Source organism: Thamnophis sirtalis, unplaced genomic scaffold (assembly GCF_051295495.1).
Source record: "Thamnophis sirtalis isolate CommonGarterSnake01/CBP01778 unplaced genomic scaffold, rThaSir2_p1.2 scaffold_14, whole genome shotgun sequence".
Classification (NCBI taxonomy): Eukaryota; Metazoa; Chordata; class Lepidosauria; order Squamata; family Natricidae; genus Thamnophis; species Thamnophis sirtalis.
The window spans coordinates 18,456,921-18,529,009 of record NW_028261394.1 but is presented as its reverse complement, the minus strand read 5'-3'; the positions used below and the strand labels follow the sequence as shown (position 1 = coordinate 18,529,009).

At 43.1% G+C, this 72,089-nt stretch overlaps 1 protein-coding gene across 1 annotated transcript; it reads right to left on the bottom strand.

Annotated features, from left to right (window-relative positions):
- Positions 1-34,239: 34,239 nt before the first annotated feature.
- On the bottom strand, positions 34,240-71,755 carry SOX8 (SRY-box transcription factor 8). Its single transcript, XM_014074088.2, has 3 exons — positions 71,146-71,755; positions 41,685-41,923; positions 34,240-36,070 (listed from the first exon to the last, which is right to left on the bottom strand). The coding sequence occupies exons 1-3, from the start codon at positions 71,559-71,561 to the stop codon at positions 35,331-35,333; spliced, it is 1,395 nt and encodes a 464-aa protein (XP_013929563.2). The 5' UTR covers positions 71,562-71,755; the 3' UTR covers positions 34,240-35,330.
- Between the last annotated feature and the right edge of the window lie 334 nt (positions 71,756-72,089).

The window sequence follows — 72,089 nt, the reverse complement described above, 5'->3', positions numbered from 1 at the left end:
TCTTAGAAATCTCTTGAGTTTGTGTCCTATGAAACTTCTGACCTAGTTTTACCCTCAGGATTTGATTTTTATTGGGTTTCTGAAGGAATTTCACCGATAAGTTTTCGTTTTATCCCTCCCAAGTACCAAAGATGTACAAGGGAGATACTTTCTCCTCATGTGGAGGCTTTCAGTCACGCCATCTGGGTCCCCCAATTATCCACCAGATGTTGCTAAAAGATTGTCTAAGCATTCTTCAAAACAAAGTGCAGTTAGACACCCTATTAATATGGCGGGCAGTATTTTGTAGAGGAAGTTTTAATCACAGCCATATCTGTAGAACTTTGGAATGAGCCCTTTCTGTTTCTGGAAATTTTATACATGAGGGGAAACTCTCTCTCTCCCTCAACAAAATTACAGAAACCTGATTTCCCTTTCTACTTCTTCCCATCCAATAATGGTTCAAACCACGATTGCTGGAAGACATCTGGCTTCACAGTTCAATCAATGCAGGTGCATTTTCATCCTCTTGCACTCTGCTTGTTGAAAATCTAGAATCTTTTAATGTGGAATTGCTATCATGCTGACTTCTTCCACCTCATTTACAGATATATGATGGATAACTTTAAGTGGTCCTCATTGTTCCATCTTCGGCCTGATTTTATTCACTTCAAGGCAAGCCCCCCCCCCCCCAGGCCTGGAACCTCTTCCCCACCCCTTCTTGAAGAAATCAAAGACCTCAATGCAAACAGACACAAAGCGATGGGATAATGGCAGGGAAGGTTCGCTCTGCTTCTCAAAGAGATGCTATTACAAGGTATGAGCTGAGTTGTTTGGCATCCCATAACTGTAAAATCCTGCTTCAAGCTCATGGAATAAATACTCGAGGCAGTAAAATATAGAGCAGAGGATTAAATCTTCCAGGTTCCAGCTCCATCATTGTTTCCCTTAAGTGCCCATTTTTGCAATTTTTTTTCCTCACAAAAATTCTGAAGTCTTGCAAGATTTCACTCGTGAGAGAAAAACAATTAAAGAGAGCTAAATTTAAAAGTGCAATTAAAGATTTCTGTATCGTTCCAATTTTAGTATATGTGCTGCCGAAGCGAGCATGCAATTAAAAATTTCTAAATCCCACCCAGAGGTCATGCAGGTGGTATCTTCTGAACTGGGCCTGGCTAGTCTAGTGAAGAGAAGGACCGGGGGGTGGGGGGACATGAGAGCAGTCTTCCAATATTTGAGGGGCTGCCACAGAGAGGAGAGGTCAAGCTATTCTTCAAAGCACCTGAAGGCCAGACAAGGAAAAATGGATGGAAACTGAACAAGGAGAGATTCAACCTAGAAATAAGGAGAAATGTTCTGACAGTGAGAACAATCAACCAGTGGAACAGAAGTTGCCTTTGGAAGTTGTGGGAGCTTCATCATTGGAAGCTTTCAAGAAGAGATTGGACTGCCATTTGTCAGAAATTGTGTAGGGTCTCCTGCTTGGGCAGGGGATTGGACTAGATGACCTACAAGGTCCCTTCTGTTAATCTGTTCAGGATCCCTGTCTTGTCTTTGTTCCCTTTGCTTAGCCTTCTTCAATTTATCTAGAAGTATTGAGAAGTTCATTCAGATTCATTTGCTTGGAAGAAGCATGAACATCTACACTAAAGCCATGGAAGCAATTGGCATACGGTTATTTAACTCCCCAGGATTGTTTTTTTTTAAATTTGAAGGGGAGAGAGTGAGATGGGGAGGGGGGAGGAGGAGGAGGAGGAGGATGAGGAGGAGAAGGAGAAGGAGAAGAAGAAGAAGGAGCATTTTAATTAATCCTCTTTAATAAAACAAACTGAAGGTTGTGGATGGGTTGCTGTTGGCAGTCATTTGCCAATTACTATCAGAAAACCAAGAGGCTGATGGTCTGTTTTTTTGCCAGAAAGCAAGGAACATTTTTTTTTTGCAGCATCCAGTAATGCACACTCATGCCCCACATGCAATGGTGTCACTATGCAGGCAGCTAAGGGGGACGGGGGGGGGGGTTGCACAGGGACATCCCTGTGAAGGTGGACTTCCATCTCTTGTATTGTCTTGGTGCACAGGCCCAGGATTTTGGAGTCCAGAAAAACTGGCTCTCGGAGCCTCGATATGCAGAATTTCAAGCAAGCCTGGGCGCAGAAAGGAAACCGAACAAGGGGGAGGCTAGAAATCCATGTGAATCGGGCTGGGGTATGAGATTGCATCCCAGGTACACAACCTGAGAGACTTTGATGTTTCAGAGCCATGCAAAGAGGGACTCTGGGGCCAGAATGAAATGCATGCACACTTACATTTCATGAAAATTAAGTTAATGTTTGGAGCTAATTGGGAGCTAGTGGAAGGGCTCCCCACTCATAAATGTGGTAAATATTGAGCAAACAATAGATACAAACTCAAGGTAAACCGTTCCAAACTTGATTGCAGAAAATACAATTTCAGCAACAGAGTGGTCAACACCTGGAATGCTCTCCCTGACTCCCTTGTTACATCCTCAAACCCCCACCTTCAACTGTCCACCGTGGACCTCACCCCATTCCTAAGTGTTCCATAAAGGGGGCATGCATAAGTGCCCCAGTGTGCCTACCATCCCCTGTCCTACTGTACCCATTTATCTGTACTCACTTCCTTTGTTCATGTCCATGTTTATACTTATACCTGTTATCTTGTACATATTTGACAAACAAAATAAAATAAATAAAAAACAATAAATATTCCACTCTGTCACATGAAAATCTGAAAATGGGGAGATTTTTTGCAGGCCATACACAGTGTGTGGTCAGAGCTGCCAAGGTCTGCTACAAACTTACGCTAACGTGGAGGCAGAAAGTTGATTGGCCAACTGTGACTTCCATTGTCACCACACACTCAAAGTTCTCAGGGACACATAAGTGACTCTCGGGTCCCCTATTGTCAATCTCTGTTCTCTAGAATGCCTGAAAGAAACATTTGTGGTTAATGGTGATAAGGAATATTCTTTATTGGCCCAGAGTGATTGGACACACAAGGAATTTGTCTCTGGTACATAAGCTCTCAGGGTACATACAAATACCAAAGTGGTAAGCCATAGATCTGTGATGGTGAACCTATGGCATGAATGCCCGAAGTGGTGTGGAGCCATGTCGCCTGGCATTGTCCATTCCTCTTCCGGGTTTCTGGCATGCATGCACAAGTGATGATCAGCTGGCAGTGCTGAAAACTGGAGGAGCTGGTCTTCCATTTTCCAGCATGAGCATCTGCAGCAGCCAGTTTCATTTGTCATCTTCTCTCATCTTAATTGGAAGATTTGCTGAGCGGCATGGATGCACAGGCCGAAAACCGGAAATTCATTTTCTAGTGCGCGCATGCCTCCTGGGCAGCTCCTCTTCCTTGTCGTGTCCCAGACAAGCATGCACAAAGTGCTCCCTTTTCAGCATTCAGTGCCATGCGTACACACGCTCATGCCATCACAGCCATAGATCATAAACCATAAGATACAAACAAGTGATAAATCATAAAATACCAGAAGGAGAAGATAGTAGGAAACATAAGAAGATGAGAAATGATGAGAATTGAAACAGTGCTGTGGGAATTAAGTGTTCGGCAGAGTGATGGCACAAGGGAAAAAAATATCTTTATATCTGGTTGTTTTGGCATGCACTGCCTGATAGTGGCATCCTGAGGGGAGAAATTGAAATAGTTTATTTCCAGGATGTGAGAAGTCTGTAGATATTTTCTCAGCCCTTTTTCTGGCTCGTGCAGTGTGCAGGTCTTCAGTGGAAGGCAGACTGGTTGCAATTGTTCTTTCAATAATCAATGAGATTTCCATATCTTGTTATTTTTAGTGGGAGAACTTGCAAGTTTTCTTCATAAATGCAATGGAAGAAGATTGATATTTTTAAAAATGAATTGAATGTGTTGTTCATCCAGATAGACAGCGGAGAGTTCAGTTTTAAATATCTAGCATTGACAAGATATTTCTTCTTTCCATGGTATTTGTTGTTCAGATATGTAGTTTCCACCTCTTCATGTTTTTGGGATGTTTTTGTTAATGACGTACAAAAAGAATTTTGGGCGGGATAAAGGTAAAGGTTCCCCTCGCACATAACTCCTAGTCGTTCCTGACTCTAGGGGGTGGTGATCATCTCCGTTTCAAAGCCAAAGAGCCAACGCTGTCCAAAGACGTCTCCGTGGTCATGTGGCTGGCATGACTCAATGCCCAAGGCGCACGGAGCGCTGTTCCCTTCCCACCAAAGGTGGTTCCTATTTTTCTACTTGCATTTTTACAGGCTTTCGAACTGCTAGGTTGGCAGAAGTTGGGACAAGTTGGGCTCATTCCATTACGTGGCATTAGGGATTTGAACCACTGAACTGCCGACTTTTCTGATTGACAAGGTCAGCGTCTTAGCCACTGAGCCACCATGCCATTTGGACACTACAAAATTTGCACTTTTAACAAAGTATATAGGATAGGTAAAAGAAAGAAAGAAAACATTCAAAATGACCTTTGTAAGTTAGACAAACCGGATGAAAATAAGAGGAAAAAATTGAATGAAAATAAATGTCAGCTCACATGAAAAGTTAAAACAAATGCATAAATATAAGATGGGAGATACTTGACATGGTATCTGATTTAATGCATGAAAATGTTCTTGGAATGGTAACTGATTACATGCTGAACAGAATCTCACAGTGCAATCTATTTCCCACCCACCCCAAAAAAGGCAAATGTAATTTCAGGCTGCATTAATGGAAACAAGAACACTTTCCATATCACAAGAAATGTTTATTCCTCCAAAGTTCTGCATTGATCAGGTCATGTTCTAGACCAGGGATGTCAAATTCAAGGCCCGTGGGCCAGATCCAGCCCACAGGGTGCTTAGATCTGGCCCTGGAAACAGGGAAGGGCTGACCTCCAGTGGGTCTGCCAGCAAAAATGGAGCTTTGGCAAGCACCTAAGATCTGTTTTCAATGGCGAGGACAAGAGAAGGCCATCGTGGCCAATAATGCCCACCCTCCCAATCCACTGAGCTCGGTTTTAGCTTGCAGAGGGCTAGCAAAACAAACTCAAAGCAAAACAAAAAAAATGGGGAAAGGTTTCCCCTTTTGCAGGCACCCCCCCAGTGGTGGGTTCTGGATCCAGTTGCAACAGGTACGCTTGTACCGGTATGAGAGTAAAGAAGATTGGATGTGGTTCAGGGGTGGAATTCTACTGGTTTGGACCAGTTCAGGTGAACCGTTAACTCTGACTATCAGTTGAGAGTGAACCGGTTTGCTCTGACTATCAGCTGGGAGTGAACCAGTAGCTCCAACTATCAGCTGGGAGTAAACCGGTTTGCTCCGACTATCAGCTGGGAGTGAACCAGTTTACTCCGACTATCAGCTGGGACTGAACTAGTTTGCTCTGACTATCAGCTGGGAGTGAACCAGTAACTCCAATTATCAGCTGGGACTGAACCGGTTTGCTCCAACTATCAGCTGGGACTGAACCGGTTTGCTTCGACTATCAGCTGGGGCAGAACCCGTTTGCTCCAACAGCTGGGAGTGAACCGGTTTGCTCTGACTATCAGCTGGGAGTGAACTAGTAACTCCAATTATCAGCTGGGACTGAACCAGTTTGCTTCGACTATCAGCTGGGGCAGAACCCGTTTGCTCCAACTATCAGCTGGGAGTGAACTAGTAGCTCCAACTATCAGCTGGGAGTGAACCGATTTGTTCCAACTTTGAAGTGGGCCCACCTACCCTCACCTGCGCTGTACTCACCTCTATTTCCTTTTCCGAAGCCCTGCTGATTGGCGCAGCAGAGTGGATTGAGTGCCTCAGCTGTTTTCCTTGCCAGCTGTAATGCGGAAGGTGAGTTTTCTGTAAACTGCACCAAGCACTCAGCAAGCTGGTTGTTAAACCTGTAGGATCCCTCCCCTGATGTTGTTGTTCTTGCTGTTTTGGCCATGGCAATGTGTGGCACTCCCTAGAAATACAGGTGAAAAGGACCCTAATGCCAAAGGCTGCCTTGGGCAAAGAGTTCCTTCTGGCCCAAATTAAACAGAACTGAGGTTTGTGCTGTAATTCCTATTATCAGTACAATGCAGAGAGCTGGAATTAATTGGAGAGAACATTAAATGAGCCCTTAGTTTGGCACAAACATGGCAGGAAGGCCCACTTGATTGACCCGCCCCCATCACCCCCACCTCCATCAAGCCTCGCCTTGGAAGGAATTAATGCTCTGTTTTCTTTGACTTATTTCTCTTCTGTGGCTCAGCGAGGTGGCTGGTCTGTGAGCACATTTTGTCCTGTTGGTTTGGCTCCAATCTGCCCATTTCTCCCCTTGCTCAGGCTGATGAAAAATGCCCTGGGAAGGTTTGCAACCAACAACCAACACCGCAGCCAAAAAGGGAGCTTGGCTTATAGTCTACTCTTAATACCAGGACTGTGAAAAAAAGAGGGGTGGGTGAGAGAAGAACAAAAGAACATTTTGATAAACATTAAAAGTATATAAACATGTGTAAGCATAGCATAGCATAGAATAGAATAGAATAGAATAGAATAGAATAGAATAGAATACCAATAGCACTAACAATAGCATTAACAATAGCACTAACAATAGCACTAACAATAGCACTAACAATAGCAATAAGAATGGAATTGAATGGGATGGAATTGAATGGAGTAGGGTAGAGTAGCGTAGAGTAGGGTAGGGTAGGGTAGGGTAGGGTAGGGTAGAGTAGAGTAGAGTAGAGTAGAGTAGAATAGAATAGAATAGAATAGAATAGAATAGAATAGAATAGAATAGAATAGAATAGAATAGAACAGAACAGAACAGAACAGAACAGAATTCTTTATTGGCCAAGCGTGATTGGACACACAAGCAATTTGCCTTTGGTGCAGATGCTCTCAGTGTACATAAAAAGAAAATAAACATTTGTCACGAATCATAAGATAAAACATTTAATGATAATCATAGGACACAAATAAGCAATGAAATCATACTAGGAAAGAGTCAATAGAAATCGTAAGGATACAAGCAACAAAGTTACAGTCATACGGTCATAAGTGGGAGGAGATGAGTGATAGGAACGATGAGAAGATACACATATATACATACATATACAGTCTAAATATACACATCAGCTTTCTAGCCTTTGGTAGCCATTGCAAGATAAAAGCCTCTTCGGCAGGGTCTATGACAATTCGCCCCATCCAATTCGCCATGGCTAACTCACAATGGTCAATTGACCACAGTCAACCTGTGAGTTAGCCATGGTGAGTTGGTGACAAGTTGGCTGGAGCGAACTGGCTGCAGTGAGTTGGCCCATTCCATCTTCTGCATGTTCCCAACCCATAGAGTCCTGAACTTTCTTTCACCAGTTGGGCCCGCCATACTTGCTGATGTCATTGATCCATCTTCTTTTAGATCTCTTTTGTGGATGCTTTTGATCGAGTGGGATCTATTCTAAGACCACCTTGGTCCATCTGCCCTCAGTTCTTCTTGCTAGGTCGTGACCAGCCTATTTCCATCTCCATTCTTTTACTCTCCTTACAATATCATATGCTTTCATTTGTTCTCTCATCCATGCGCAGGTCTTTCTATCTTGTCTTGTGATGCCGAGCGTGGATCTTTTTCATGGTCCTTTGTGCCACTCTTAGCTTTTGTATCGATTATGATGTTAATGTCCATATTTCGCTGGCATATAGTAGAGCAGGTAGCACACACTGATCGAAAACCTTTCTCTTCAAGCAGGGGGGGGGAGTTTTTTCTTGAAAATTATGCCTAGCTTGCTGAATGCCGGCCAACCACATTTAATACGCTGTTCAATTTCCTTTTTGTATCACCTTCCATTCATATCCATTGGTTAAGGTATACAGTAGTGGCCATAATTGTGGAAACCTTTTGGGAAAAGTGTATTTTTGAGGTTTGATGGCTAATAACACGTTATTTTCCAGTAGTACCATAAAATTATATATCAATGGAAAGATAAATTAATCAAGAATGTAATGCAACAAAGTTTGTTCAATTATCTGTATTCTATGAAAAGTTATAGACAAATAACCAGAAAAAGGAAGCACAACTTGCTTAGGAAGCTATCTCTGGTAGCTTTCCTTTATTTCCTTCACATGATAACAGCTGCAGAACTAAAAGACTTGGTTCACTCCATGGGAAGACATTGTAAGGCTGTAATTCATGCTAAAGGTTGCCCAGCTAAGTGATTATTATGACATGATTATTTTTGTATATCTCTTTTTTTTTCTGTCTAATAGCAAATCCTTCATAAATATTATTGCATTACATTCTTGATTAAATTATCTTTTCATTGATATATAATTTTATGATACTTCTCAAAAAAAAGTGATGTTATTAGCCATCAAACCTCACAAATATTGTACACTTTTCCCAAAAGGTTTCCACAATTTTGGCCACTACTGTACATAATACACATACACGTGCATACATATACACACACCTGAACAGCTCTTGAACCAGAGGTGGGTTTCTGCCAGTTCAGACCAGATTGGGCAAACCGGTAGTGTCGCATGAGAGCGCACACATGTGCACAAGCAAACCGGTAGTAAAAAAAAAAATTGAAACGCATCACTGTCTTCAATTCAAGGTTAAAAAGGGGGGAGGGGCTGAGGAATGCAGTTCTGGCAAAACCATTCTGGAGTTCCAAGTTGGTCCCATTGCTTGAACCAAAAGGTTTTTTTTCCCCCATTCTAATCCTAGATATGAAAATCAGCTGATTTCCACCTCTGGGATTAGAATGCAAAAGATTTTGCATTTGACGCCTTCGGTATTTCCATATGTAAGATTAGAATGCAAAAGGCTTTAGTTCAGCCAGTGGGAGCCGCTTGGAACTCCAGAAAGCTCAATGCCTCCTAATATGGCATTAAAAAGTAGCTTTAGATGTGGGCATGACTGGATCATGATGAATACCAAATAGTAAAGATCTCCTATCTTTATTCTCAGTTGTTCCCATTCCATGTCATAATATAAAACTGCTTTCAAAAGCTTCCAGAAAAGAGTGTTTCAGAGAAATTCTAGTGGGCACAACAAATTGGCCAAGGCTTGAGGAAATGTTCTTAGTTCATCCTCCATTTTGCCTTCCTCTCTCCATCCCTCTGCAGCCTTCCTGGTTTCCTGCCCTTCGAGCCCAGGAAAAGACCTTCAGAGCAGGGAACTCCTTCAGGGGAAGGGAGGGGGCTGGGGTTTCCAAACAATGTTCCTGTCATCCCAACAAGAAAATTCCACCTGTGGAAAGAAAAAAAGTTGGCATATTTTGCTTGGCAAATTCCAGAGAAATTGCCCACCCAACCTCTTAGCCTTCCACTGGGGTGGAGAATTTGTAAAAGGCATCCATGTCCCAAAATAGAAGCTAAGAGTCTTACAACTGGAGGGGATCTTATATCAGGAAAAAAATTCTTTATCTGGGTTATTCTATTGTTCTTTCTATCATGTGCATCCATGCCATCAAGTCCCAACAAAGTTTGGAATGGTATAGGACCCTGATGGCGAACCTACTGCACCGGTGCCAGAGGTGGCATGCAGAGCACCATCAACAGCTGCTCTTCTAATTTCCAGTGTGCACATGTATGTCAGCCAGATGGTCTTCAGAGGCTCCAGAGTGCTGGAAAATGGCCTGAAAATGGTTCTTAATTCAGGTTATCATTAACGATCTTGGATAAATATCTTACCGATGTTGGGAAACAAAGCAAGGCACATTTAATTCTTCCTCCAGGCTGTCCTTACCGCTATAATGGGCCTCTCAGCGGCCTGAGGAGATCAAGGGTTTTACGGCTCATGTGAGTTTCCACAAGTGCTATTTTATGGCTTGCCTTTGCATTCATTCAGATGCCCATTTGATGGGAAATCCCAGGAAGAACCTGCTCCTGAAGTTTGAAAATTTTCCCTGCCCTTCCAGAATTCAGCTCAAAAGAGGAAGAGAGAGGAGGAACTTCAAGTTCTCTTTTTGGTAACCACAGATGAAAGGACAAGCTTTTCTACTTCCTATTTCAATAAAATTTCTGGGTGTTATCCTAAAAGAGGACCTGATGTGAAGCACTCACATTGCAGCCCTGATCAAAAGGGCACAGCAGAGATTATACTACCTGAGACTTCTCAGGAAACAGCAACTGAATGGAAAACTGCTGGTGACCTTCTACTGCTGCATCATAGAGAGTATTTTAACTCACTGCACCTGTGTCTGGTTTGCCAACTGCACACCAGCAGATAGGACAGCGCTCCAGAAGGTCAACATCATTGGTCAGAGGATCATGGGTTGCCCCTCCCCTCTTTGGAAGAGCTTTATAACTCCCGTTACCTTAAGAAAGTTCAAAACATTCTTAAAGACCCATCTCATCCTGGGCACCTCTTTTTTTTTGAACTATTACCACCTGGCAGCCAGTACAGGACAGTAAAAACAGGGACAAATAGGCTGAAAAACAGCTGCTGTTCCTGGGCAGTAACCATATTGAATTCTATGGTATAGTGCAATATCGGGTTTTCCATTTCAATTATATCAAATGTAAAGGATGTATGTTTGTGTTTTTATTTTTAAAGTTATAATGTACACTGAAGACAGCATTTAATTCCATTGTACCATGTTCAGTGACAATAAACTAAACTAAACTAGAATTAAAGTGCTGGTCTTGAATTCTTTGTGTGCTCCGATTTCAGGGAGATTTTTTTTTGTCCTTCCAAGTTGCAGGAATGAGGCATATCTAATATAGTGAAAGAAGAACTAGCTGTGACATGATAGCCATGTTCCAATATTTGAGGGGTTCCTATAAAGATGAGGGGATCAACCTATTCTCCAGAGCACTTAAAGGCAGGACAAGGAACAATGGATGAGAAGCAACCTAGAACTAAGAAGAAATTTCCTGACAGTCAGAACAATCAACCTATGGAATAGCTTGCCTTCAGAAGTTGTTGTGCTCCATCACTGGAGGCTTTCAAAAAGAGACCAGGCAATCATTTGTCTGAAATGGTATAGGGTCTCCTGCCCAAGCAGGGGGGGTGGTTGGACTGAAAGACCACCAAGGTCAATTCCAATGTTATTATTTTATTCTATCATTCTAATCTATGAAGGAGAACTTTCCTCTGAAATTCCTTTCACAGAAGAATAGAATAGAATAGAATAGAATAGGAGTAGAGTAGAGTAGAGTAGAGTAGAGTAGAGTAGAGTAGAATAGAATAGAATAGAATAGAATAGAATAGAATCCAACCCCCTATTTCAAACAAATTGGCGGTCCACAGTCTCTCCTTAAAAGCCTCCAGTGATGGAGCATCCACAATTTCTGGAGGTTTCTGTGCCACTGGTTAATTGTCCTCACCGTTAGGAAGTTTCTCCTTAATTCCAGGTTGCTTCTCTCCTTGATTAATTTCCATCCATTGTTTCTTATCCTGCCCTCTGGTGCTTTGGAGAATAACTAACCTTCTTCTTTGTGGCAGTCCCTCAAATACTGGGATACTGCTATCATGTCACCCCTAATTCTTCTTTCCTTTAGACTAGCCAAACCCAGAGCCTGCAGCCATTCTTCCTATGGTTTAGCCTCCAGGCCTTTCATCATCTTAGTTCCTCTTCTTTGCACTTTTTCCCAAAGTCTCAACATCCTTTTTGTAGTATGCTGTGGTATTTCAGGTGTGGTCTTCCTAAGGCTTTATAAAATGGTACTAATACTTCACATGATTTTAATTCTATGCCTCTGTTTATACAACCCAGGATTGTATTGACTTTTTGGCTGTTGCCACAACCTGCTGGCTGATATTCAAGTGATCATCCACTAGGACTCCAAGGTCCCTCCCAAGTTACTCTTTTTGAGCCAGGTTTTGCCTAATCTGTACTTATACCTTTGATTTTTTTTCCTGCCTAAAAGTAAAACTTTGCTTTTCTCCACATTAAAATTTATTTTTGTGGATAGGGCCCATTTTTCAAGTCTGTCGAGATCTTTTTGGGTCCTGAACATGTCTTCTGGGGTGTTAGCTTTTCCTGCCAGCTTAGTGTCATCTGCAGATTTGAGGAATTCCCCTTCTATTCCCTCATCTAAGTTGTTTATGAAGATATTGAAGAGTACTGGGCCTAAAACAGAGCCTTGTGTTCATGGTACCTGTTTCCCTGAAAATAAGACCTCCCCGGATAATAAGCCCAATCCGGCTTTTGAGTGCATGCGCTAAAATAAGCCCTCCCTGAAAATAAGCCCTCCCCAAAGATACTGCAACACAGCAGCAGCCACGAGGTGACCACGCTTGCCGCCTCCTGCACCTCAAAAATAATAAAACCTTCCTGAAAATAAGGCCAAGCGCTTATTTCGGGGGTCAAAAGAAAATAAGACCCTCTTATTTTCATGGAAATACGTTAGTGCTATGCTCAACTGCAGTGGCTTGCCTCCAGAAATTATGGATGTTTCAACACTGGAAGTTTTTAAAAAGAGATTGGACAGTCATTTGTTTAAAAGGACACAGAGTTTCCTGCCCAAGCAGGGGGTTGGGCTAGAAGACCTCCAAGGTCCTTTCCCACCCTGCTATTCTGTTAAAAATGACAACCTGCCACAACATAGTTAAATCATTTCCCATTTATTTTTTATTTAATGAAAGTAGTGAATGTTACCCTCAAGGGCTGAAAGAAACAGTTTTTATATTTTACAGACAATTATGGCTGCCTTGAATCTTTCTTGGACTCCAGATTCCCTCTCTGATGGTGGAAGGAAGAGTTAATCTGAGGGGAGAAAGGAAAGGAAGTCATCTTTATTTCCAAATTAAAGAGAAATGGGAGGGGGGAAAGCCCCTCTTTTTCTGCACGAGTGCAAGATGTGGGCAGCCGCTGGTGAGAAGAAGCGGAGTGAGAGAAGCTGAATGCTAATGAGTTGTCAGGGCTTACAAAGCTTTTGTCTCGCTTTATCCGGTCCCCAATAAAAGAATTAATTGGACAGAAAAATGGCAGGCTACCGAATGCACAACTAATTAAGGTGCCCTGAATACTCCGGCCAGGCACGTTGTGGAGGTGGGGGGGGGGGGCAGGAATGCCAAACTGTCCCTTCGTCTGACGCTGGGTCTATGAGGCCGTTGCATCAACCGGCAAATCCTTTGGAAATTCAAGTTCACAAAGGACTTGAAGTCAGTCCTGTTCTGATGCCCATTTTGTATGGATGTGTTTATGTGTGTGTATGCATGGGGGTGGGGGTGCGTGTTAGCAAACACGGCTGCATCCCTCCAACCCCTTTCCAGGCTCAATATGGCTGGGCGGGGTGGAGGCCAGAGCTGGGACTCCTTTTGTCACACTGAAAATTGTAGCCTTTTTACATTCTGGTGGGAATTTCAGCACTGTGGAGCTGTACAGTCCCTGGGGCTGCTGGCCTCGCTCAGCTCCGAAGCCTCCCTGGTCATCCTTCCACCGATTTCCAGGACCCAGACTGGACTGTCCTTTGCACAGAGGGCTTCCAGATGTAAAATTTCCATTTGAGGTAATGGGAAATTCCCTTTTCCTCCCACTGTAGTTTGGCTGACTCAAAAGGCATTTTGTTTTTCCTTTGAAGATGCTCATTTTCAACAACTTCCAGGTTCAACACCAGCCCTGGGTTCCACTTTTTGTTACCACCAGTTTGCTGCTCCCACGCCTGCCCCTTCTGCGCATGCGCCCACCCTTCTGCGCATGCACTTTGCTCACCCGCACGCCTTCTGCGCACGCGCCCAGCCTCAATAACGTGCCTAAATAGGACAGCATAGAGCCAGGGCGGCTGGGCCTGCAATTCCCACTACCGGTTCGAGCAAACTGGTCCGAATCGGCTGAATACCACCTCTCTTCAACCTATCCCATTGTGTTCCTAATTTTGAACCTCACTTCTTTTTTCATTCTTAAGGTTTGATGTGGTGGCACTGTGGTTAGACTGCAGCAATGCAGGCTAACACTGCCCACAACCTGGAGTTTAATCCTGACTGGCTCAAGGTGGACTCAACCTTCCATCCTTCTGAGGTCAGTAAAATAAGGACCTAGATTGTTGGGGATGAGATGCTGACACTGAGGGGCATAAAGCACTGTAAAGTAGTTACTTTGCACAACTTCACTCAAAATGTTGGATTTGAATGGGGAAAACCCAGGTTCCAGTTAGTTAGTTAGTTAGTTAGTTAGTTAGTTAGTTAGTTAGTTAGTTAGTTAGTTTACTTTGTTGTCATTGCACCTCGTACAATGAAATTAAATGCCATCTTCAGTGTACATTATAACTATAATGTTATATGCCCCGGCCCTTTGGAACGATCTACCCCCTGAGATCCGGACCCTCCCCACTCTCCTGGCCTTCCGTAAGTCTGTTAAGACCTGGCAGTTCCGGCAGGCCTGGGGCTGTTGATCTTGACTGAACTTCAGCCCCATTATAACTGAGTACTTGTTGTGTTTTCTGTTTTTGAGTTGTACTGTCTTGTGTTTTAATCTTTTTAAATATTTTTTTAAAATTGTTTTTATGTAAGCTGCCCGGAGTCCTTCGGGATTGGGCAGCATACAAATCTATTAAAATTACAAATTACAATTACAAATTATAAAAATAAATCACAAACACACATCCTTCACATGCCATACAATTGAAATAAAAACCCCTGCTATTGCATTAATATTGCACTATACAGGATAATTCAATATAGTTCCTGTCCTGGGATAGAAGCTGTTTTTCAGCCTATTTGTCCATGACTTTATTGTCCTGTACCATCTGCCAGATGGCAATAGTTAAAAAAAAAGGTTGCCCAGGATGAGATGGATCTTTAAGGACGTTTTGAACATTCTTTTTTTTTTCTTTTTTTTTTTGCAGATTAAAATATATTTATTTGTCATATTTTGTCATAAATATTTTAATACATTCAATAAAATTTAAAATGTGAAACATAAATATTATCCAGTATTTAGATTATATTTATACTGGATTTCTGCTACTCAGATTCACCCTGACTGTAGTCTTCAACAATATAACTTGAATCATATTCTTCAGTTTGAGTTTCAATTGTTCTCTTCTCCAGTTCATCTGTTTGAGTGTTTTGAACATTCTTAAGGCAGTGGAAGCTCTAAAGCTCTTCCAAAGAGGGGAGAGGGCAACCTATGATCTTCTGGGCAATGACTTTAACCCTCTGGAGCGCTCTACTATCTGCCACCATGCAACTGGCAAACCAGACACAGGGGCAGTAAGTTAAAATACCCTCTATAGTCTCCCCAAAACCATGAAGGCTCAGTAAGTCTCAACCAATTCTCTTTCAACCCAAGAGCCTGGGTGATATTCTGGATAGGTTGTTGGATTAGGAATGGGAGAGTCCTCCTGAAGCAAGGCAAGCTAATGGGATAACTTTGAGCCAGCCGTTCTCTGTCAGCCCAGAATGTCTCATTAGGCTTCAGTGATGGCAAACCTTTTTTGCCTCAGGTGCCAAAAGCACACACACCCGCGCATGCCTACCCCCATAATTTAACCCCCACACACACACACACCATGCCCCCTGCGCATGCATGTGTGACCCTTCTCCCCACTGCCCCATGCATGGGTGCATAGCTTTTTTGGAGCCTGGACAAAAACTGCCTCCCCACCCGCCCGGAGGCCCTCCGGAAGCTGGAAACGGCCGATTTTCCAACATCAAGTGGGCCCGGTAGGTCCATTTTTTGCCCTCCCCAGCAGTGATGGCAAACCTTTTTTTGGCTGCCATGCCAAAAGCAGGGGGAGCACAGGGGGGGTCATGCGCCAGCATGCCATACCCATAATGCTATGCGTGCACCCCCCCAGCGCGCATGCATGCGCGCAATCAGCAACCCCCTTCCACTTTTGCCACTGTTTTTTTTTGTTTTCCCCAGGCTCCAGAGGCTTTCTAGGAGCCTGGGGAGGGCAAAAACAGCCTCTCTGCCCCCCACCCTCTGGAGGCCTCAGGAGCTTCCCTGAGGCCTCCGGAGGGCAAAAAACAGACCTACGGGGAACCCGGAGGTTCGGGAATTGTGACTTCCGGTTTGTTCGTAGAGCCAATTTTTGACCTCCAGAGCCTTCAGGGAAGCCTTCTGACAGCTCCAGAGGTCAAAAATTGACCCTATGGGAATCTTCCAGATTCCCCGTAGGGCCTCTGTAGGAGGCTTCCCTGAAGGCTCCAGAGAGCAAAAAATGCCCCTATGAGCAAACCGTAAGTTCGTTTCTGAACTTCCAGTTTCCCCATAGGGCCGTTTTTTTGTCCTTGCAGGGAAGCCTCCTGAGGGCAAAAAATGGCCTCAAAAGAAGGCCGAAGTCAGCTGGCCAGCGTGCTTGCCCTGACTAATGGCTCTGCATGTCACCTATGGCAGGCGTGCCATAGGTTCGCCATCACGGCTCTGGAGGCTTTTTTGGAGCCTGGGAAAAGCAAAAACGGCCTCCCCTGCCCCCCCCCCCCGAGGCCCTCCGGAGGTCAGAAACAGCCTGTTTTCTGACTTCCTGTGGGCCCGGTATGTCCGTTTTCCGCCCTCCCCAGGCTCCAGAGGCTTTCTGGGAGCCTGGGGAGGGCGAAAAACAGCCCACTCCCGAACTTCTAGTTTGTGCATTGAGCGGTTTTTTTGCCCTCTGGAGGCTTCAGGAAAGTCTTCAGAGGGCGAAAAACGGCTGAAAATCAAGGCCGAAAATCAAGGCCGAAAATCAAGGCCGAAAATCAGCTGGAGCTGACAGGGCAACGCCTCACGTGCCCTCAGAAATGGCTCCGTGTGCGACTTGTGTAAGGTGACCAGATTTTCAGATTGGTAAAGAGGGACACCTTTGATCGGGGGGGGGGAGGGAACTGGCCGCGGCGGTTACTACCAGCCCGCGGCCTCGCTAGGGACGTCTGGTCACCTTAATTATACACATCCTCTCTCTCTCTATCCATCCATCCATCCGTCTGCCTATCTGCCTGCCTATCTGTCTATCTAGTTATGGTATCCCTCTCCCTCTTTCCCCCTCTCTTTCTCCATCCATCTATCTGCCTGCCTACCTATCTCTCTCTCTTTCTCTCTATCCATCCGTCTATCTGCCTGCCTATCTGTCTATCTAGTTATGGTCTCTCTCTCTCTCTCTCTCTCTCTCTCTCTCTCTCTCTCCCTCTCTCCCTCTCTCCCTCTCTCCCTCTCCCTCCCTCATCTCATTATCATCTATCTCAGTGTTTCTCCACCTTGAAGACTTCTGGGAGTTCTGGGAGTTGAAGTCCACACACTTTCAAGTCTCCAAGGTGGAGAAACACTGATCTATCTAATTAATATAATTATTTCTCCCTCTCTTTTTCACTCTCTCTCCAGCGCACACATGCAAATGCATAGGGCAGCCCACCTCACACACAGGTAACTCCGGGCGGCTTACAACATTATGATGCACGTCTCCCCATAGGAGAGGAGATGGGGAAGCCGGGGGCCCGGAGATCACTCAGGGGATGCCGAGGATGCCCCAACTCAGCCCCTCTTCCCACTCCAATCCTGTGCCGCTACTTCCTCCGAGCGCGGCACTTTACTCACTCCTTGGAGTGTTCGCAACTTTGCTCCTTCCAATTTCTCGGCCCGGGAGGCTCACCAGGCTCCGCCTACCCCAGGCCCCCATTGGTCCAGTGGGCCGAAGAACGCGAGAGGGGTGCGGTTGGGAGGGAAAAGCGCTTGGCGCGAAGAAGGACTTTCTTCCAACCAGCGGAACCCTCTGGCGCAATCGGGCTGCGATCGGCGGCCGTCCTTGCTACAATCCGTGCCGCCTGCCGCATCAGCGGAATCTAATTCAAGAGATCTTAATCTTGACAGCATTGTTGGGATCTGCGGTGAAGAAATTACTTTAATCAGTGGGGTAAAGTTCTTTCTTTCGCTCGCCCGAGCTCTGATGAGGGGGAAAGAGAGGACTTTCCTTACGCCCGCATCAGAGCTTGGGGGGGGGGGAGAAAGGACTTTACCCCATTGATTAAAGTAATTTCACCCGCAGACCCCAACAACGCTGTCAAGATTAAGATCTCTTGAATTAGATTCCGGCTGATGCGGCAGGGGCTGCGCTGGCGGGGACGGGCGGAGGGGATGGGACTTGGAGCCCTACGATCTTGGCGAGTGGGGAGTCCCATCCCATCCCCACCCATCCCTGCCAGCGCAGCCGGGCTGCAATAGGTGGTGCTGCAATCTGATGAGGCGCCGCCCGCCTCATCAGTGGAATCTAATTCAAGAGATCTTAATCTTGACAGCGTTGTTGGGATCTGCGGGTGAAGAAATTACTTTAATCAGTGGGGTAAAGTCCTTTCTCCCCCTCCCCCCCCAGCTCTGATGTGGGCATAAGGAAAGTCCTCTCTTTCCCCACATCAGAGCTTGGGCGAGCGAAAGAAAGAACTTTACCCCACTGATTAAAGTAATTTCTTCACCCGCAGATCCCAACAACGCTGTCAAGATTAAGATCTCTTGAATTAGATTCCGGCTGATGCGGCAGGCGGCACGGATTGCAGCAGGGACGCCCGCCGATCGCAGCCCGATTGCGCCAGGGGCTGCGCTGGCGGGGATGGGTGGAGGGGATGGGACTTGAAGTCCTATGATCTTGGCGAGTGGGGATTCCTGCGATGGGATTTGGAGTCCGATGCCCCTGGCGATTGGGGATTCCGCTGGTTGGAAGAAAGTCCTTATTCGTGCCAAGTGCTTTTCCCTCCCAACCACACCTGGGGGACACAGGGAAAGGTGCCCGCTCGCCAGTCCGCCCGGCCACCCTTGGGCTCCTGGGGCAGCACCTCCCCAGCGCCTTCCTTCGTGCCTTGCGGAGTTTATCGCACACAGGACAGGCGCGACCTGGGAGACACAGGGAAAACTCCGCAGGGCGCGAAGGAAGCAGTGCGGCAGCGGCGGAGCTGCGAAGGTGCTGCCCCCGGAGCCCAAGGGTGAGCGGGCTGGCGAGCGGGTGCCTTTCTCGCACACAGGGAAGGGGAGGAGGGCAGCAGTGGCTGTTTCACTAACCCCGCGCAGGTTACTAAAGGCCCTCAGCAGCAGCAGCAGCAGCCACCGACCTCGCGCGACGGTCCTTGGGGGCGCTGCGGAAGCCCTGCCAAAGCGCCCCTTTCCCAGCTCGGAGCAGGATGAGCAGCGAGCGGAGCCTCGTTTAAAACGATGGCCGTGGCCGCTCGTTCGCTCCGCCGCTCTTGCGTGGAGGTCTGAGGAGGCAGAGGGGTGGGAGGGGCGCGAAGGAACCAGCGCGGCGGCACTTGGTGAGCGGGCGCCTTTCTTGCACACAGGGAAGGGGAGGAGGGCGGCGGCAGCTGTTTCACTAACCCCGCGCAGGTTACTAATTCCCGGTGTACTCACCAGTGAAGCAGCAAAACAAAGCAAACGGCCGCGAAGGCGAAATGAAATGGAGACTCCTGCGACTCATGCAGCGTGCTAAGCGGACTCCAGCCAATCAGTGAGCTGGCTGGGATGGAAAACTTTAAGCACGACACGTTTTCCATCCCAGCCAGCTCACTGATTGGCTGGAGTCCAGGCCAATCAGTGAGCGGCAGGCTGGGCTGGCTTAGATTTTTAGTGTAGATTGAATAGATGGGGGAACGGAACGAGTGAGCTAGCGGCAGCTGATGATGGGCGGGGGAGCCAGCGAGCGCCAAAATAAAGCGTTATAAAGGGTTTTTGAGAACCGGGCGGGACGCGGGAAAAATGATGAAATGTCGTGCCTGTCCCGCCAGATCCGGGACGTCTGGTCACCCTAGACCTGTGGCACATATGTCATAGGTTCACTATCACGGCTATAGTTGTTCCTATGTGTGACTAACATAGGCCTAGTTCTACTGAGGTCTCCTCAAACTGCGTAGAGGAGGCGTAGGAAACAAATATATAAGGAATAATATCGTAAATTAGAAGTGAATGATATGAGAGGTGGAGCTCTCACCTCATAATGAGACGGCTGTCAGTTCGATCCTAGGTAGAGGCAGATATTTCTCTCAATAAGAATTTATCTGCTGAACAAAACTCCTCATTGGTGACAGGAAAGGCATCCGTCCAGTAAACACTCCATAAACGCCCAGACTCCTCCCTGCAAGGGATTATGGGGTCATTAAAAGAAGATGATGATTAGGAGAGAATAATATATTAGAAGGGAAGACCTTTATAGTAAGATTCAGCACAGAAAGAGCAGAACTGAAATCTTCCAGGCTGCAGTGACATGGGGTATATATAAAAAGAGGGAAACGTTTACATAATTATGGTTTTTGATCTTCATAAAATTCCTAGTTAGACAAGAAAAACAGACAAATAGATAAATCACGAGCAGGGCAAAGGTTAAAAGACTTGATAATATTGTTTGTCTTATCAGAAAGGAAGCCGTGGGCAACTTAACACTTGCCAACTGTGGACAGTTAACATGAAAAATATGTCTCGACACTGTGCCAAGTACTGATTTAGCCCCATCATGAACATTTTCTGGAACTATCTTCTCCTGTGAAAGGAATTTCAGAGGAAAGTTCTCTCTCATAGAACAGAATGATAGAATCATAAAATGACAGAGTTGGAAGGGACCTTGGAGGTCTTCTATCCAACCCCCTGCTTGAGCAGGAGACCCTATATAATTTCTTACAAATGACTGTCCATCCTCTTCTTGAAAGCCTCCAGTGATGGAGCACCCACAACCAGCGATTCCACTGGTTGATTGTTCTCACTGTTAGGAAATTTCTGCTTAGTTCCAGGTTGCTTCTCTCCTTTGGTTAGTTTCCATCCATTGTTTCTCATCTTTGGGAAACAGTAATCTTTGTGGCAGCTCCTCAAATATTGGAAGACTGCTATCACGTCACCCCTGGTCCTTCTTTTCATTAGACTAGGCCACCCCAATTTCTGCAACCATTCTTCATATGTTTTAGCTTCCAGCTCTCTCTATTCATATGTGTTGTTCTTCTCTGCACTCTTTCCAGAGTCCCAGCGTTGTTTTATAATATGGTAACCAAAACTGGATGAAGCATTCCAAGTGTGGCCTTACTAAGGTTTCATCTGAAATCCCTCCTAGTCCAAGACTAAATCATTCCACTGGTCCACACTATTAGGAAGTTCCTCCTTAATGCCAGGTTGCTTCTCTCTGGTTAGTTTCCAACAATTTTTTTTCTTGTTTTGCCTTCAAGTGCTTTGGAAAATAATTTGGCCCTCTCTTCTTTGTGGCAGCCCCTCAAATATTGGAACACTGCTATCATGTCACCCCTGGTCCTTCTTTTTACTAGAGTAGACATCTCACTCTCATCTCTCATGATTTGGAAACTCTTTTTTGAGTCATATGTACGTGACTTCACACAGCACATCTAGGAACCTGGAAGAGATTCATCTGCATCTATTTTGCAAATGCTTCAACAAAATATTTGCATTCTATCTTACTAACAGTCCTGTCTCACATCCCTTTCCCCAGCTTGCCACACAAGAGTTCGGAACTGGATAGAGTTTATCTTGTTTTACTTCTTTCTCTCTCTGCAGTGTGTAATGGCTGAGTAAACCATGAGAACACTTGAGAGCCGGGAAGGACTCAAACTCATTTCACACCTGATGTCCCTCTGCTCCAAAGTGAGTTGCAGTAAGACTAAGTGTTTTTAATCAGGGCAACCAGGACTACCCAAATATGAGACAGAAGAGCATACTGCTTCCACTTTCAATGCTCCGTCCCATATTTGGGTGGACCAGGTTGCCCTGATTAAAAACACTTAATCTCTCCCCTGGTATAGCCGACAAAGCAAGGAGAACCCGTGGCTTAGAGGTTAATACATGTACCTAATATGTAAGTAGTCCTGGTTCGAATCCCAGCCAGGGTATGGCTAGCTGATGAGAACTAAATAGCTTGAAATAGATCTATACTAGCCTTTATTTGTTTGTTGGTAAATATAAATTTAACACACACACAAATTGCAAGTAAGACTGATACTCTTCTTTCTAAGCTGGACAAGTTTATTTCTTGGCTCAAAGAAAAGGGTCACTTCGAGCCTAGAATTGCCTTCTAGCATACAGCTAATTGTTGACTTGCAACAGTTCATTTAATGACTGTTTAAAGTTACATCATTGAAAAAAAGTGCCTTACCAAGACTGTTGGTAGCGCAATACTGGAAGAAGGAAGACTTGCCTACAACTCAAGAATGGACATTGAAAGTTACAAACTTAGCCGAGATGGCTAAAATATCGGCATATCTTAAAGATCATTCAAATGAAAGATATAAATGAGACTGGAAAAAATGGATTGACTATATACAAAACAAATATGGGACTAAGAAATTCCAGTTAGCCTATGCTCAAGATCAGGAATGATTTAAATTGTTCAAAGTTAGTGTAACAGGAAGAAGCTAAGATCAATGTAAAGATGTTATTAACCCTTTTTCTTATTTCTTTTGTCTCAAGATATTTTAGACTGTGTTTGTTAAAAATCTATACCGTGTACGGGCTCTGGGAAGTTGGGGGGGGAGGGAGGTGGGGTGTTTGGGGGGAGGGGAGGGGGGACATATACTATATGTTAGATTTCAACGTAATGCGATTTCACATATATACTGTTTCTCTTTAATTTCTCCATAAAAATAGGACAAGCTGAATACATTGACATATAGTAGAAATACACCAAGGGGAGGAGGAGTGGGATAGAAGGAAGAGGGGTAGAGAGGGCAGGAGAGAGGATGCGAGGGAGGGTGAGAAGGAAGGGAGGGAGTGGACTGGGAGAGAGGAGTGGTAGAGGGGGAGGGGAAGTAGGGTAGAGGGGAATGATGGAGGGAAGATGGAAAGTTGGAGGGGGTGGAAGAAAGGGGTGTATGGAGAGCGGAAGAGGTATATTGGGTTTCTATTTGAGTTTGAGTTTGAGTCTTATTTTATTTATATTTTGGGGGTTTCGTTGACAAGAGGAACTGCTGTGATTGTTGTTTAATGTTGTATGGCCCCGGTTATGCACAGTATATATGTGACTGTATGAAAATGAAAAATGGAAAATAAAAACATTAATTTTCTTTAAAAAAAAAAAGAAAAAAAAAAAGAAAAAAGTGCCTTACAACCGTTTTTCATAGTTACAACCGTTGCTGCATCCCTCTGGTCATGTGATCAAAATTCAGGCACTTGACAACTAACTCATATTTATGACAGTTTCAGTGTCACGCAATCCCCTTCGGCGACCTTCGGACAAGCAAAGTCAATGGGGAAGCCGGATTCGCTTAACGTCCGTGTGACTAACTTAACAATTGCAGTGGTTCGCTTAACAACTGGGCTGAGACAAATCATCAAATGGGGCAAAGCTCGCTTAACAAATGTCTCACTTAGCAACAGAAATTCTGTTAGCCCCATTGTGGTCGTAAGTCGAGGACTACCTGTATCACATCAGATTCAGCAAAATACAAAGCTTTACCTCCTGAAAAATGCCCTTTGAACCTTTGGAAAGAACACATCCCTTTTGGCAACAGCTGAATATGCCCCAAAAGGAGATCCAGCCCCAAAACACGAAGTGGGCAGTAAGACTGGTAACTCCTCTGTCTTCTGAATATGACAATTACCTGGTGCCCACATTTCTAACCTCTAGCGTGCTATTCTAGAGGTTGCTAGATAGCTCATGCTATCCCAGTCTAGAGCCCTCTAGATCTGTTATCCTGATTACAGAATCACCTGTTTTTAAATAGATTTTATTAATTTTCTACTGTGTTTCCCCAAAAGTAAGACAGGGTCTTATTTTCTTTTGACCCCCGAAATAAGCACTTGGCCTTATTTTTGGGGAGATCTTATTATTTTTAAGGTGCAGGAGACCCCTTAATTCAGCCCATGATCCACAGATCAGCTGATCCAGAGAGGGGTGGAAGTTCTGTCTGTTTCTGGGACACTGTTGCCAGCCCTGGTGTCCCTGGGCCTGCTGCTCTTTTTACAGCTGCCACTAAGAGAAGGGGCGCAGTAGCTAGGATTTGCGGGAGAGGCCTCCGCAAGGCCTTTCCACATGGATGGCAGGTGCATGTGGGGTGCGTGGGGCATTAACCTCCCTTCACCCCCAGGAAATAGCGGGGACTGGGTGCACATGCTTTTAAATATTTTAGAGGAGGGCTTATTTGGAGGGAGGGCTTACTTTAGCACATGCGCTCAAAAGCCCGATTGGGTTTATTATCTGGGGAGGTCATATTTTCAATAGCAGTAATAGCAATAGCAGTAGACTTATATACCGCTTCATAGGCCTTTCAGGCCTCTCTAAGCGGTTTACAGAGAGTCAGCATATTGCCCCCAACAATCTGGGTCCTCATTTTACCCACCTTGGAAGGATGGAAGGCTGAGTCAACCCTGAGCCGGTGAGATTTGAACCGCTGACCTGCTGATCTAGCAGTAGCCTGCAGTGCTGCATTTAACCACTGCGCCACCTTGGCTATTTTCAGAGAATTAGAGGTAATTAGAGGTACTAATTACATTTCTTAGTGCTTAATGAACATTGCGTTGTCTAGGTATTGTTTCATACAGGTTACTCTCTACCCCTTTTTTCCAACCACTGGTAGAATAAGTTACATATTTGATAATAGTCTTCATCTGCTTTCTGTTTGATTTTCAATGTCAGTCTATCCATTTCTGTACAATCTAGTACCATGATGGCAAACCTATGGCACGCATGCCCAAAGTGGCACACGGAGCCATGTTGCCTGGCATGCACGGCAAAATGGCTCGTTCCTCTTCTAGGTTTTGATTAGCTGGCCTTCATTCGTGTGGCAGTGCCGGAAACTGGAAGAGCTGGCCTTCCATTTCCCAGCGTGAGCATGGACGCCACCCAGCTGATTGTTGTGCATGCATGTGCGCCAGTAACTAAAAGCCTTGCTGAAACCAGAAATTCATTTTCCGTTGCGCGCATGCCCGCCTGGGCAGCTCCTCTTCTGGGTCGGGTCCCAGATAAGCGTGCGAGGTTCACCATCACTGATCTAGTATCTTCTTAATTATCTCTTCATCTTGTGGTGTTTCTTCACCTTTCCAACATTGTGCGAATATAATCCTCACTGCTGTTAAGACACACAATATGAAATACATACTTTTCTTATCAATTTTTTCTGATATCATCCCTAATAAAAACAGTTCACCTGTTTTCTGTACTTCCTCTTGGCTGTTCCTATTTTCATCTTAGCAGCCAAAATCCAACCTCGAACAAGGATGAATAGAAACGATTGGTAGTGGAATTTTTTCTTCTTCTGCCAGATGCCTTTGAAAGAGAAGTCTTTGATTCCAAGTTCTCCAATTTGAGAGCTCATACAGGTAAGTGTGAGAAGAAAGAAATGAATGAAAGGTGATTCGGATTGAGCAAATTTCCTCTTCCTTACTTCCTTGGACATGCCTATAAACCTGAAATAAGTCATTGGGATTTTTTTTGGGAGGAACTAGAATTACTCTTTGCTGCTATTGAACAGTTGTATTGTTCATGGATTAAAAGTGAACTGGAATAGTGATTACATCACGATTTCCCACTTCAGAACGACCAAACATTAATTATTTTCAGAATCCCTTCATAAAACTTCCAGTAAATGTCGGTTGTAAGGTAAAAGCTATCAAAAGAGAGAAGAACAGGTAAAAACAGGTATTTTAAAAGAAACTTTTAACAGATTCCTTCCACATTCCAACAGTTAAAAATTTAGAAATACATGTTATTAAAGATATCCATACTAAATATGTACTAAATATATTGTTAGTTGCAAAGTCGTGTCTGACCCATAGCGACCCCATAGACAATGTTCCTCCAGACCTTCCTGTCCTCTACCATCCCCTGGAGTCCATTTAAGCTCACGCCGACTGCTTCAGTGACTCCATCCAGTCATCCCCTTCTTCTTTTGCCCTTCATCTTTCCCAGCATGAGGCTCTTCTCCAGGGAGTCCTTCTTCCTTCTCATTAGGTGGCCAAAGTATTGGAGTTCTACTAAATGTAGTGCAATATTAGTGCAATCTCAGGGTTTTCAATTCAATTGTATAGAATGTGAGGGATGTGTGTTTTGTTTTGTTTTGTTTTCATTGTTTTCTTATGTATGGTGTACACTGAGGATGGCATTTGATTCCGCTGAAGGAGGTGCAATGACAATAAAGTAAACTTAAAGACAAAGAAAGAATGTTCTTCAAGAAAGAATGAAAGGAACTTTTCCGAAAATTTGGGTGCAATTTTATGGTATCTGGCAGAGTTCACTCCCTAATTACTGCTGGAGAAAATTATTCTATTTAATCTGCTCCAATGCCTGCTTCTATTCTATTTTTCACGTAGGTGAAGTATCCAAAATGTTTTGCAAGGAGTGCTTAGCATTAAAACAACCCCCCAAAACCTACGAAGTACAGACAGTCCTCAATTTACAACCACAACTGTAACTAGAATTTCCATTGCTTAGCAAGACGGTTGGTAAGTGAGCTGAGTGAGTCCCTAGGGAGTGGGCAGCATACAAATCTTATTAAAGTTGCAAAGTTGCAAAGCTGTGCCCCGTTTTGCAACCTTTTTTGCCATGGTTGCTAAGTAAAACAGAAGTGAATTGCATGTCTGTTAAGTGAATCCACCTCTCCCAAGGAACCGGCTATGGATGTTGCAAATGGAAATCATAAATACAAACCAGTTGCCAAAAGTCCAAATTTTGATTGTGTTGACCATGGAAGATGCTGCACCCGTCAGAAGTGAAAAAGGCTCATAAGTCACTTTTTTCAGTGCTGTTGTAACTTCCAATGGTTGCTCAACAGATGGTTGTAAATCAAGGACTACCTGCTATTAGATTTAGATGAGATGAGATTAAGATTAACACGAGTTGGGAGGGACCTTGTAGGTCATCTAGTCCAACCCCACACCCAAGCAGGAGACCTACGCCATTTCTGACCCATGGCAGTCCAGTCTCTTCTTGAAAGTCTCAAGTGATGAAGCTCCCACAACTTCCAAAGGCAACTTCTGTTCCATGGGTTGCTTGTTCTCACTGTCAGGAAATTTCTCCTTATTTCCAGGTTAGATCTCTCCTTGTTTAGTTTCCATCCATTACAGGAGAAACTCGAAAAATTAGAATATTGTGCAAAAGTTCATTTATTTCAGTAATGCAACTTAAAAGGTGAAACTAATATATGAGATAAGACTCATTACATGCAAAGCTGTGATTTGTCATAATTGTGATGATTATGGCATACATCTCATGAAAACCCCAAATCCACCATCTCTGAAAATTAGAATATTACATGCAATCAATAAAACAAGGATTGTACATAGAACAATATCGGACCGCTGAAAAGTATAAGCATGCATATGTACTCAGTACTTGGTTTGGGCCCCTTTTGCAGCAATTACTGCATTGGCCAGCAAACTCGCCTGACCTGAACCCCATAGAGAATCTATGGGGCATTGCCAAGAGAAAGATGAGAGACATGAGACCTAACATTGCAGAAGAGCTGAAGGCCGCTAGTGAAGCATCCTGATCTTCCATAACACCTCAGCAGTGCCACAGGCCGATAGCTTCCATGCCACACTGCATTGATGCAGTAATTGCTGCAAAAGGGGCCCAAACCAAGTACTGAGTACATATGCATGCTTATACTTTTCAGAGGTCCGATATTGTTCTATGTACAATCCTTGTTTTATTGATTGCATGTAATATTCTAATTTTCAGAGATGGTGGATTTGGGGTTTTCATGAGATGTATGCCATAATCATCACAATTATGACAAATCACGGCTTTGCATGTAATGAGTCTTATCTCATATATTAGTTTCACCTTTTAAGTTGCATTACTGAAATAAATGAACTTTTGTACGATATTCTAATTTTTCGAGTTTCACCTGTATTCCTTGTCTGGAATTCAGGTGCTTTGGATAAAAGCTTGGCCCCCTCCTCTCTGTGGCAGCCCCTCAAATACTGGAAGACTGCTATCCTTTCTCCCCTAGTTCTTCTCTTCACTAGACTAGCCAGACCCAGTTCCTGCAATCGTTCTTCATATGTTTTAGCCTCATCCTCTTGGTTGCTCTTCTCTACATTCTTTCTAGAATCTCAACATATTTTTTATAGTGTGGTGACCAAAACTGGATGTAGTACTCTAGGTGTGGTCTTTACTAAGGCTTTATAGAGTGGTATTAGTACCACACTTGTTCAGTTTCAATCCATTATTCCTTGTGTGGCCTTCAGGTGCTTTGGAGAATAGCTTGACCCCCTTCTCTCTGTGGCAGCTCCTCAAATACTGGAAAACTGCTCTCCTGTCTTCCCTAGTTCTTCTCTTCACTAGACTAGTCATGCCCAGTTCCTGCAACCATTCATTGTACGTTTTAGCCTCCAATCCCCGCATCATCCTGGTTGCTGTTCTCTGCACTTTTTCTAGACATCTTTTGTTCTTTTACGGACCAAATCAGCAGGCGTCTTCTTCTTCTTCTTCTTCCATGGTTCTGCCCAACTGCTTTCAGCCCCACCTCATCTTTTACTACTTGGTGGCGAATTCAGAAGGTCCATTGGTGCATGGCAACATTTGTAAGATTTCCCCATTTTTATAATGCTACCCACAAAAATATTTCAGTCACCCAAGCAAATGTTCCACGTAAGAAATCAGCCCAAGCCATAAAGGAATGAGAACTTTGCCATTTCAAAAATCGGAGCTCAGAGCTGGCAATGGCTTCCAGGGGTCCCACATCCTTTGTGGGAATGGGACACAGGATGTGAAAAACACACAAAGATAGCAATAGCAATAGCAGGCCATTATAGACATGAAGACTCAAGGCTACCTGTTTTTCCTTTCCTCTCTCCTCCTCTCTCCTTTCCTCCTCTCTCATCTCCTCTCCCCTCTCTTCTCTCCCCTCTCCTCTCTCTTCCCCTCTCCCCACCCCTCCCCTCTCTTGTCTCCTCTCTTCTCTCCTCTGCCTTCCCATCTTCTCTTCTCTCCTCTCCCCTCTCCTCTCCCCTCCTCTCCTCTGCCCTCCCGTCTCCTCTCTCCCCTCCCCTCTTCTCTCGTCCCCTCTTCTCTCTCCTTCTCTCCACTGCCCTCCCCTCTTCTCTCTCTTCCCCACTCTCCTCCCCTCCCCTCCTCTCCCCATCCCATCCCATTTTGAACTATTAACTGAAGCAAGAACCGTCTGGGTTTTATTGTTCTTTAAGCCATACTGGGAGATGTTGGAACAGAAGGGTTGGCTATAAGTACTTAAAGGAACGGTCCTAAAATGGGATAAACTCACTTAACAGATGTTTCACTTAGCAACAGAAATGTTGGGCTCAACTGTGGTCGTAAGTCAAGCACTACCTGTATATCTGGAGTATCAAGATTAATACAACCTGATGAACTGCTGTTTACCTACCTGTGGTGCATTGAAGGTTAGGTTTAAGGTTTTAAGGTTTAAGGTTTTATTGGGATTTATATGCCGCCCTTTTCCCTGAGGGGACTCAGGGCGGCTTACAACCACAGGGGAGGGGGGTGCAAGGTCAAAAACAAAACAATATGTGCACAAAGAAAAAATAATAAAACACAACTTTCATTCAGCGATCAAACACTCGGGCGGGTAATTGGAAACCTATCCCCAGGCCTGCTGGGAGAGCCAGATCTTGAGGGCTGCGCGGAAGGTCTGGATAGTGGTGAGGGTACGGATCTCCATGGGGAGCTCGTTCCACAGGGTCGGGGCGGCAACAGAAAAGGCTCTCCTCCGTGTGGTCGCCAGTCGACATTGACTGGCAGATGGAATTCGGAGGAGGCCCAGTCTGTGCGATCTAATTGGTCGATTTAGGGAGGTAATCGGCAGAAGGCGGTCTCTCAAGTACCCAGACCCGCTACCATGGAGTGCTTTAAAGATGGTCATCAGTATCCTGAAGCGCACCCGGAGACCAACAGGCAGCCAATGCAGCTCGCGGAGGACAGGTGTAACGTGGGCGAACCGCGGTGCGCCCACTATCACTCGCGCGGCTGCATTTTGGACTAGCTGCAGTCGCCGGATGCACTTCAGGGGCAACCCCATGTAGAGCCCATTGCAGTATTCCAGTCTAGAGATCACAAGGGCTCGAGTGACTGTTGTGAGAGCCCCCCGGTCTAGGTAGGGCCGCAACTGGCGGACCAGGCGAACCTGGGCAAATGCCCCCCTGGTCACAGCTGACAGCTGGTGATCGAAAGTCAGCTGTGGGTCCAGGAGGACTCCTAAGTTGCGGACCCTATCTGAGGGGTATAAAATTTGACCCCCCAGCCTAAGCGTTGGTATATTAGCCAAATTATTGGGGGGGAAACACAACAGCCACTCGGTCTTATCCGGGTTGAGTACCAGTTTGTTAGCACTCATCCAGTTCCTAACGGCCTCCAAACCCTGGTTCATCACGTCCACCGCTTCATTGAGTTGGCACGGGGCGGACAGATACAATTGCGTATCGTCCGCATATTGATGGTATTTTATCCCGTGCCTCCGAATGATCTCGCCCAGCGGTTTCATGTATATGTTAAATAGTAGGGGGGATAGGACCGAACCCTGAGGTACCCCACATGTTAGGGGCCTCAGGGACGATCTCTGCCCCCCGACCAACACCGACTGCGACCTGTCCGAGAGGTAGGAGGAGAACCACCGCAGAACAGTGCCTCCCACTCCCACCTCCCGCAGTCGTCGCAGAAGGATACCATGGTCGATGGTATCGAAAGCCGCTGAGAGGTCAAGGAGAACCAGGATGGACGCATAGCCTCCATCTCTGGCCCTCCAGAGATCATCGGTCAATGCGACCAAAGCGGTTTCTGTGCTGTAACCAGGTCTGAAGCCGGACTGGAAGGGGTCAAGATAGCTAGCTTCCTCCAAGGCCCGTTGAAGCTGAAAGGCCACCACCTTCTCAACAACCTTCCCGATAAAGGGAAGGTTGGAGACAGGACGAAAGTTGTTTAAGATGGCTGGATCTAACGATGGTTTCTTCAGGAGGGGTCTCACCACCGCCGTTTTAAGTACGGCGGGGAAGTGCCCCTCCCGAAGGGAGGCGGTGACAACCGCCTGGATCCAGCCATGTGTCACCTCCCTGCTGTTAGCCACCAGCCAGGAGGGACACGGGTCCAAAATACAAGTGGAGGCACTTACAGCTCGAATGGCCTTGTTAGGATGACACGAAACACTCATTTCGTGCATCAGAGTTCAATTATTCTGGCTGACATAAAATTCTGTCCAAAGTTGGTCCAGTCTAAATCTTTCTGTTGGATTTTGTCTTTTGTCATTCCAATCTGCCTGGAACTTTTCTTCTCTCATTATATAATGTCTCCTTTGAGTTGAGCTGGATTGCTGGTGAGTTCCTGAGCTGGATTGCTGGTGGGTTCCTTCCTCTAGGAAGATTTCTTGGCAATAAAGCTTATTTGGGGGGAGGAATAGATTGAGGAACAACGTTCTCAACTGTTGTTCTCTTCTTATAGCATATTCTTCCTCCCTTATTTGATCTCCACACTCCCATCTTTTCACAAAGCAGACAGTTTGTCTCTTTAAGAGACCATTTGGAGTTTAGGGATAGAGGCATGGTGTCAGGCCTGCGGCCATCTTTTCTTTTGGGTCTTTGGCCTGCCACATTTTATATTATTCCACTATGCATTTTCTATGGTGGGAAAATGGGAGGGGGGATTGTATGGAGTTAGAGGATATATAGCCATAACAACATTCTTTCTAGAAAGCCAAGGTCATCCTTTGTCTCGGGAACTCTGCACCTGACCGGAATTGGATGGGTGGAATTGCCAGCATGGCAGTGGGAGATTGGACCATGTGATGGACTTGTGTGTGTGTGTGTGTGCGGGGGAGGATCTTGAACTTTCAACCAGGTGGGGAAAACCGGGAAGCTTTCAGATTCAGGTTTTCCCAGATGTGCCAACATGGCTCTCTTCATAAATTGGAACTTTGAGCAATATTTTGCCTTGAACTCTGATTTACTTTTGGATGCTATTTGGAACCTTGACATTGATTTAAATCCTTAGGAGACTTTTCCTCATTTTTATACTAAAAGTTATCATTATTTTATGAATTCTCTTAATGGTGCTTAGCCTCCCATGTCTCTGGAGCTGAGTACCTCAGCACACAAACAAGGGGACCATGATTTTGAATGACTTCTTCCATCTTATCATTTGAACTCTCAATCTAGCGTTGCATCCCTTAGATTTCTTGGTGGCTTCTTATCCAAGTAGTAAACCTCATGATCCTTTTCAGCCTGGATGCCATCACCTTCTTTAATTACAAGCAGCTGCTTTTTCCAGGCTCCCTCACAGAGGCTGCAATCATGGAGTCAGATTTAACTGCCATTTCAACCAACTTCTCTTATCAACCAAGAGAAATAACTCTTGCATAAATTCAATTTAAAAAAAAACTCTATTATTTTTTATAAGTAGCTCAAAATGGGGACATACTTAATACTCTTCCTCCCATCTCCCCTATAAGAATAATCCCATGAGTGGGTTGGGCTCAGAGAATAACTGGCCCAAAGTCACCCAGCTGGCTTTCATGCCTAAAATGGGACTAGAACTCCCTGTCTCCTGGTGACTGGCACAAAGTCACTCAACTAGCTTTCATGCCTAAGGAGGGACTAGAACTCCTTGCCTCCTGCTGATTACCCCAAAGTCACCCAGCTGGCTTTCATGCCCAAAGTGAGACAAGATCTCAGATTTTCCTAGCTTCTAATCTGGTGCCATCACCACTAGAATAGAATAACAGAGTTGGAAGGGACCTTAGAGGTCTTCTAGTTCAACCCCCTATTTAGGCAGGCCATCCTACACCACTTCAGACAAATGGTTGTTCAATCTCTTCTTTAAAACTTCCAGTGATGGAGCATTCACAACTTCTGAAGGCAAGCCATTCCACTGATTAATTGTTCTCACTGTCAGGAAAGTTCTCTTTAGTTCTAGGTTGCTTCTCTCCTTGATTAGTTTCCACCTATTGCTTGTTCTGCCCTCAGGTGCTTTGGAGAATAGCTTGACCTCCTCCTTTCCGTGGCAGCTCCTCAAATACTGGAACACTGCTGTCCTTCTCTTGCCCAGTTCCTGCAACTGTTCATCATAAGTTTTAGTCTCCAGTCCCATCATCATCCTGGTTGCTCTTCTCTGCCCTCTTTCTACAGTCTCAACATCTTTTTTACATCGTGGCAACCAAAATTGGATGCAGTATTCCAAGTGTGGCCTTACCAAGGCCTTATAAAGTGGTAAAGTGGTATAGACCACGCTAGTAATCAAAAAATTCAGAGCAGATCAAACTCAAGAAATGCTCTGAAGACAAGCATTGTTCATTTTGAATTCTACGAAATAATAACAAAAGGTTTGTTAAACACACAACCTTCTTTTGCTGGGGAAGAAAAGCCATTTGTTTTCCATGTTGGTTTTCTTTGCTTGAACAATTGAGACACTGAATGAACAAACCAGTGACAGGGATAAAAGCTTTTTTTTTTAATTTTATCAAATAGATCTGTACAAAAGTTAGCATTAGTCAGAAGCCAGTGAACGAAAACAGATAAACTGACAACTTTCAAACTTTATACAGAAAAATAGATTGCATAAGTATTCCATCTTTAGCACACACACCCCCTTTTGTGTTCGAAGCCCACCCATTCCCACAAATACACTTTTAAAAAAGGAAAACGTGAAAACAAAAACAAACTCAAGAATATGAAACATAGAAAAGATAAGCTAGATAATCTCTGAAAGTTTAAAGTTTTTATAAAGATTTGTTTTTCTTTTAAAAAGGCACAAAGTTACCATTAGAATAGATGGTTGTTATATGCTCAGCATACAAAGGAACAGATAGCCACAGAATTATTAGCGTACACCTAAGGATTAACCAAAACATAGTGGAGAATGTTAATTTTCACAGCTTTGATGAATAAGATCTGGTTCTTAAGTAGGGCAATATTAAAGTGAAATGCAATGTGTAAATTCTGCTAAAACTGATATTTCTTTAAAAAGAATAAACTGCACCAAAATTTAGAATTTTCAAAAATAATGTTGTAGTTTGAAATTAGCTTACAATGGGAGGTGAACCTATTCACTTTCCTTTTTCCATCTCTGATTTCATACAAATTTGCTCATGATGGAGTTTATTCCCCCCTAAATTCACATTTTGCCAGGACAGAACAGAAATTCCAGTGAAGGAATCACAGTGCAAAATTTCAGGTTGCACCTGTTTCCTCCGGCATGTGTCTCTGGAGATTTTCAGTCATCCAGTCACAGTTATCTCAATAGTACTTTTTCAAAAGGCAACAGGAGGAGGAGGAGGAGGAGGAGGAGGAGGAGGAGGAGGAGGAGGAGGAGGAGGAGGAGGAGGAGGAGGAGGAGGAGGAGGAGGAGGAGGAGGAGGAGGAGGAGGAGGAGGAGGAGGAGAAGAAAAAAAAATCATGAAAAAAATCTTAAATCATGTTTAGAGGCAGATTGTCTCAATACGAGGAGGAAGAGGAGGAGGAGGAGGAGGAGGAGGAGGAGGAGGAGGAGGAGGAGGAGAAGAAGAAGAAGAAGAAGAAGAAGAAGAAGAAGAAGAAGAAGAAGAAGAAGAAGAAGAAGAAGAAGAAGAAGAAGAAAAAATCACTTTTCTTAAATCATGTTTAAGGCAAATTGTCTCACAGCACCTGAAAGTAAATGTTAGCCAGAAGCAATTTGGCACAATTGTTGAAACGCAGTGTGAACTCTGCTTTTTCTCCACCTCTTAGGTTCCTGTATTATCATTGGTTCTTTTGAAAGCATTTCTAATTTTCCTTTCTGACAGACCTTTAAATGCTGTTTTTCCTCTTTTTAATGAATAGTGTAATTGGGGAGATGGGAAAACTCCTCCACTACTTTTATGCACTATAAAGTCTTTATTTTAAATCTACCTCTTGAACAGAATTACTTCATTAATTAAAAGGATGAAAATTACAAGGAACATAAATACATATTTAACAGATTTACTCTCAAACAATGACAAAAATATATATATCAATGCACTTTTTAAGCTTCCAAACAAAAAAATGTTAATTACAGCAAAATCTTGCTCAGAACTTTCAACTAAAATTAAGAAAGGCTGACATTAGTTGGTTGGGTGGTTGGTCCCAAAAGATTCTTGAATGGTCCCTCAGTATTGTTAATTGAACACTTAGGATTTAAAAACAAAATCCTACATGGGTTTTTGTGCAAGCCTGATCTGTCCCTAGTTTGCCACAAAACCTTAAGCATCATCTTCACCTCCATTTTTTCTGAGCCATGGATTTAAAGCCAAACTCATTGCAAAGTTCTCACAGAGGAGTTAGACTGGATCGTCCTTCGTCTCTTCAAGAGCATTCATTGGTCCGGATGGTATTTAATATGATTTACGAGTCAGAATAAACAAAATAGAACTCTGCCTTGGAAAATCGAAGAGGTTCTGGAGAGAATGCCCAGGCACACCGACAAAACGGGAGGCACTTCGGATTATGCAATGATGCTCCATTAGGGTTCTTTGTTACTCATCATCACCACTTCTTCGCTCCGTCTTTGTTTCTGTGTAGTGCATACTTGTTGAAGGCTGGTAGGGAAGACCTCGAGAAGCAGCTCCTTCCGTCCGCTCAAGGCCTTGTCAGGGTTGTGTAGACTGGCTGGTCCCAGTTCGCGGTGGGGCTGTGAGAAGGAGGGATGGACAGGCTGTTAAGGATCGGGGTGGCATACGGCCGGCGGGAAGAATGGAAATATGGGTACTGGTAAATGCTGGAAGGATAGCCCGAGTAGGGGTTGTAGTAGTTGGAACTCTGAAGATCGGTGTAGTCACACTGGGAGCTGGAGAATGATCCCGTGGCTGAGCTCGGGGACACGGTGGTGGCACACGCCTGCGCCGTGTAGGATCCGTAGTCCGAATGGGTCGGAGAGTTGTGAGACTGGTCGCTGTAATGACTCGGACTGAGCTGTTCAGTCTTGATGTGAGGCCTCTGCTGGCTTCTTTCGCTGGAAGAAGGAGAGGCCGATGTAGGACTCTTGTGAGTCCATACCTGGGAGGACCCCCCGGTGCTGCCGTTGGCCAGGTGAGCGTAAGAAGTCCCATAAGACCCTGCGGTGGAGTTCTGCCCGTGGCTGGCTGGCATGGCAGAGTGGCCGTTGAGTGGCAAGTACTGGTCAAACTCGTGGATGTCGAAAGCCTCCATGTTGTTAATGACCTCACTGCTTAACTCGGAGATATCCACGTTGCTGAAATCGATGTTCTGCCGGCCGCTTTCCATGAGGCGCCGGCCCTCGTGCTTCAGCTCTTGCTTGCTCCCAGGGTGAAGGTCTGTCTTAGGGGTGGTAGGTGGGGTAGGAGGTCCATGAGGCTGCCCTACAAGAAAAGTGTATTGAAAACAGTCATCATCTTCAAAGGGAAGACGGTTTAGCTTAAACACCAGCCCTGAAAGATGTATGGTCATTTGTATTTAATCAAAATAAAGGACACAGGCAGTAGACCTGCAGGAAAGCAAAGGATCATCTACTTTGGAAATCAACTTTGGAAATCCTGCTATCAAAATAGGAAAAGAGCCCAGTCTGTTGTTCTTAGATGGACCCACCTACCAGGAAAATGACCACATAAAGCTGGGATGGTGAGGAGCAGGAGGGCTAGAAGCAGAGGTGGAATTCTACAGGTTTGGACTGGATCGGCCAAATCGGTAGCAGAAATTGCGGGTGGTTCTGCCCACCCACGCCCAGCTCTACGGCATCCCATTTAGGCCATTTTTTCAACAAAAGTGCATGTGCAGAAGGATCTGTGTATGCGCGGAGGTGGAGCGTGTGAGCGAAATGAACACGTGCAAGCTCTCGCTCACATTTGTGAACCAGTAGGGAAGGTAAGTGTATACCACCCCTGGCCAGAAGGGACCTTGGAGGTTTTCTAATCCAGCCCTCTGCTCAAGCAGGGGACCTTGTACCATTTCAGACAAGTGGCCATCCTATCTCTTCTTCAAAGCCTCCAGTGATGGAGCACCCACAACTTCTGCTCCACTGGTTAATTGTTCTCACTATTAGAACAATTAAGAAAGTTCTCCTTAGTTGTAGGTTACTGTTCTCCTTGATTAGTTTCCATCCATGATTCCTTGTCTGGCCTTCAGGTGCTTTGGAAAATAGTTTGACCCTCTCTTCTTTGTGGTAGCCCCTCAAATATTGGAACACTACTATATTTGAGGGGCTAAGAAAAGCTAAAGAGCAACTGACAAGTTTGCTTTCTGGTCAATGTGGGCTTATGATGGGCCATACTCCTGTGGCAATCCTTTGGCAGTGCACCTGCAGTGTGAATTTGGAATTCCAGATGTGCTAAGCACAAGGAACACTGGAGAGACCAAGTAAGGGTTGCCTGTATAGTGTACTCATTAGAGAATGAGAGGAATATCCAAAGCTTTAACTTCTATTACTGCCACCTTTGGGCCACGTACCTTAGTGGCCTAGCAATTTTAAGATGCGTGGACTTCAATCCCCAGAATATTCCAGCTGGCACTGAAGACCATGCATCTTAAAATGGCTAAGGTTGGGAGACACTGAGCTATCTCAAAACTGTCTCATCTGACTAGGGAAGGATTCTCTTACATTCAAGCAAGGCTCTCTCCAAACCAACCAGGCAGTAAGGATAACATCTGGCACCTCTGGCTTGCAAAGCAAATGCTTTCCTAATAGCGTTCCCAATTCTGCATGTCAATTTGCATAGGCTGAAAGTTTTGGAAAAGCCATTTCGGGTGTAAGCAGCTGCACTGGAGAGAAAGGAACGGAAGCTACCAGGAAAACCATTTAGCACAACACAGGCCCAGCTGGAAGGACCATACCACACATCTGTCAAGGCCTGATTTGACTTGTTTTGCAGAGAGAAACTAAGTGTGCCCTTTCATTGATGATCAATGAAATTAATCTGAATTTGTGAACAGCAAATTTGAGTGTGCCTATTGTTTTATGGTAGTTTTGTGGGTTTTGTTTGTTTTTAAATTGGTTGTTTTTGTTTTTATGTTGAAAACTGCCCAGAGTAAGCCAATTTAACATAAATAGGATGCAAACACATGGCAACATCCATCAAATCTTCACACTGGTTCAAAGGTGCCAGATCAGAAACCCCCAATCCATTCTGAATGAAAGGTAGGAGATGGTCTAGGAAGGTTGGGAAATGAATGCAAGGAAGGAGAGGCTGGAATCAAAAGACAAAAGTGAGTTGATGGCAGCAGTTCTTCTCATAAACAGCAACTCGGGTGGGGAGAAGCATTTCCAATCATGTAAATGAACTCCTTATAAAGGAGGCTGGGAAATTACTCTTCCAGGTGCCAAGATTATGCATTGTCCCCTAATTCTAGCATTTATTGGAATCTGGCTACTTAGATACAGATACAGATTAACAGAGTTGAGAGGGATCTTGTAGGTCATCTAGTCCATCCCCCCACCCAAGCAGGAGAGTCTACACCATTTCTGAAAGATGGCAGTTCAATCTCTTCTTGAAAGCCTCCAGTGATGAAGCTCCCACAACTTCTGAAGGCAACTTCTGTTCCATTCATTGATTGTTTTCAGTGTCAGAAAATTTCTCCTTATTTCCAGGTTGAACCTCAAGCTAGTTCTTGCTTCCTTGGTCTGGAATAGCTGGTTGAATTTGGACAACAGCCTTTGAACTGAACTTTTTCATGGCAGCCTCACATCCCTTATATCAGTGGTCCCCAGACCTTTCTGGATTTTTGAACCAGCAGTGAGGGGAGGGGCAGGAGGGGATGGTTCCACGCAAGCAGTGGGCATGTACACGTGATTGTGTAGCTTCATTTTGCAAGTGGTGGGTGCCCATTTGTGCAAGTGGAGCTGCAAGCAGGACTGTGCTTGCCCACCGCTTGTGTGGCCCAGTTCCGAATGGCCCACAACTCAGGGGATGAGGACCCCTGCATAAAATGAAGTAGAATAGAATATGGAATGGAATATGGAATGGAATGGAATGGAATGGAATGGAATGGAGTGGAGTGGAGTGGAGTGGAGTGGAGTGGAGTGGAGTGGAGTGGAGTGGAGTGGAGTGGAGTGGAGTGGAGTAGAGTAGAGTAGAGTAGAGTAGAGTAGAGTAGAGTAGAGTAGAGTAGAGTAGAGTAGAGTAGAGTAGAGTAGAGTAGAGTAGAGTAGAGTAGAGTAACAGAGTTGGAAGTGACCTTGGAGGTCTTCTAGTCCAACCCCCTGCTTAGGCAGGAAACCCTACCCCACTTCAGACAAATGGTTGTCCAATCTCTTCTTAAAAACCTCCAGTATTGGAGCACCCATAACTTCTGGAGGCAAGTTGTTCCACTGATTAATTATTCTAACTGTCAGGAAATTTCTCCTTATTTCTAGGTTGCTTATCACCTTGATCAGCTTCCATCCATTGCTTCTTGTCCTGCCCTCAAGTGCTTTGGAGAATAGCTTGACTCCAGTGGTGGGTTGCAGGCAGTACGCCCCAGTACAGACGAACTGGAGTCTGCCCGGAGCACCGGATACCATTCCGGTACTGTGCTCCGGAGGGCCCACCCGCCCACCCGAGCTCCTTACCTGTCTTTTCAGGCTTCCATGCTTCAGCACACACGCATGGCACCTATAATGCCTGCATGATGCTCCGCTGAGCAGCTGGAGCATTGCAGAGGCTCGCGGAGGCGGTAAGATGCATGCTTGCGCTGCGCACATCCATAGGGATGTCGCCGTACACGTTCCAACCATACCGGTTGGAAGGGGATCCGCAACCCACCACTGCTTGACTCCCTCTTCTTTGTGGCAGCCCCTGAGATATTGGAAGACTGCTATCATGTCTCCCCTAGTCCTTCTTTTCATTAACTAGATCTACCCAGTTCCTGCAACCATTCTTCATATGTTTCAGCCTCCAGTCCCCTCATCATTGGTTGGTTGCCCACCTTTCTAAGCTGATGGAATCCAGTTTCAGTGAGAACTTTGATTTTTCAGTATCTCAAAATTCCTTTTAAAAATATCTCTCCCATGCAACAGATAAACATGAAAAAAAACCAGGAAGTTTCTTATTGGGAGAAAATAAACAAACCACCTAAATTACAATCTATTCTGATTTACAGATAGTCCTCGACTTACAACAGTTCATTTAGTGGCTGTTTGAAGTTACAACAGTCCTGAAAAAAATTGAATTGACCGTTTTTCACAGTTACAACTGTTGCATCATCACCAAGCACCATTGTTGCTCATGTGATTAAAATTCAGATGTTTGGCAGCTGACTCATATTTATGACAGTTGTAGTGTCCCAGGGTCACGTGATTCCCCTTTGCGACCTTCCAGCAAGCCAGGTCAATGGGGAAGCCGATTCACTTAACAACCCTGTTACTAACTGCTGCAGTGATTTGCTTAGCAACTGTGGCACTTCAGTCTCAGCAATAGAAGTTTGGGGCTCAACCGTGGTCACAAGAACAGAAGGGACGGGAAGGGAAGGGAAGAGAAGAGAAGATGGAAGGGAAGGGAAGGGAAGATGGAAGGGAAGGGAAGGGAAGGGAAGAGAAGAGAAGAGAAGAGAAGATGGAAGAGAAGAGAAGAGAAGATGGAAGGGGAGAGGAGAGGAGAAGAGAAGATGGAATGGAAGGGAAGGGAAGCAGATAGACTTTTAGCCTTCAGCTGTGGAAGTCAGCATAGTTTCCCCCAAGGCCTTGGTTTCATTTCCAGGAGCAGAAGCCAGAAATGGAAAATATCCCAGCTTTCTTGCAAAAAACTCCAAAACTCTGTGAGTAGAATAGAACCAGAGAAGAAACTGCCAATTTTGTAGATGGGGGAAAAGGGGGGATATTCTCCGAGGGTAACCTGTGTTGGCAAAGGAATCTGGGACAGCCCCAAAGAAAAGGTGGGAGTCCATGGGACGCATCCTGCCACAGTTCTGCTCTGTACTGAGCAAGGAGAAAGGCTGCCGAGATCTCGTGGAGAAGGGCATCTACTCTCTCAAGCGTGATTGATGAATGAATTAATGTTCTTATGGGATCTGGAATTGAGGCATTCTTTTCCCAAGAATATCATCCCAAATTAGGAAATGCATCAAACAGGAGAACTTGAAATATGGGACAGAGGTGCAGAATCTCCACCTACATTCATGCTATTTCTCCCGAGATGACCAGGGTAAAGCCAATGAAGGATTCTGGATTAAGAATTCTGCCTTGAACAAACTGTCAGCTCTACCATCTCCAGCTTCTTTGCTTTGCTGGTATCCTGCCAGAAATTGTAAGGGGGGGGGAAGGAATTTTGGGTAATAAAATGTGGAACTGGGAATGAGAAAATAAATGGGGGGAGGGGAGGAGAAACAGATTGACAAGAACCAGAGGTGCCAAACCAGAATAAACCAACATCCAAGGACACCTGGGAACCAAATGTGAAACTGGATTGAGAGGCCCCAAGCTTCAATCTGTCTCCAAAACATCTTCAAGGCATTCTATTGGACACTGACGCACTGGCCAAGTGCGGAGGGCCAGGGAAAGGGGGAAACGTATAACCTTTGTGCAGGAATAGGTAAAGGTAAAGGTTCACCTTGCACAAATGACTAGCAAGTCATTCCCAACTCTAGGGGGTGGTGCTCATCTCTGTTTCAAAGCTGAAGAGCCAGCGCTGTCCAAAGACATCTCCGTGGGCATGTGGCTGACATGACTAAACATTGAAGGCGCACGGAGCGCTGTTAAATTCCCACCAAAGTGGCTCCTATTTTTCTTCTTGCATTTTTTAATGTGCTTTCAAACTGCTAGGTTGGCAGAAGCTGGGACATGTAATGGGAGCTCATTCTGTTACGCAGCGCTAGGGATTCAAACCACTGAACTGCCGACCTTTCTGATCAACAAGCTCAGCATCTTAGCCACTGAGGAATACTTAGCTCTAGTTTACTTTCACTGTAACCACTTAACTTTAGTAAAAGAACCTAATGGGAGTCGAGGGTCTTTCTTCCTTAAATGTTCACGTTGGGGCAGGCCTGACACAAACACTCTTCCCTCACCTGTGTGGTCACTGGGGTGATGCACTTCACTCATCGAGCCCAGGCCTGAGTCTGATTTGTAGATCTGGGATCCTCCGTGGTGGTTCAGCTCAGCTCCTGAATCTGAATCGCTCTGGCCAGCTTTGACACTTTTCCTCCGGCGTGGCTGGTATTTGTAGTCTGGGTGATCCTTTTTATGTTGAACTCTCAGTCGTTCAGCCTCCTCCACAAAGGGGCGCTTCTCATTTTCACTCAGCAAGCTTAAAAGAGAGAGGTTGGAAAACTAAATGAGTCATTCACGTGTGCCTTTAAACCAGTTTAAGTATAACACTCTTATGAAGTCCCAAATTAGACTAAGCACCCAAGAACATAATGAGTGCCCTGTTGGATCAGGTTAAAGATATCAAGCTATAACAGCATTGCCAAAAAGGCATTAAGAGTTGTTAACCTAATTTTGCAAAGCTTCTTCTCCAGTAACACTGCACTGCTAACTAGAGCATGCAAAACCTTTGCCAGACCAATTCTCAAATACAGCTCTTCTGTCTGGAATCTTCACTGTATATCAGACATTAACACAATTGAGCGGGTCCAGAAGTATTTCACGAGTCCTCCACTCCTCTGCTCACAATAGAACCCTTATGCCACCAGGCTCAAAATTTTGAGCTTGGACAATCTTGAACTACACCCCCTACATTCTGACCGAAGTATAGAAATTATCTGTTACAATGTCTTATGTGTCAACAACTACTTCAACTGTAATAATATATGGGTAAACAATAGATTCAAACTCAAGGTAAATTGCTCCAAACTCGATTGCAGAAAATACGACTTCAGCAACAGTAGTCAACACCTGGAATGTTCTACCTGACTCCGTTGTTACATCCTCAAACCCACCCATAGCTTCAACCTGAAACTGTTCATCGAGGACCTCACCCCATTCCTAAGAGGTCCGTAAAGGGGGCATGCATAAGCGCACTAGTGTGCCTACCGTCCCTGTCCTACTGTCCCCATTTGTACTCATTTCCTTTGTTCATGTCCATGTTACCTTGTACATGTTTGACAAACCAAATAAAAATAAATAAAAAAGAAAGCCTGGAAGATCGCTTCACTTGCTAGTGCCTCTATTAGTGATGGGGGGGGGGGGGGGAAAGCTTCTAAAGCACAGCTGATCATCGGAGGGAGCAGCAATGAGAAAAGCAGCAACACTTGGAAGATAGCTTTGCTCAACCTCATTAGGGCTGGAAAAAAGCTTCAAAAAAGCTACATTCGGAGTATAAGATGCACCTAAATTTCCAGCCTCTTTTAGGGGGGTGCATCTTATACTCCGAAAATACAGTAACTTTACAATTAAATCAGAATTAGCTCATCTGGCCCTCCTTACTGTTTGGCCTACCGGTCAGATCTGTCACAGCATAAACCTCTAAATAGTAATGAAGTCAAGTGTAATAGCAATAGCACTTAGACTTATATAGCACTTCACTGTGCTTTCCAGCCCTCTCTAAGCGGTTTACAGAGTCAGCATTTTCCCCCCCACACACAACAATTTGGGTCCTCCTTTTACCCACCTCGGAAGGATGGAAGACTGAGTCAACCTTGAGCCTGATGAGATTGGAACTGCCAAATTGCAGGCAGCTGGCAGTCAGCAGAAGTAGCCTGCAGTACTGCACTCTAACCACTGCACCACCGTGGCAGTAATGCATAGCCACAACTGAGAATCACATGCCAAAATTCCTATGCTCAACTTTTCCCTTCCTTAGCTGCCTCCCATCACTGACCACAAACACAAACCAATCAGATGAAGCAAGGTATTGGCATTTGCATCCATAGATACGTGGGTTCAATATTTCCTTCACTTCAAAGTATTGCTCACCCTTAATGAGATCAGGAGGAGGAGGGGCATCTGCCAGTGGCCGTAACAGAGAGGTTTTTGCTGGTTTAAGCTGACTACAGTGGAAGACAGAATGTATCCTCTTAAGGATTTTTGGTCATTTAAGTTCTACTGTTACTGGGTTGATAATTCTTACAATGGGGAAAGGATCCACAAATTTTGCTCCCAGCTTTCTCAAGGATTGTTCTAGACTGTAGATACAAAAAAACTTCACCCCCTATTTCAAATTATTTTCTGAGGGGACCTCTTCTTGTCAGTGTACTTCTTATATGTTTCTCTGGCTCCATCCAATGTCTTATGAACTATTAGCCATGTAGTTTGCAGCTCTTTCACCGTAAGATGGCAGCTGACATTACCTCATAAGGCTGACATATTAGCACCTCTCTTGTCAATATCAGAGTAGAGTAGAGTAGAGAAGAATAATGTCATGTAAGAATTAGAGAAGAGAGAGTGGAGAGGAGTGGAGTGGAGAGGAGTGGAGTGGAATAGAATAGAATAGAATAGAATAGAATAATGTAATGTAAGAATTAAAGAAGAGTAGAATAGAGTGGAATGGAATAGAATAGGATAGGATAGGATAGGATAGGATAGAATCTTTTATTGGCCATGTGTGATTGGACACACAAGGAATTTGTCTTTGGCGCATAAGCTCTCAGTTGCATATAAAGCTATGTAATAAATCATGATTATAGTCATCATAATAATATATTCTTGAATTGTAGGCAAGTCTTCCTTCTTCCAGTATTGCGCCACCAACAGTCTTGCTGCAGTTATTAAATGCAAAATCAAGTTAATCTCTACCGCTGTACAGTTGGTAATTATACCTAACAAAAATAACTGAGGAGTAAACTTTATCCTTTTTTAAAGAACATTTTGCATAATCCACCATATTTTTATCCAAAATGCCTTAACCTTTTGGCAAGTCCACCATATGTGGAAATATGTAGCATCAAGAGAACCACATCTCCAGCATTTGGGTTGTAAGTTCGGATACATAGAAGCCAACTTTTTAGGATCTAAATGCCATCTATAGAACATCTTGTAAAAATTTTCTCTCAGATTTTGGGCTTGTGTAAATTTTACATTTCTTACCCAGATTCTTTCCCATGTATCCAACATTATTGGTTCTTTAATATTTTGAGCCCACTTTATCATACAATCTTTAACTAGTTCTGTTTCGGAATCCATCTGTACTAATACATTGTATATCCTCTTTATATGCATTAAACTTTGATCTCTTATTTGTTTAAATAAATTATCCTCGACTTGCATGAAACCAATTTTTTTATCTGTTTTCCACCTGGCCTGTAGCTGTCCATACTGGAACCATGTTTGAATTACCCTTTCCTCTTTTAATACATCTAAGGATTTTAATTGTAATACACCCCTTTCTAGGGTAAGAAGCTGTCTGTAAGTAATTATATCCTGTTTTTGTGCTATGTTCATATTCTCTATTGCATGTCTAGGAATTGCCCACATGGGTATCTTGTCATTTAATTTGTATTGATATTTTTTCCAAACCCACAGTAAAGCATTCCTTAAAATATGACTTTTAAAGTTTTTGTCCACTTTTTTGTTGTATAACAGGTAAGCATGCCAGCCATATACCAAATCATGTCCCTCGATATTAAGTATCCTATCATTAGTTAAGTCAATCCAATCACTAATTACAGATAATACTACTGCATCATAATATAATTTTAGGTTGGGTAATTTCAAACCTCCCCTCTCACGCACATCTTGCATTATTTTTAGCTTTACTCTTGGCTTCTTTCCTGCCCATACAAATTTATTAATACCCTTCAGCCATTCGAGCAGGTTTGCATCTTTTTTAAGTATAGGTAGCATTTGGAAAAGAAATAAAAATTTAGGTAAAATATTGGGAAGAAGGCGGGGCTTAGCAGTGAGAAGATGGAGTTTTAGGCTACTCCTGAAATTCCTCTATACCAAAGGACTTTTTGGACGGGTTCTTTGAACCCCAGCTGTCCCGAAGACGACAGTGGAGGTGGGGAGGGACCCAGGACCCCAGAGGTAATCGCAAATCTCTGGGGGAGGGTATTAACTCCCCGTGCCAATTCCTTTTGGATTAGCTGTGTGCTAACTGAAACTGCAGGTGCCCCTAAGAATGGAAGAAGTGATATCATCTGGTAAGCTGATTTTATTATCCAAGAGAGATTGTTCCTGTTAAAATTAAGCTAATTGGAAACCAAACAATAAGAAGATCAGCGGCGAATTAGCTTTTCTAATGGTTTTATGACTGGTGGTTACTTTACCTCTTAAATGCTTCAAGAAACTCCGCGATATCCTCCCCCCTCTGAATCTCCTTAAGTGGATCGTAAAACTTAATTCCTACTAACTAGCCCGTCACGATTCGACATTTTTATTACTTTACTATCCAGCTCTGTTTACAATCAGATAAGATTGACAGCCGGTAAGAGACTATATAAAAAAAAAAGAGTGCTTCGAAGCCTCTGGGGAAAAAAAGAGAATTTTTATTTTAACTACGACACATCATGGCGTCCCAAGATACCCCCAAGACTTCATTTCAGACTCTTTTCTCTGCGTGTAGAGAACTTTTTCATTCTTATCAAAGATTGGAACGAAAACTGGATCAATTTATTCTAAAATATGAAGCTAAAACTGAGAACGTTGAATGCTTAAATGTCCCTGAAACACAAACGGAAAATGTGAGAAATGGTGTCTGGTCTATCTCAGAGGAAGAGAAGAAGGGGGAAGCCATAAAGACGTCTCATTTAAAGAGACAGTGTGCAGAAGGAATGAAGAATCCACCCTTGAGAATTAAAGTTAAATTGGGAAGATTTATAAACCAAGAACAACTTTATTACTTCATCACTGACATTCAGAATCCAAAGGTGCCGAAATATTTTTGTTTGGACTTGCTTATGGAAACATTTGGTAAATTTATTCAACGAATGGCTACTGGACGGAGGAAACCTTGTGGTTGGAGGGACACAGGCTGACAAAAAAATTTAAAACTAGCTAGATCGGATTACTTTAATATGTAATAGATAAAGCTGAATAATGACTGATATGGATAGCAATATATATAATCTGGAATTGGCTGATAGATTGTTGAATACAATTGAAAACTAGTTAAATCTAATTGCTTTTCTGTGTAACAAATATTGTTGAATAATAATTGATATTGATAGCAATGTATATAATGTGGAGTTGACATGATAATTAACAATTGGATATGAGAAAATACTTTTAGATTACACATAAAGAGTATTAACTATAATAATTAGCACTATTAAAAAAACTAAATAGAATCCATACAATCAAAAGTTAATTAATATTGGGAAAATGTTATGATATATGATATAATTGAATATTATGGATGTTTAGCTAAAATATCTAGATCGGATTACTTCAATTTGTAATAGATATAGCTGAACAATGATTGATATAGATAGCAATATATATAATTTGGAATTGGTTGATAGATTGATGAATATAACTGAAAATTAGCTAAATCTAATTGCTTTTTTGTGTAACAGATATAGTTGAATAATAATTGATATTAATAGTAATGTATATAATGTGGAGTCGATATGATAACTAACAATTGGATATGAGAAAACACCTTTAGGGTATACATAAAGAGTACTAACTATAATAATTAGCACTATTAAAAATTAAATAAAATCCATATAATTAAATGTTAATCAATATTGGGAAAATGTTAGGATATATGATATAACTGAATATTATGGATGTTTAGTTAAAATAGAACATGAGGATTTGATGATAATAGAGGATTTTACAAATAAGTAAATGAACTGCCAGCATGTGTCATGGACTAATTCCTTAGCATAACTAAGGATGAAGGATGTTTAAATAATTATAATAATTAAAACCGGAGGTATAATGATCTTGATATGGCAAATATTTGAGTTAAGATACTTGAATTAATAGGAGTCAATCGAAGAGAAGCACCAAAACATGTTGTAACCAGTTGATATACTTCTTATTTTTTCATAATAGATACCTGTGTTTCGTTTTGTTTTTCTGATTGTTGTCTTTGGTTTTTTTTCTGTATTATCTGTATTTGATTGATATATTAAGAAAGATGTTGTACCAGTTTTAAACTAAAACTTAAAAAACATTTAATAAAAAAAAAAAAAAATTTAGGTAAAATATTCATTTTTACTGCTGCTATTCTTCCCAGCAAAGATAACTGCAACTTGTCCCATTTTTTCATCTCTTGTCTGTATACTATGCCAAAGTGGTTCATAATTGTACTTATATAATTTCCCATTTGAGGTTGAAATATTAGTTCCCAAGTATTTGACCTTCTTAACTGTTTCACATCCTATCATTCCCCCTAGTTCTTCCTTTTGTTTAGTATTCATATTTATAGCTAGTATTTTTGTTTTCCCTATATTTATTTTAAAGCCAGACACTTGACCATATTGGTTAATCGTATTCATTAAGATCATACTAGATTCCTGCGGTTGATCTAATATTATAACCAAGTCATCCGCAAAAGCACGCACTCTATATTCTTGCTGCCTAATCTTAATTCCCTTTAGACCCTCCAAGCCCCGTATTTTGTTCAGCAGTATTTCCAAAGTTATAATAAACAGTAGTGGAGACAAGGGGCAACCCTGTCTTGTACCTTTTCCAATTTGAAAAGAGTCTGTTAAACTTCCATTGACTATAATTTGAGCTGTTTGCTGTTGATATATTGCTTTGATTGATTGTAAGAAATTTTCTCCTATTTGCATTTTTTGCAGTGTTTTCAACAGGAATTGCCAATTAACTCGATCAAAGGCTTTCTCAGCATCCAGAAATATGAACACGGCAGGAATTTGATTGTTCTTTCCCAAGTATTCTAGTGCATTAATAATTAATCTTACGTTACTTCTCATTTGTCTCCCTTGAATAAAACCTGTTTGATCACTGTGAATCAATTGTTGAATAACCAACATTAACCTATTTGCTAGTATTTTAGTAAAGATTTTATAATCTACATTAAGTAATGAGATAGGTCTATAGTTTTTTGGTTGAGTAATATCTTGGTCTTCTTTAGGTATCAGGGATATAAAAGCTGTCTTCCAAGTTGGGGGTACCTTACCTTCCGTTTGAATCTTATTAAATAATTCCTTAAGAGGTTCTACCATTTCTAATTGTAGATTTTTATAGTAAGCCGCTGTCAAGCCATCTGTGCCAGGTGCCTTCCCTGCTTTTAACTGCTTAATTACCTGCAGAATTTCCCCTGAAGGTATTGGTTGATTCAATTTTTGCCTCTGCTCTTCTTTAACTATGGGTATTTTTTCTTTGTCCAAGTATCTCTCTATATCTAGGCCGTTAATTTTATCACCCTTATACAGCTCTGTAAAAATTCCTGGAAGGCCTTTTGAATCTCATCCTGTTGGAACACTTCCTTCACTCTATAGAGCAATTTAGTTATGTTTCGAGAATTTTGTTTTTTCCTAATCTGATATGCTAACCATCTGCCAGATTTATTTGCATTACAAAAGGTATTATGTTTTGCGTATAACAGACTAGTGGCTACCTGGTCTGAGATCAACATGTTAAATTGTTCCTTTAATATGGTAATTGCTTCTTTAATCTTTGTATCTCCTGGTTTTAAAGTTAACTCTTGCTCTTTCTTCCTGATTTCATGTTCCAGTTCTGTTCGTTTTACCCCTTGTTTATGTCTATGTAATCTATTTATATTTATCAAAACTCCTCTCATATACGCTTTACTTACTCCCATACAATTTCCATAGGTGTGCCCTTATTCATATTAAAAACAAAGTATTCTGTTAGCAGTTTTTTACATTCATTAATGTACTTTTCATATCTGAATAAATTTTCATTCAATCTCCAAGAACTTCTTGCTTGTGTCACCCCTCCCAACTCCATCCAAACTGGATTGTGATCTGATAAAACTCTAGCTGAGATCTTTGTCTTCTTCACCCTGGAAAGCAAATCGTTAGTAATTAATATAAAATCGATCCTAGAAAAGGATTGATGTCTATCAGAGAAAAAGGTAAAGTCATGTTCTTCTGCATTTCTTTCTCGCCAAATATCTCTCAATTCAAAGTCATCCATCATATCGAAAAAGGACTTAGGTAGTTTTGCTCGCATTTGAGTATTTGGGCGAGAAACCTTCTTATCTTTCTTAGTGTCCACAGCACCGTTCCAGTCACCCAGTAGTATGCAAGACCTATAATCCCACTGTACTAATTTGGCATGAAGTTTTCTATAAAATCCATCTTGTTGTTGGTTGGGAGCATATATTCCCAATATCAATGTCCTTTTCCCTTCTAATAGCAGATCTATTGCAATATATCTTCCGTGGGGATCTGCTTCGATTAATTCAGCTTTCATGTCTTTTTTTAAGTATATAACTATACCATTTTTCTTCTCCATAGCAGAAGCTATAAAGTGTTGACCAAATCTTGTATTGATCAAATATTTTTGATCAATTGATCAGTTTCTTGCAAGCAAATTATATCATTCTTGAACTGTTTAAGATAGTGGAATATTTTCTTTCTCTTCTGTGAAGAGTTCAAATCCGTTGACGTTCCATGTTAAAAGCTTAGTTGTCATCTTTGGTTTTCTGAAGCTTTTTTTAGAGCCTCCTGGATATCCTGAAGTTTAACCTTTGGCCTGGCTCCTCCCACTGCTTCTAAACTGGTTACTGTAGCTTCTTGACCAATGGCAGGTGATTGTTGGGATTGTTGTATTTTTTATTGTTGATCCATTCATCTGGTAATCATACAGTTTGGTCTTTGTTCCATGGCTCCTTGTGCTTCTAAGAGAGAAAGATGATCCATCTTATTTGGTAATTGTGTAGTTTGTTGTCTGTCTTGTCCTTCTTGTTCTCTTCCTCTAGGTCCAGATGGTGCGGGATGTCCTGCCTTCAAAATATTATGGTAAAAATCTCGAGCTTTCCATACAGAATTAAGATGATATCTTTGCCCCTCGAATGTGAGTGCTAGGCCAAATGGTGCGTCCCATCTGAACTGTAGCTGGCGATTTCTAAGCTCTTCAACTAAAAAAGCATAGTCTTTCCTGGATCTTAGCATTTGAGGTGGTATCTCTTTCAGAACGGTCAGTTCCTGACCCCCAATTTGAAGCTTGGTTTTATAAGACTCTTGTAATATCATATTCCTCATGTCTCTTGTAGTAAAATATATCACAATGTCCCGTGGAAGCTGCTTCTGCTTCGCCAGCCAAGAATTAGCGCGGTAAATTTTATCAATTTGCCAATCAAAGTTACCCCCTGGTCTTCCCATCAGGCTATCAAACATTTCTGAAAGAATCTGTTTCAAGTTTTCCTGCTTGTTTTCACGCAAACCCCTTACTCTTAGTGCCAGTTCCATTTGTCTATACTGTATCATAATAATTTCTTTTTCAGCATTTTCAACTTTTTGTTGCACCACCTCTGTTTTCGATACCAAATTAGTATTGGCGTCATTAAGATCATCTAGTCTGTCTTCAATTCCGGAAACATGTTCTGTCAATAAACTTACAATCCCCAGCATATCATCTCTGATTATTTGAACCCGGGTCTCAAGTTTATCAGACAGATCTTTATGCGCCACGGATATTTCTTCTTTGAGCCCTTCTTTGAGTTCTTTGAATTTTGTTTCCACCGTAATTGCCTGAGTATTAAAAGCCTCAACCAGCTCCTTCAGGAAGAATTCTTTTGTTAGTGGCTCACCTATAGGAGGAGTAGGAGGCAGAGACTGCAGTTTTGTGCCAGGTGCGGGCGATGTGCCAGAGCCTTTAGGAGCCGGGGGGGGCATCTTTAGAGTAAGATTTGGCTTAGAGGCCATTCCAAGTTTCTTCTTCAACCAATTAATAAAACTCTGCTGGCCAATTATACAGCTGTGAAGTGAAGTGATAAATCACTCCTTTCCTTTGAAGTTTTAAAACTCCGTAGAAATTCAAAACATAAACAGTGTTGTGAAGCAGCTTGGCGAGCTCGGCGAGCTCGGCGCCATTTTAACTGTCTCTTTAATAGTTAAGATATCGGAAGAAGTTCTTGTAAAAATGAAGCTAAGATTTAAACAAACAATTAAGGGCTCACGTGTACCAGTCCTGCTCGCCTTGGACTCAATAAATCAAGTTTTGTTCTGAGGAAGAGAGAGTTTGCTTCGCGCTGCAAATCGCAGCTGGAATTCCCGGCACGGAGACAATTCTGCCCTCAGCTGGCCTTCCCCCTCTCCCAGACACAAACTGCGAGGGTCGGATGGCACTTTGCTCAGCAGAATGGCTCACCTTATCTTCTTTGCCTGAAGAATAAGGTAAACAAACTGTCAGACGTCTGATGGATTGATCATACGACAGATAACGCGACCAGGGATTCGGGAGCTGTAATGAGCAGCTTCCATCAGCAAGCCCCTCCCCGGAAGTCTCCAGAATTCTATTCTATTCTGAAAGCAAGAAAATATTGGAAGAAAATACATGGTTGGAAAAGATGACAAAGCAACATATAGATCTGAAACCAGAAATATTTTTGTTGGGTATAATGCTGGAGGAATATGATAAAGGGACTATATATTTAGTTTTGCAGGTACTGACAGCAGCAAGGATTGTATTTGCACAACATTGGAAAAATGAGAACACTCCATCAGATGAGGATGTAATTCGGAAAATATTAGACTGTGCAAAGACAGAAAGATTGATATTAAAAATAAAGGACAAAGAAGACACAGAATATTACTTAACATGGAACAGAGTTTACAAGGGGTTAGAAATAAGATGTAGAAATTAGCTGAAGAAGGATTATTGCTATGTATGAATCAAATATAAAGATGGTTCATAATTATAAATATGCTAATATAACTTACAGAATTATGAATAACCTAATATAAAGAAGAAATTGAGCCAAAACTATTCTATTATGTTATTACTATTGTTATTAGTATATATGTTAATATTTTGTTTTGTTTTCTATTTATTTTTCTTTTGTAAATGATATATACCCTGACAATACACTGTTTTCAAAATGTTTATGAATTAAAAAAGAAAGGACAGAATCCAAATATAAAAATTTGAACTAATGAGCCTTTTTCACATTTCCTATGCTTTAAATGTTTTTAATACAGTTTTTAATGTTTATGAAATGTTCAAGATAAATGTTTTCCTTTATAAAGGAATAACCCATAAAAATACCAAAAAAGAGAGTCCAACTCATCACAGCCAACTCACTGTGGCCAACTTGCTGCGACCCACATGCCATGGGACAATTCAACAATTCCATTTAATTATTTGAAATAATTTTTAAAACTATTTTAATTTTTGTCATTTGCATTTCATTTTGTCCTTCCTTTTGCATCCTTTAATGATTCTACTCCATCATTTCTTTGAGGTTAGTATGACTCCTGTCCAGCAGCGAGTTGTGCCATGGCAAGTTGGTCATTGCAGGTTGGCTGTGGTGAAGTGTCCTACTGTTGGAAGAAATATCCACCTGGTTCAATTCCAAGCTGGGAGAAAGATGTTGAAGCAAGTGCCAAGGAAGGTAAGAGATATAAGAAAAGCATATCAATCGAATAAACCTAAACCTAATACCACTTCCTGACCAAGATTTTGATTAAAAAGGGAGTGAGTTTCGGATGGCTTGGGCCAGAAGGGATCTTGGTAACCTGGCAAGAACAAAGACACAGATTGGACTCCCTAGAGAAGGCAGTTATTTTATGAACAATATATAGGACTGCAGGAGGAAAAGAGGATGAGAGAAGAGGGGGGAAGTCAAGGAGAAAGATCAAAAAGAGGCAATGAAAGAGCAGGAAGAAAAAGCATTAAGGGAAGGAGCAAGAGCAAAGGAGATGAAAGAACAAAGGGAGATAAGAACGACTAGATCAACTAAACCTACAAATAAGTAAGACATGGAAAAAGAGATAAAAATAATTTCTATCAATATAAATGGAATAAATTTGACAATAAAAAGAAGAATATTCAATAAATTAGAGAAATTAAAACTGGACATTATATGCTTACAGGAAGTACATATTAGAAAGCAGCATAAAATATTTTTGGAACATGCAAAATTAGGCAATTTATACAAGGTATTGGCCAACCAAAGCAAAAGAGGGTTAGCATTATATATTAAAAGGACAATACAATCAAATCAAATATTTGGAGATGAGGAGTGGAGAATACTGATGGTGGAGATAATAATGAACTATAAAAAGACAACTAATTAGAGAAAGTTAGTTTATTGATGAAGCAGAACTATCAACCACATACAATTCTGGGACAGCTGACAAAATAGAATTTATACCTAGTTTTAAATCTTCTGGATTCCTATGGGGTCATCTAGGATCATGGCTGGCTCTACAGGCAAAAGGGGAAATGCAAATCCTAGGTCTCTGACACGATCCATCACCCCACTTCAGCTCCGCTGTGCATGCGCGTGTGCCTCCCGCTGGCTAGCTGGTCTTCAGGTGTCTGCCACGCATGCGCGGGAAGTAGGGTGCATATGGGTGGTGTGTGTATGTGGGGGGGCACCCATGCATGCACATGGGGGCAGGGCACATGCAGGGTGTGCATGCGCATTGCAATTTGGGGGTTCAGGAATGTGCATACGCATTTACGCTTTGGGCACTCGGTCCGAAAAAAGGTTAGTCATCCCTGTCCTAGGTATTTGAGCTAATTTTCTCAACTTTTTGTTATCTGGAGTTTCTGTCTGATCCAGTCTTTCTGAATGGATTACCAAATCTGCATTTCTATAAGCTGGCCTCCTCAGTTTCTGCTTGGGGCAGGGCGACTGGGACTGGTTTCTGCTTCCCTTAAGAACATTTCTCCATTTCTCCCTTTGGGGAAATATTTTATTCTGCTTCTTTTTAATATTTCCCCAAATAGTTCATTCTGGGGGGGGGCTTCCCACACTACCTAGACCCTAAAAATACTGCAATAGAAAACCAAAGAACTTCTGTTTCTCTTTAAAAGAAAGAGAGAGAGATTACTGGTTACCTTTCAAATGTCAAAACCTAAGCCTGAGAGAAACCGGCTTGGCTCCAATACTGCAAAATTCTGTAGTTATTTACTTAGCAGCAGCAGAACTGACTGATCTCAGCACAGGTTGTTTTGGACTTGAGAACCACAAGAACACAACCTTCAGTTTACATTTTTCAGCAAGGCCCATTAAATGAACAAGGATGTGCTTCAGAGTGAGTCCTGGGACATGAACTCTATTTTCTCTTCCGGACATCAACACATGAAAGTAAATCGCTTCTCAATGGGTGGAAATGGAAATAGAATCATAGGGCTAGAAGGAGGTCTTTTGGTCCAACCCTCTGACCAAGGCAAGAGTCCTTATTCCATCCCAGACAAAAGCTTGCCCAGTCTTTTCTTCTTTAAAAAAAACCCATCAGCAATGGAGCACCCAATACTCCAGCAGCTGTTCAGTTGATTAATTGTTGTCCCTGTCAGGAAATTCCTTATTATTTCCAGATTGGATCTTCCTCTGGTGAGCTTCCATCCATTGCTTCTTGTCACGTCCTCAGATGCTATGGGAGTGTAAATGGACACTCCACTCCACCCCACCCTATGTGAAACCCTTCTAGGATTGGAAAATGCTATCATGTGTCCAGGGGTGTCAAACTCAATTTCATTGATGGACGCATTAGGCTTGTGTTTGACTTCAGGTGGGTGTGGCCAGGGTGGGCATAGCCAGGATGGGCGTGGTCAGCTCAACGTCACTCATGTCAGGGGCACCTGTGGTGGCCAAATGCTAAGGGAGGACTTCCCTCCCTCTCATTATAATCTCCTTCCTTTCTTTCTTCCCTTCCCATCCCTTCTTTTCTCTTATCGTCTTTTTCCTTCCCTCTTTATTCTCCTTTCTTCTTCCTTCCCCCCTTAGTTTTCCTTCCTTGCTCTCTTTCCCATCTTTCCTTCTTTTTCTTTGTCTTTCCCTTTCTCCTTTCCTGTCCCTTCCTGCATGCTCACATGCAAAAGGGGGATACATTTCTACTTTCATTTTGCTCTTAGTCTGCTTTGCTAGCCCTTTGCCAGCAAAAACAGAGCTCATGCGGCCCTCCCCAGCTTCATTTTTGCTGGCATTGTGGGTGGGTCCTTTGCTGTTTCCAGGGTGGCCCCGCGGACGAGAGTTAAGCAACCTATGGGCCGAATTCAGCCCAAGGGCCTTGAGTTTGACATCCCTGCCCTAGTCCTTCTCTTCTTTAGGCTAAACATACCTAGTTTCCTTAGCTGTTTATCATATGGTTTAGGCCCCCAGATTCCTTATCATATTTATTGCTCTTCTCTGCCCTGAACCGAACTAATTCTGAATCAAAGTGTATCATGCTGTTATCCTCCACAAATATGCCACAGAAATATCTCGCTTGCCCTATTTATATATTACCCAGTGCAACTATAATGCAGGGGTCCACCTGGGGCCTTTGCAGGGAGCCCACAGAGCCACCAGCATGGTGTCATCAGGGCAACCTGGTCCACCCAATTATGGGATGGAGCATACTGCTTCTGCTTTTGCCTTTCAGCCCCAATCCAGGAGCCATCGCAGGCAGTTGCTTTTGCGACAAACTATTTTTGTGTCATTTATATTTAAATAACTCCCTTTATTTCTTTGTCGGTAAATATAAAATTGAGCCACAACCATGTTTTCTTCACCTTTTGGCAGACCTTGGAAAATCTCCAAAGTCCTTCAAGAAAGCTACCCACTTTAAAGGTTTAAAAATAAACCCCCCAAAACCTTTCCCATTCCTTTTGACAATCGACTTCATGCGGGAGGGCGAGTTGGAGGGGTGACATGCTATCAGTTCAGGCCGGTTGGCCCAAACTGGTAGTAAAAAATGCTACCATTCGCATGAACCACACAGCCTTTTAGAGATAGATAGATAGATAGATAGATAGATAGATAGATAGATAGATAGATAGATAGATAGATAGATAGATAGATAGATAGATCCACACAGCCTTTTAGAGATAGATAGATAGATAGATAGATAGATAGATAGATAGATAGATAGATAGATAGATAGATAGATAGATAGATAGATAGATAGATGGGTAGGTAGGTAGGTAGGTAGGTAGGTAGGTAGGTAGGCAGGCAGGCAGGCAGGCAGGCAGGCAGGCAGGCAGGCAGGCAGGCAGGCAGGCAGGCAGGCAGGCAGGCAGGCAGGCAGGCAGGCAGGCAGACAGACAGACAGACAGACAGACAGACATTATAGATTATTATTATAATGCTCCCCCTCAAAGAACATTAGCACTAGACATTATTTTTAATCTTTTCCAATGTACAAATGATATACGTAAATGGAAACATCTGTAAGTTAGGCTTTTAAAAAATCATGCTTGCTAACATTTTTCTATCTCTGTTATTTCTCCTGTTCATATAAAACTTTGGATTTGTTTCTGGATGACTGAACTGAAATGAAAATGCTACATTCAGCCAACATGTTCAGCCAACAACGTTTGCAGGAAATAGGTATATCTGATCTAGTGAAAGAAGGACTAGGGGAGATATGATAGCAGTCTTCCAATATTTGAGGGATTGTCATAGAGAAGAGGGGGTCAAGCTATTTTCCAAAGCACCAGAAAGCAAGAAGAGGAGCAATGGATAGAAACTAATTAAGGAGAGGAGCAACCGAGAACTAAGGAGAAATTTCCTGACAATGAATCAGAATGAATAAGCTGGAAGGGACCTTGGAGGTCTTCTAGTCCAGCCCCCTGCTCAAGCAGGAGAACCCATACCACTGATGGTGAATCTTTTTGGCACCAAGTACCCAAACTGGAACATGCGTGCATGCACATGTGTCTGTGCCGAAAACCCGAAGACTAGCTAGGTGGTGCACATGTACATGCAGGCCACCTGGTCTTCGGGTTTCAAGCACACAAACGCATGCATGCACCCATGTTCTAGTTTGGGCACTCAGTGCCAAAAAGGTTTGCCATCCTAGACCTATACCATTTCAGATAAGTGGCCTTCCCTGGCACAGTTGTGAATTAAGATGATTGTTAAGCGAACTCTGCTTCCCCACTGACTTTGCTTGTCAGAAAGTCACCCAAAGGGATAACATGACCTGGGGACTGTCATAACTATGAACCAGTTGCCAAGTACATGAGGATATATAAGAACTAACCCGTGGAACGACTTGACTCGTTGTGGATGCTGCAACACTTGCGGTTTTTAAGAAGAGACTGGAGAGCCATTTGTCTAAATGATATAGGGTCTCCTGCTCGAGTAGGAGGTGGAATAGAAGTCCTCCAAGGCCCCCTCCAACTCTCTTGTTCTATGTTGCATTGTATTCATTCAGTAATTGAAGCCATACATTTTTGAACAGCTTTGCAATCTTTTCACATATCTACTCAGCAATAAACCCAATGAGTCTGCAGAGGTCACAACCGAGACACATGCAAAAATCGCACTGTTAGGGTTAGAGAGCAACAAGGCTATGTAAAAAAGTTGCTGTTAAAATATCTGAAAAACACCAGCATCTGGGATGTATCGTTCTTTGACTATAAAATTTACACTTAACTATCCTTTCCAGGAAACTGTTGGGTCTTTTTTACAACAGGCAAATAAAATAACAGATGAAATACAACTGAACAGTTGATTTCCATAAGTTCATATCAGTTGTTGTAGTTAGTTGCGAAGTCGTGTCCGATCCATCGCAACTCCATGGACAATGTTCCTCCAGGCCTTCCTGTCCTCTACCATCCCCCAGAGTGTGATTTAAGCTCACACCGACTGCTTCAGTGACTCCATCCAGCCACCTCTTTCTCTGTCGTCCCCTTCTTCTTTTGCCCTCAGTCTTTCCCAGTATGAGGCTCTTCTCCAGGGAGTCCTTCCTTCTCATTAGGTGGCCAAAGTATTGGAGTTCTATTAAATGTTGTGCAATATTAGTGCAATCTCAGGGTTTTCAATTCAATTGTATAGAATAGAATGTGAAGGATGCGAAGAATGTAAAGGTTGGAGCAGATGAGGCGAAAGGGAATAACAGAATAAAGTTGGAAGGGACCTTGGAGGTCTTCTAGTCCAACCGCTCCACCCCTTTCCCACAAGTGGCCCTCCAATCTGTTCTTAAAAGCTTCCACTGATGGAGCCCCCACAACTTCTGAAGGCAAAGCTGTTCCACTGGTTAATTGTTCCATTAGGAAATTTCTCCTTATTTCGAGGTTGCTTTTCTCCTAGATTAGTTTCCATTCATTTTTTTCTTGTCTTGCTTTCTGATTCTTTGGAAAATAGCTTGACTCCCTCTTCTTTGTGGCAGCCCCTCAAATACTGGAACACTGCTATTGTGTCACCCCTGGTCCTTCTTTTCTCTAGACTAATCTACCCAATTGTTCTTCATATGTGGGAGAAAAGTTCTTAAATGACCCACCCCCCATTTCATTCTGATTCCTGGGCAAGGGAAAATCTGTTTTCTGTATGTGCTTCATCTCAAAATGCCTTTTGAAAGCTCTTTTTTTTATAAAATATTTTTTATTCTTTTATATCATAGTCTTCCTTTCTATGTTGAGCAGTGTGCTCTCTAGGCATCCAAGGTGTTAGCATACAAACGTACAAACATCATCATCATTATAATTACACACACACACACATAACATATACATGTTATGTTTCTTTTAACAAATGGTAGCCCACTGAAATAACAAATGGATCAATGGATGTTCTGAAAAGCGAGGTCAGCAATTTTATTAAATCACCTTAAACTAGAATTACTTATATAAACAAATATGCAGTAATATATAAACAAATATGCATCTCTGGATAACGCCATCCATCGTAGTGTGGGCAACCCATGACAGGGGTGTCAAAACCAAGGCCCGGGGGCCTGATCCAGCCCACTGAGTGCTTAGATCTGGCCCGCGGGCCACCCCTGAAACAGTGAAGGGCCAGTCCGCGGGGCCTCTGTCAGCAAAAACAGAGGGCCACATGCAGCCCTTGAGAGCTTTGTTTTTGCTGGCAGAGGGTTGTAGGAAGCCGGTGCAGCCAAAAGCAGAGCCCAGGAGCCTGTTTTTACTGGCAGAGTACTCGGGCCTCCACAGGCGCCCCCGAAAGGAATGACGTCAAGCTGGCCATGCCCACCCTGGCTACGCCCCCCACCCTCCCCCCCAGGTCAAACAAAACCCTAATGTGGCCCTCAATGAAATTGAGTGGTTATGAAGAGGACGTGTGGTGTCCCAGACCATCCTTTGGACCCTGCTCAAGCATGACTTACATGGCATGTCTGGATAGAAGGAAGCGAACCTCCAATAATCTTTTCTGCTGTCCTCACCACTCTGCACCACCTTCCTTTCCGAAGCAGTAATACCTCGAAACCACACAGTAATTGTATAGAGACTTGAATGTCAATTTCTCTTATGCAGTAATAACTTCATTGACATTACTAAGGATTTGTGAGTGGGTGACCAGCACAGAAATGACAAAACGCATATTCAGAAAGGGAGTTTCCATCCCCATAAACATCATATTTCTCTTCCCCCCTCCTCTCTCTCTCACACACACAAACACACCATTTGTAAAAAGAGCCACGTTGTTTCAGATTCATTTAAAAAAACAAATCAGGGTTGGATATATTCACTCTTTAATTCAATGGAAAAATAAAAAATAAAATAAAACACTTTTTGACTACGATCCTACATCAATTTGTACTTGCTGGAAAAAAGCCAAGAGGCATCTCTTTGGTTTTGTGTCCCATTTCTTGCGATAGCTCTCTCTCCAATCTGGTGCTTTCTGGTTGTGTTGATTTTTAAGGTCCCACGCTGGCTGAGGATTGCAAAAAACCCACATCTCAAATATTTGTGAGGTGTCCGGCTGTGAAAGATTGAACTGTAATGACCCAATATAAATATTCTGAAGGATATTCTGACTGTGGATAGGAACAGAGAAGGGGAGGGAGAGGAAGAGATAGTTCTCTCCGAAGAGCCATCAGCATCACTAAAAAGGCATTGGAGTGCATGTCAGCTTCCCAAATAAATTTCTCCACATTAGAGGATCTACTCTACACACACTTAGTCTGTATAGGCTTTATTGTCATGTTACATCATGTACAAACTTCAGAGGATAATCAGAACTGCAGAAAAAAACAATGGCTACCAACCTGCCTTCCATTGAGGACCTGTATATTGCACAAGTCAAAAAGAGGGCCGTGAAAATATCTGCAGATCCCTCACATCCTGGACATAAATTGTTTCAACTCCGACCCTCAAAGCGAAGCTATAGAGCATTGCACACCAAGACAACTAGACACAAGGACAGTTTACTATTAGTCTTCTCATCGTTCCTATCACCCATCTCCTCCCACTTATGACTGCAGGACTATAACTTTATTGCTTGTATCCTTACAATTTATATTGATATTGATTGTTTCCTGATTGTTTATTTGTACACTATGACTATCTTTAAGTGTTGTGCCTTATGATTCTTGACAAATGTATCTTGTCTTTTTATGTACACTGAGAGCATCTACACCAAAGACAAATTGCTTGCGTGTCCAATCACACTTAGCCAATAAAGAATTCTGTTCTGTTCTGTTCTAGTTATACAATGAAATTGGTTTTAGCCTCACTGGTGCAATTCATGACAAAAAATACAAGCAACCTAAATAGTATAAAGAATAATCCCTATGCAAGTAATTAGGAAAAAGAAAAAGAAAGAAGAAGAAAAACTACTCATACGTTTCCGCGTGTGCATGGAATGATTGTGGTTGTGTTTCAGAGTCTGACAGCTCAAGGATAGAAACTATTTTTAAACCTATTTGTTTATATTTATAACATTTCTGTGCAAGGGATAAAACATACATTTATTTCAAAGGGAGTTTGGCCTTCGCAGCCTGCCTTAAAACACAGTGGCCCAAAACTCCCCCCCGATGCATTTCAGCAGCTTCAAGTATTCCTCCAGAAATTGCAAAAAGTAGCTTCTATAAGGGAAAATACTTGCAACTTCTGTTCTTCTTATTTTGTTGCCTTTGGTCAGCCACAAATTTGTTTTCGTTTCCCCAAAACTGAAGTTCCCATCTTCTCAACGCGGCAGTAAGCCTGACTAAGGTCAATGAGGCCTATTCTGTGAAAAATATACAAAGTAGACCTGGACTTACGACCACAAGAGAGCCCAACATTTATGTTGCTAAATGAAATGTTGGTTCGGTGAGCTTTGCCCCATCTTTCGCCCTTTCTTGCCACGGTTGTTAATCACTGCAGTTGTTAATAACATGGTTGTTAAGCAAATCTGGCTCTCCCCCCAGTGACTTTGTCAGAAGGTCACAACATGACCCCCTGGACACTGCAACCGTCATAAATGCGAGTCAGTTGCCAAATGGCTGTATTTTGATCATGTGACCACGGGATGCTGCAGTGGTTGTAAGTGTGAAAAATGGTCATAATTCACTTTTTTCAGTGCCATTCCAACTTGGAATGATCACTAAATGGACTGTTGTAAGTCGAGACCTACCTATCCTGTTTCCCTGAAAATAAGACCTTCCCAGATAATAAGCCCAATTGGGCTTTTGAGTGTATGCGCTAAAATAAGCCCTCCCCCCAAATATTGCAGCACAGCAGCAGCCATGAGGTGATCACACTCGTCGCCTCCTGCACCTCAAAAATAATAAGACCTCCCTGAAAATAAGGCTTATTTCGGGGGTCAAAATAAAATAAGACCCTGCCTTATTTTCAGGGAAACACTGTGTATAGAAGAATCTTCTCTCAGGGGGAAGCTTGGCCATTGAAAAGGGTCCCTGGGGTCTGAAGAACACGTTAATTTAGGACCCAAATTAAAATGCCCCCATTCGATAGCTGTCTAGTAGTTTTTTTCAAAATATCCAGCAAAAAGGAGCCGAATCACACGGAATTCTTTTTGCCGTTTGGATTTTGTTCCTCCTACAAATCAGAGTCCGCTTTCTGTAGCTCAAGGTCATTTGTTCTTCTGTGTTCCAAATTTGGGAATGATGGAAAGCAGGATCTCATCAAGCATTTCAGATTCAGAAAGAGGTTAGCTGGCTTTTGCAAGGCTACATCTACCCACTGCCTTCAACCTCCCTTCGACTGAAGATAATAGTTCTGGTCCTCCAAATTGCAAGAGCAAGATCACTTTGGCTTATATATCGCTTCACAGTGCTTTTACAGCCCTCTCTGAGCAATTTACAGAGTCAGCCTCTTGCCCCCGACAATCTGGGTCCTCGTTTTATTGACCTCAGAAGGAGGGAAGGCTGAGTCAACCTTGAGCCACTCAGGATCAAATTGCTGGCAATCAGCATAATTAGCCTGCAGTACGGCATTCTAACAGGAATCAAGCCTCTTGCCCCCAACAATCTGGGTCCTCGTTTTACCCACCTTTTGGGAGGGGTTTCCCCCTCTCCCAGTTTTTCTGAATCTTGGTTAAGATGTGGGAATCTGACCAGCCGAGAACAGAGAGGAATCTCTGTTGCATCTCACAGAACATAGAATAAAGGAGTTGGAAGATAACCTCAGAGGTCATCTAGTCCAACCCCCTGCTCGAGCAAGAAGAGTCTATACCCATTTAGAGAAATGGCTGCTCAGTCTCTTTTTTGTGATAGAGCACCCACAACTTCTGAAGGCAAGCTGTTCCACTGGTTGATTGCTCTCACCGTTAGGAAATTTCTCCTTAGTTCCAGGTTGCTTCTCTTCTTGGTTAGTTTCCATCTATTGTTTCTTGTCCTGCCTTTGGGTGCTTTGGAAAATAAGTTGACCCCTCTCATCTTTGTGGCAGCCCCTCAAATATTGGAAGACTGCTATCATGTCACTCCTGGTCCTTCTTTTCACTAGAGTAGACGTCTCATATCTCATGATTTGGAAACTCTTTTTTGAGTCGTATGTACGTGACTTCACACGGCACACCCGGGAACCTGGAAGAGATTCATCTGCATCTATTTTGCAAATGCTTCAACAAAGTATTTGCATTCTATCTTGCTAACAGTCCCGCCTCACATCCCTTTCCCCAGCTTGTCACACAAGAGTTCGGAACTGGATAGAGTTTCTCTTGTTTCACTTCTTTCTCTCTCTGCAGTGTGTAATGGCTGAGTAAACCATGAGAACACTTGAGAGCCGGGAAGGACTCAAACTCATTTCACACCTGATGTCCCTCTGCTCCAAAGTGAGTTTCAGTTAGAGTGTTTTTAATCATGGCAACCTGGACTACTCAAATATGGGATGAAGCATATGGCTTCCATTTTTGGATGCTCCTCCCATATTTGGGTAGACCAGGTTGCCCTGATAAATCTCTCCCCTGGTATAGCCGACAAAGCCAGGAGAGCCCATGGCTTAGAGGTTAATGCATCTACCTAATATAAAAGTAGCTTGAAAGGTATGGCTAGGTGATGAGAGCTAACAGCTTGAAATAAATCCATACTAATCTCCCTTTATTTTTTTGTCGGTAAATATAAATTTAACACAAAAATAAATTGCAGTAAGATTGATACTCCTCTATCTTCTGAATATGAAAATTTCCCAGGGCCCACACTTCTAAGCTGGGCAAGCTTATTTCTTGGCTCAATGAAAAGGTCACTTTGAGTCTAGAATTGCCTTCTAGCATACTGCATCAGATTCAGCAAAATACAAAGCTTCCTGAAAAATTTCCTTTTTAACCTTTGGAAAGAACACACCCTTTTGGCAAGAGCTGAATATGCCCCCAAAGGAGATGCAGCCCCAAAGCACAAAGACTTTCCATTGCCCACAACAACCGGTGCCTTCCGGGGCAAACGGTTCTACCAAAAGCATTTCTTGATTTGTAACTGCTAGGAAGGTGTGGGTTTATTATGCAATGGGATGTTTCTTTACAATTTATTTACAATAAATTTATTAAAATTTATACTGTTCTATTTGTTTCCTAGCATGATTTGATTGCTTATTAGTAACCTATGATTATCACTAAGTGTTGTATCTTATGATTCGATGAATTTATTCTATTTTATTTTTTTACATGTACACTGAGAGCATTTGTACCAAAGATAAATTACTTGAGTGTTCAATCACACTTGGCCAATAAAGAATTCTATTCTATTCTATTCTATTCTATTCTATTCTATTTTATATTCTATTCTATCTTCAGATGCATTTGTAGGTTGGGGGTCCTACATGAACAGGGGATATTTTTCACTCTGAATTTCTCACTGACTAATTTCAGAAATGTCACTTAAGCCATCACATGATTTGGTATTTTGGGGTTGGGGGGGGGGAGTTGGCTTCTCGTATGTCCTTGACCACAGATTGTAAAAACCATGGCTTGTGGCTTAGCATATCATGCAAACGCAGCTGATTGTGACTCATTCGACACGCAGGGGTGAACAGTGCAATATCCGGACAAGGTCATTACTGATCGGGGAGCAGCCCAGCTTCATTGGAAATCACAAGCCAGGGCTGGAAGAGAAAACTGCAGACCGGGATGACCTGCCTGAATTCCCACATGAAGGCCAAGGGGGTACGGAACTGGGATAAAAGAAGCAATGACCACCTATTAGTACCACTTTATAAAGCCTTAGTAATGCCACACCTGGCATGCTGCAGTTTGCCTCCACTGCATTACAAAAAAGATGTTGAGACTTTAGAAAAAGTGCAGAGACAAGCAACTAAGACGATTAAAGGCCTGGAGGATAAAACATATGAAGAACGGTTGCTGGATTTGGGTTTGGCTAGTCCAGAGAAAAGAAGGACTAGGGAGAGAGACAATAGCTTTCCAGTATTTGAGAAGCTGCCACAAAGAGGAGGGGGTCAATTTATTTTCCAAAACACCAGAGGCAAGAAGCAATGGATGGAAAGTTACCAAAGAGAGAAGCAATCTGGAATTAAGAAGAAACTTATTAACAGTGAGGACCATTAACCAGAAATCGTGGGTGTTCCATCACTGGAGGTTTTCAAGAAGAGACTGGTCAGTCACTTGTCTGAAATGGTATAGGGTCTCCTGCTTGAGCAGGGGGCTGGACTAGAAGACCCCCAAGATCCCTTCCATGTTCTATTCTATGGATTTCCAAGAAGAACTAAATAGGTTGCCTCTCCACAGTAGGGACAGAATCAAACAGGATGTGTGGGAATCGGCAAGATATCTAAATGACCTGATCTTCCCAAAACAAAGAACAGCTTTCTTCAGAGCCAGATTTAACATTCTTCCTTCAGCACTCCTCCAGGGCAGGTATAAGAGAACACCTATAGCAGAACGGGTTTGTATATGTGGTAAAGGAGAAATGGAAGATATCTCATGTGTTCTATTACACTGTGAGCTATTCAGAGTTTGTACTGCACATATTCTCCCCTTATTAGAGAGATTGCCAGGGAGGGCAGACAATTTTTATGTAGGCTTTCTGCTCCAGGACACAAACCCGGTTACCACATCTGCAATGGCAAAGTTCTGTGTTGCTGCAATGTCCACAAGAAAAAAAATTGGTTACAGAAGTATAGTTGTCATCTTGTACCAATTATTTGGACATACCTCTAACAATTTCTGGACCATTGTATTTACTCCCATACTGATCCGTTTTGCACCCAGGTAAACCAGGGAGTGACCCCAACAATTTGAAAACATGTATGTTATTATCCACTTTTAACATCAATACTTTATAATTATATTTTAATGTCAGTACTTTTAACATATGGTAAAAAGTAATGTGTATTGCTGGTCTTTGACCATAATAAAGATTTATACTTCCATGTTCTATTCTGATTCAAACCTTCTCTATCTTACTGGAGGCAAATACCCCTGTACATATGGTCCCCGACTTACAGCAGCTGTTCAAACTTACAACAGCATTGACAAAAAAGTGATTTTATGGCCACTTTGTACGCTCAGAACCAGTGTAGCACTCCCATGGTCATGTGATCATAATTTGGACACTTGGCTACTGACTCACCTTTAGGACGGTTGCAGAGTCTCAGAGTCAGGTGACTGACTCCCTTTTGTGACCTTCTGACAGAGTTCATGCAGCAGCCAGATTCATTGAAGGACTGTGTTACTACCTTAATAACTGTGATGATTCACTTAACAACTATAGAATGGAAGGTCATCAAATTGGCTTAGCAAATGTCTCGCAGAAAAAAGAATTCTGCAAATTCTTTGCCCTGCAGAAAAGAGAAGCAAGTAGCAAACCGTCTCTAGGACGGAGCTGTGAGGCAAGGAATGAAATCTCCTCCGAGCAGTGAACTTGCTGGGTGGCCTCGTGCTTTGCTCTGAGTCAAGCGAGATATAATGCGCACATAATAACAGGGGGACAGTGGAGGCTTTATGGCAATATTGGCTGGATTCAGACAAGACGCCAAGCTTAAACTGCAGTGTGCAAGCAGGCCATGTGGCTGCCTCGGCACATCATGCTCCACAAATAGAGCATTAGAAAACCCACCAGAGCTGGAGTCATGCAACATGCTTGTTTGAGACCAAAGGAAATGAGGAGAGTGGACAGAGGTACTGTAATCCTATGACCGGTCTTATCCTGACGCCAAATAAAATTATTTTAACCCTCCAATTTGTTTGCTTTATTTATGTAACTGCCCGTCTTACATATGCAGCTCTGGGAAGTTCACAAAATTAAACCTAAAAAGAAAACGCATATAAATAACACAAAAAAGAATAATAGCAAAGCCCAGTAAAAAAATTAATTAAAGGGATTAAAAACCATTAACCAGAAATCCTGGGCCTAGGGAAAACTGGTGGCATACCCCATATCTATTTATTCATTTTGAATCTGCTAAACAAATAATTCCCTCAATACTGTCAAACTATTTACAAAGTCTGCATTACTATTATTATTCGTCTTCTCATCGTTCCTATCACCCATCTCCTTCCACTTAGGACTGTATGATTGTAACTTGTTGTTTGTATCCTTACAATTTATATTGATTGTTTCCTAGTATGATTTGATTGCTTATTTGTACTCTATGACTATCATTAAATGTTGTACCTTATGATTCGTGACGAATGTATCTACTTTTTATGTACACTGAGAGCAAAATCTTGTTTCAAAAAGGATAACGAAAGCCTTTGACTTTTCAATTTTAATGGTGCTTGAGTGACAGTGGCTCGAGAAAGAAACAGAACAGGGTTGTGACTGAACTGCACCAAAATGAGATTCATGCACCAAAAAATAATAATAAAATACTAGAATGTGCAGAAATGGATAGATTAACACTTGAAATGAAAGAGAAGGAAGACATGGAATATTTTGAAATATGGGACTCATTCTATCAATAGTTAACTAATAGAAACAGAAGTTAAAGTGTTTAAAATTGTAGGACAAGGATTTAGCTTTACTATGAGGGCTTATTACATTATGTTTATTATTAATATTAATTAGTATCCATAATTAATAATATTCATATTATGAAGAGAATACAATGTTATTATATGATTACTACTAATGAATATGATGATGATGATTGCTCAAATTAACTCTAATCTGTTTATATAGACATTGAAACTGTTGCTCTTTTCTATACAAGGCAAAATAAAATGAAATGAAATGAAAACGAACAAAACAAAATGACAGTTCTAACTATCCCATTCATTTATTAGGGATGGTTTTAGCTCATTAAAGGGACACAGTGGCTCAGTGGCTAAGACACTGAGCTTGTCAATCAGAAAGGTTGGCAGTTTGGCGGTTCGAATCCCTAGCGCCACGTAACAGAATGAGCTCCCGTTACTTGTCCCAGCTTCTACCAATCTAGCAGTTTTAAAGTACGTGAAAAAGGCAAGCAGAAAAATAGGGACCACCTTTGGTGGGAAGGTAACAGCATTCCGTGCCCCTTCAGCATTTACTCATGCCGGCCACATGACCACAGAGACGTCTTTGGAAAGAGCTGGATCTTTGGCTTTGAAACAGAGATGAGCACCCCCCCTAGAATCAGGAATGACTAGCACATATGTGCGAGGGGAACCTTTACCTTAGCTCATTATCATTTGTCTAAACCTGGCAACTCAATCTAATTTCTAACTGAGTGCCAGGTTTAGGAAAAGGGTGAGCTTCTAAAAACTTATATCAATAGACATATATATACATATGCATATACATATACATACACACACATATAAATATAAATATAATATAAACGCCCCTGGGTTTTCATAGGTCAGCCAGTATCCTATGCCTGCAAAGTACGAACCAGGCAATGGTAAATATGTCTTTTACTCCCTATATAGATCTATTCCAATGTGCTACTTAAAATCTCAACCGGGCTTCCCTGTAACTCAAGAGGCTTATGGAGGTTTGCAGCCAACCTTGGAAGCCAAGCGAATAGAAAATTCCAGAGGGGCAGCTGCTCTGAGCTTGCTGCAGAAAAACAAAGAAAGTCTTGTGGCACCTGAAAAAAAAATTGCAGCCAGGCATCAGTTTCTGGGGGCACCGTGTTCTAGTCCATGCAAACTTTTGCCACAATAAATATGTTGGACTTTCAAGTATCCTTTTTCTCTGAGTAAAACTGACCACCGTCTGCTGATTGGTTTATTTTCTTCCAGAGGCAACAAGAAAAGAGTTGTTTTAAAAAGCGATAGAGAAGACGTATGAGCCAGAAGAGCTCAAAGGATCATAAAATTGTTCGTCTCTAAGGCGCCATAAACCGATTCGCGTGTGTGCTTTAATTCCTGCGGCTAAGAACATAGTTTGTCGCATCTCTTTCATACGACATTTTACACCTTGTGACACAAAGGTCACTTTTGAGGGCTTCGGGGTCTTCTTCCCCATAAAATAAAACTGATGTTTATTCACACTGTCATTTGATTGGCAACAAGCTGGGAGGGGATGGGAACACAGCTATCCGTACACAGCACCAAACTGACCCTACTTTGTGGGATATCTATCCAAATCTCACCACCCAGAACTAAGAGGTGAGATGCTGAAATATTCCAGGAATTTGGTGATGCTTTATAACAGGGCTCACCAACCTTTCGGATCTCAGGGACCACTAAATTCATCTTTTTAAATCCCGCGGACCACTAATATGAATGTTTAAAAAGATAAATAGTATTTAGTGCAATATAAAAAATGCAAATAATTTTTCTGCAGACCACCAAAATTTTCTCACAGACCCACCAGTCCATGGACCACTGGTTGGTGATCACTGCTTTATAAGGCTAAAAAGGAAGAATGCTTTCTAAAGTCCCCCCCTCCTTGTTTTATAATGCACCATGTTTCCAGCTTTAAAAAATCAGGGGCCATTCAAGTAATAATGCATTTTACACACCAAGGGGACACCAGGGCTAGAAACAGCCACCTTTCCAACAGGTACTCCCCAGTGGCCTCAAAGGCTCCGATCAGGGTGGGATGGGGGGGGGACTTATAAGTCAATCCCTTTGAACTTCCAGGAATGTCCCTGATTTGACCCTTCATTTCCTTCCAGCTGTCCTTCATTACCCTGGCTGCACTTTTGATTCCATCCATGTGTTCCTTAAGTTCAGGATTTATCCCTCAAAGACAAAGGGGGTGGGGGGTATCCCAGAGGCTCTAGCAAGCCCCACCACCACCACAGTAGCCCTGAAAAACCAGAACACGTCCAGGCTTGGATGTTGTAAGCCAATATTTGGAAACAAGAGCCAGGTTGTATGTCTGGACTACATAACCCTCGTTCCAGGAGTCTGAACATGGTGTCCACTGAAATCCAAGGGAGCGCCTACTTTTTCAGCCTTCCGACATGCAGCTCCCGTGCCTTCCTCAAACCGACACTCAATGGGGCAGGAATTGGCTGCAGCTAAGAAAGCAATTAAAACCGAATTGCTTTTCAATTTTATTCAAACAGAAGAATGTGAAGAGACCCCAGGCTGATCCAGGATGTCTCAACGCAAGGGCCTGATGGGCACTTACCTGTGGGCCCCGTAAGCATAGGGGCCCCATATACTAATCTGGATATGTTAACCCTTCAATGCACCTTGTATCATATAAATACAGCAACATGTTTATTACATTTTACTGCATTTTTAGATTAATACTAACATGCAAATATATGTTTAATTGTATCAACTATTTACATTTTTTTTATTCCTGTCAGTAGTTGTGGTAGGGTCCCCAGGACACTGCTTTGGGGGCGGCTGGGGGGGGGAATAATGCTGGTAAGAAGGCCCTGCTGGGCTGATCGTCTCAACATCTGGAACCCAACCCCGCATCGGGGCGACCGCTGCGCCCCTTCTTCGGCTTATTACGTCCGAAGGGGAGCCCAGGGCTCGCAATCCCCCGGGAGCCACCCCTCCTGACGCATGGGCTTCCCAACAAGATGGGGAGGGAGCTCCTATCGTCCACAGCCGACCCCCCCCCCCCACACACGGCTTGTTAGCCGGCAACGGCAACAAAAAAATGGGTGCAAGGCATCCCGTCGGTTAAGCTCCGATTCTTAACGCTTGCAAAAAGCTTCGGATGGAGAAAGTCCCCGAACAGCGGCGAAAGCACAAACGCCCCAACCGGATCGACCGCAGCTCCTCTCGCACCCAAATGCGCAACCGGCAAGTCGAGTCAACTCCCAAGCGGGAGAAATGGTCGTCTGTATCAGGCACTAAATAATCAGCAACCGCGGGAAGCAGCGGAGACCCACCGACCGAGGTGAGCCGCCCTTCCCGGGCGTACAGCCGCTCGCCACCCCGATCCTACCCAAGGGGGTCCCCGGTCGGTCGACCGCCCGCCCGCCCCTTCCCGCCCGTGGGAGGATCCGCGTGAGGCCACTCACCGCCAGAGCTTGCCCAGCGTCTTGCTGAGCTCGGCGTTGTGCAGATGTGGGTACTGGTCGGCCAGCTTCCTGCGCGCCGCTTGAGCCCAAACCATGAAGGCGTTCATGGGCCGCTTCACGTGCGGCTTGGCTTTCAGCGCCCCATTGCCCCGCACCGGCATGGGCACCAGGCTCCAGTCGTAGCCCTTCAGCACCTGCGACACGGCGTCCCGGATGCAGGCGGGGAAGCGCTCGTCCACGTCCCCCGGCTCGCCCTTGGAGGATCGCGGCGCCGAAGCCGGTGATGGACCCTCCGACCCGGCCGGCGAGGAAGGTGCGTCCGAGTCCGAGTCCACGTGCGAGAGGGAGCTGGCGGTGCCGGCCGGGCTACCCGGCGCCTCCAGGGCTTTGACCTGCTCCTCGCTCATGTTCAGCATTGGCGCCGCCGGGCAGCGCAGCGCAGCCGGAGATCCGGGCTCAGCCGTGGGGGAGGGGTAACTTATCCCACTGCCCGGCTCCCGAGCGCCCAGCGCCGCCGCCGCTTCTGCCGAGCGCCCAGGGGAATCGAACCCGCCGCCACTGCCGGAGCGCGCAACCTGCCCGAATGCGCCGCTCGATCCAAACGCTTCGACTCGCCGCGGCCAGCGACTTTCTTCCCCGGTGGGGCGAGCCCGCTCCGCCTCTTCCCTCTTTCCTATTGGCCAGCGGAGGAGGGGGTACTCTGCATAAAAGGCGGGGCTTCGGTTCTTCCCCCACCGGTTCTTAAAGCGACCCGGGGATTGAAAATAAAGATAATAAAATAGTAAAATCAAATTAGAATACAAAAAAAAAAAAAAACTAAAGTAGAAGAAAAAATAAAATAAATAATAAAATAAAATATATAATATATAAAATAAAACATATAATATATAAAATAAAACATATAATATATAAAATAAAACATATAATATATAAAATAAAACATA

Excerpts from the sequence above, each read along its gene's own strand:
- SOX8 (XM_014074088.2), bottom strand. The coding sequence starts at position 71,561 with ATGCTGAACATGAGCGAGGAGCAGGTCAAAGCCCTGGAGGCGCCGGGT. Across the intron at positions 41,924-71,145 it reads ACGCTGGGCAAGCTCTGGCG|CTTGCTGAGTGAAAATGAGA; the intron begins GTGAGTGGCCTC and ends CTCTCTTTTAAG. Across the intron at positions 36,071-41,684 it reads TCACCCCAGTGACCACACAG|GGCAGCCTCATGGACCTCCT; the intron begins GTGAGGGAAGAG and ends CTTTTCTTGTAG.